Source organism: Gossypium raimondii, chromosome 6 (assembly GCF_025698545.1).
Source record: "Gossypium raimondii isolate GPD5lz chromosome 6, ASM2569854v1, whole genome shotgun sequence".
Taxonomy (NCBI): Eukaryota; Viridiplantae; Streptophyta; class Magnoliopsida; order Malvales; family Malvaceae; genus Gossypium; species Gossypium raimondii.
Window position 1 is genome coordinate 21,477,486 of NC_068570.1, and position 72,089 is coordinate 21,549,574.

Consider the following 72,089-nt stretch of genomic DNA (forward strand, 5'->3'; position numbering starts at 1 on the left):
AATAAGCATGAATCGATTATGTAGGTAAAAGTAATATTTTATCTTGAAATAGTTTAATCACATAAATCCTAAGGTTATGCAAGGTAATAAACTTCTTTCAAATTATTACTAATTTGACATAATTTCATCATAAAAATATCAACATACACCATCCGGATATTGTGTTAATTATTTACAATCTGGTTCGATTTAATAATTAATTCAATTCTATCCGTACATTTATAATGCACGAATAATATGTTCATGACTTTATTTGAATGAATAAATAGATCAAATGCACAGAATACCTCTTAACAGAATTAAATAATCTAAGATATAGAATTTAAATCATTCTAACACCAACAAAATTAAGCAACCATGATTATATTAAAAGCAGAAAACTTAGATGCAATCATGTTTCTTGAATTGAAAAAAAAATGATTGAAGGGATAAGAAATGTTAAGCTATTTTCAGTGGTTCTCCTAGGCACAACTGACTTTGCTCCTCTTTCGTTCTTCGCTTCTTGCCATGACAACCAAGATGAAAACTCTTAATATGGTTGAATAGGGCTGCTCTCAAGCCTTGCAAACTATAACACCCTAATTTTTTAAGAATTTAATTGCGAGAATCTGCAGTAATTAAAATTATGTATCTGTGGTTCTTTGTTTTGCTATTGTGTTTGAGATCTAGAGTTCGAGCCGCATCGTTAAAAGTTTTGTTGTTTTCTTTTAAACAACCCCTATCATTGTGTTATAAATTTAAGTGCAATTTTGTGTTAAGTTGTGTTAAGAATGAACCTGTCGGCTCACTGGTTAAGCATCTATCTGTATTCTATTTGGTCTCGAGTTCAAGTCCTATCGTATGCATTGGGAGAAATTTTTGCATGCTGTCGGAAACTGGATGATGGTTAAGACAATAGTTTTATCATTTCTTTCCCTACTTCTCTTCTTTCTCTTTCTCTTTTAATTTTTTTATTTTTTCTTTCTTTTACTTCTTTGAATTTTCCTCTATTGATTGCATTCAACAACCGATTATCGAAATTAGTGAAACTCCTAAGTTGTTGGAGGATTTTTGTGTAAGTTCTATCCAAAAATCTTAAACCTCTACGAAATTTCGTTCGTTTCCTGTCACATTGCAAAATTGGGAACTCTCTGATTGTTTGCATAAACTTTCTGATAAATGATTGTTTTTTTCCTAAGGCGTGAGTACGGAGGGAGGTGATCTCTCGTGCGTTGTGCCAAGTTAGTACTGTCGAGTTATCGTAAGTAGTCATCATTGGAACTGTAGCGTTGAGGTTTCGACGTCCTTAGTCAAGTGTTTATCTATGCGATAAATCATTGTTTTAGTTGCTTGATTCGTTGTTAAATGGTTGGGTTAGGTTCCGGGACTTCGTCGTGTTGATTCTACTTCAAAAGAGATCAAGTGCATATCGAAAACCCTATTTTTTCGCCAATTTTGATTGCCAAAAAATATCACTGTCGGTGCCATACAGCCAAACACACGGGCGTGTATCCAGGCCGTGTGGGTGGCCATGTAACTCACTGTTCATCGATTTGGTGCCACATGAGCGTGTGTCCAGGCTGTGTGTGGCCATATTAGTGCAGGGTTCACTCGGGCATGTGCCCAGGCCATGTGAGGCACACAGGCAAGAACACAGGCATGTGTCTAGGTCATATAACTCACTATTTATGTTTTGGAACCACATAGGCATGTGTCCAGGCCGTGTGGCATATAAAACAGGTCCGAATCTTATTTTTCTGAGTTCGTGTGTGCAGCCGACACTAACCTTGATCTCCTCAATGTATAAATGATCTAGTTTCAATTATATGAGGACTCTCTGATGCTCTACGACTGACATATGTATAGCATAATTGTATGTGTTTTGTGATAGCAATATCTGTTGTTGAACTGTAATCTGTAATTGTGGATATTTGTACTGCATATGCATGGGTTGGGATATTATGAAAAAGGAAGTACTATTCTCTAAACTAGTGGCTAAGCCACAATGTGGATCTTTCTTCTAAATACTACCATTAGGAATTCCCATATTCTAAGATATTATGATGTTTGAAAAAGATTGTATACTCAGTTAATTATTGTGTTGGATATTATGTGTTAAATGGTTTATTCTGACTGTGTTAGAAGTGTGGCATGTTAGTACCGTTGATGTAACTCTCTAGATTTGGTTTGGACATCTAAGTTGGGTTTAGGGTGTTACACAAACTCTCTTGAATAAAATATGGAAATTGGGAAGTGAAAAGAGAGAAAAGAGATGGTAAGTGAGGGATGAATGAAATGGGTGAATGGCTAGGGGTATTTATACTTATGAGGAGCCCCTTGAGTTTACTAAAAATAGAATGTCAATACCCCCTTTTTTTTCCATACATGGTTGGCCCCTTGCATTGAAGAAGGAAGGTGGATGACTTTGCTAAATTTAGCTAGTCAAAGCTTGATTCATGGGAAAGAGTTGAATGATTACATGGGGAAGTTGTTGTGGCTGATTTGTGATTTCTTAACAGGTCTTGGGTGGCTAATTTAAATATTTTATGGATGGTTGGGCTTCCATAGCCAAATTGGGCTCTTTTCCTTCCTTAGTGGACGGGTTGGGCTTTAAATTAAGCAGGAGGCTTGTCCACTTCAGTGATCCAATTACGAGCTAGGTCAAATTGAATTTAGAAGTCTAATAAATAATTTTAGGACGTCTCATGCTGATTAGCCATCAACCCACGTATGCATAGCCTTTGTTGTAAGAAATGCTACAACATCGAACATCGAATAAGTGAGCTTCAAGGCTAACTTTTCTTTTATTGCAACAAACTGCGTCAAATTGGCAAAAATATGTCAAATTAGCATGTAAATAAGTAAGATTATAAATTTATCTTTAATTTTGTCCTACTTTAACTACAAAATTTGTTGTTAAAATACTCATAATTTTCATGAATTATAAGTCAGAAGGTGTTATAAATGTCTATATAATTTTGAGTTATTAGGCTAGCGTTGCCACGTCAACAAAAAAGTAACGGCATTAAGCTCGAGTATCAATATAATTGATGGAAAAAAAGTTTGGATATCGATCTAGGATAGAAAAATCCATAAGTACCAATCTAGGATAAGAGGATAAGTTCGGGTATCAATTTTATATTTAACCATAATAATAATAACAATAACATGTGAAAATAAGTATGCGTTACATTTGAGTAAATCAAATTTATATATTCAATATATTATAATATTAACGAATTTGAGTTTATATATTTCGTATAGGGTTAATGTACCATTTGGTACTTGAGTTTGGCTTCAAGCTTTAATTTGATAGTTAAATCAAATGACATCATATGGCCCAATAAATATTGTGCTCTAGGAAAAAAAATTAGTACTTTAATTGGGACAAAGAAAAAAACTCAAATACCAAATTAAACATTGAAGTCAAACTTATATACCAAATTGGGACCAAGAAACCCTTAAGTATCAAATTGAAAAAAAATCATGTATCAAACTAGTGTAAGATAGAGTTTGCAACCCCTGGTCATGTGAGATGCATGCATGAATCTAGCTTGCTGCCAGTGGCCACAAATTTTAGGGAGTTTGAGAGAAGGATGTGAATGAAAAAAAATAAAATTTGAGGGTATTTATAGGGTAAAAAAATTACTGTTGGGAGTTTTAATTGTTTTTACTTTTGGTGCAACAACGTTCAAAAAGTCATTGATTTTTACAGTTGGGAGAAAGCGCGGCTAGCTGGGCAAGTTTTTCTACCACTTGGCCAAAAAGTATGGTTAACTAAACGCGCTTTTCTTTTCTCTCTCCAAAATCGACATATTTTCTTAAATAAAATAAAAACCCAAAAATCTAATTAAAGAAATTCGAGATATAAACCTAATTTTTCCCGTGAAAGAAACCTAATATATAAAACATATCTTTGATCTAATTTAATAAATTTAAATTTGAATGGAGTGAGGAAGTAGAAAAGACAAGTTGACGTGTTAGAGAAGTCGAATGTTTGGGGTTTAAAATGAAGTGTGGACAAAAAAGACACGGAATGGAAGGGCCAAGCCCATGTGCCTCGAAAGTGGATCTTTAGTCACCATAATGTGACACATTTTGTCCGCTCAAAAGTGGAACTTTCTATCCTCACTTACGGTTGAATTTATTTAATTGAATTAAAATATTTATTTATGTATATATTATTTGTTTTTTAAACATTTTATTTGATTGGGGCAACATTCAGACATCAACTTCCAAGATTAAAAGCTGGCACCCAACACAACTTTGCTGTTTAACGTTAACTATTTTGTCTTGTACACCAACTTATACAATCCCTATATTTTAATTTTAAAGAAAAGTAAAACAACTCTTTAATCCTCATTATTTACAGTTTCTTTTATCAAATTCTTTAAAGTACATAAATAATTACAAAAATGTTTTACAAATTAAAATTTATTCCTTATTTCCTATAAAATATAAAAATTTTCAATAATATAAAAATTTAAAAATTTAAAATTTGTTATTTACTTCATGAATAGTGATAAGGTCTCTCCAAAAAAGTTTGAACAACCTTTTCTTATTTTAAATCATATTAATTATATATCTAAAATATTTTTATGTACATTTAATTATAAAGTATATAAAATATCAGTATAAAATAAATTTTAAATAAGGACACAAACTTTGAATTGGTCTAAATTAAATTTAATATAATCATTTTTTTCAAAATACACTATATTAAAAGAATTTTATATAAAATGAATCCGATTTTGAAAAATACAAAAGTAATAAATTATTTTTAAAAATTTTTATTTATTGTGTTTTGATCAACAAAATTACATTTGAATCGATTTAAAGTTTGCATCATATTTAAAATTTATTTTACACTAATATTTCATATACTTTATAATTAAATATAATTAAAAATTTATATATAAACTATTTGAATTAAATTAAAATAATTGTTCAAATATAATTTAATATGGGCCTTATTACTATTAGAAGTATTCATGAGCAAGGTTAGACCAAGGCTAGATTTCAAAAAAAAAAAACTTCGAGTTCATTTCATCCAAATGGACATTTTTCTATTTTAAAATAATAACAAATTATTTTATATTTAAATTTAATTATATAAAATTAATATTACTATAATTTTTATATTTTTATTATTTTAGACAATAAAACCGACCATGCCAACCTAAGGTTACAAATATAAGCCCAAGACCATCTGAAAATGAGTTGGGTTGATCGAGTTGGTTAGATTACATGGCTCATAAACACTTCATATTATCATTTAAGGAGTAAATAGCATGTTCTTTGAAATTTTGGTTTTTTTATATTTTTAATAAATTTAATTTTTTAAAATTAAAGAGTCATGTTCTTTTCATAATTTTTGAATTTTTTTAAAAATTATATATTTTTTTATTTTTTATGTTTTAATTAAAATATGAAACAAATATTTAAAATTTTATGTAGTTTTAAAGGATAAAGACCAAATTAACAAAAATTGTAAACGTTGAGGGCTAAAAAAGTTTTTTTTTTTACATAATTTTAATGGAAAAATTAGATGGATGGACCGAGGGCGCCACCAGTCCCCCTAAAATGGGAAAAATATCACATTGGCCCTTTTATATTTTATAAATTTATAAATTAGTCAAATTATATTTTGGGCCCCAAAATGATAAAATTTTAATTTAATCTTTTAAAATTATAAATATATATGATAATATAATGATGAAATTGAATTTTAGCTCTCATAAAAAATATACTAGAAATCCTATCACATATGTATGCGTCTGAAAACTACAAGTTTAGAATACATATGTTTGTTTAAGAATAACATGCAATAAATAATGAAACGTACGGTTTGAAACTAATTAATCATAATAATACATGAAACATGTACAATATTAAAATTAGAAAATTAGATTAAATTGTGAGTAAAATAAATACATCAAACTAGCAATATTAAAGTGCATTACAATTGTTTATCATTGTGTTGTCATCAATTGTGAGTTAGTGTGGAATTGACATGTGACACCAACTCAATCGATGACATTATCAATATAAAATTGACTTATAACAACGACACAATTAGTGACATTTTATGTTAAAAGTTAATTTTTTTAAAGTTTACTTGAGAATTATTATTAGTGTGGTGGTAAAGCATTTGTTTATAAATCTATTAAACATGGGTTCAATCTCCAAACATGTTAATTTTATTTTTATTTAAAATTATATAAAGATATAAAAGAGAAAAAGAAAAGCCAAAAAATAATAGTAGTAATCATTTAATAAAATGGTATATTAGTCATTTCCTTACCGAGTTGGTACCAAGTTAACTCATAACACCAACTCATCAGAGTTTTATTAATTGCATAGAAGTATATATACACAAATTTGGTGAGAGAAAACATTTTAAGTTAAGTATTTTTTAAAAAAATTACTCAAGAATTGTTATTGGTGTAAGGGTAAAGAATTTATTTATAAATTTATTAAACACGGCTTAATCCTTAGATATATTAATTTTAGTTCCTTTTTAAAAAAATTATATAAAAGTATGACATGACAAAAAACTCACCAAAATAATAGTAGTCATTTAATAAAAGGGTATATTAGTAATTTCTCGGTTAACTTGTGACACCACCTCAAGAGGATTTAATTAATAGTAGGGTATATACAACTGATGGATGTAATAAAGTATGCATAATAAAATTAAAATTATAAAATATATCAAAATAAAGCTTTAGCTTAATGATAAATTGAAAGATTTATAATATAATTGGTATGAGTTCAAATATCATCATATGTATATTTTTTGGATTTTTTAAAGTGAAAAGACTAAAATAACCTCAAATAACAGAAGGGCATTGACCTGATTGAGGGTGACACCAACTCAGTCAGAAGTTTTATTAATAATATAGATATGCTAAAAATATAAACGAAAAAATTTAATAAGCAACAACAATCTTATCAAAAAAAAGATTAATGTACCAAATGGTACTTGAGTTTGGCATGAAAGTTTAATAGACTACCTATATTTTTGTTCCAATTAGGTATTTCTTTTTCTATTAAACAAGGTAGTACCTAACTGGATTATTATTAAGTTTTAAAATTTTATCCAATCAGCACTTGACAAATGTTTTTGTTTTAATATTTTTAAATTAAGTTAAAATCTATATTTTAATTACTTTTATTATATACATTAGAAATCTTATTACACACGTATACACATGGAAATCATAAATTTAAAACACAAATATTTGTTTGAAACTCACATATAATAAATAATGAAATGTATGGTTTAAAACTAATTAATAATGATATCTGAAATATGTACAATATTATTAAAATGAAAAAATAGATTAAATTGTTTATCATGGTGTTGTCATCAATAGTCGATCGAGTTAACTTGTAATACCAACTCAATCAAATATATTATTAATATAATGTATACAACTGATAAAGGTAATAAAGTGTGCATAATAAAATTAAAATGTATAAAAATATAAAAACAAAACTTTAGTGTCAATGATAAATTAAAGGTTTTTTAATGCATTTGGTGTGAGTTCAAATATCACTATATGCATATTTTTATTGGTTTTTTAAAGTGAAAAGTCTAAAATACCCTCAAATAATATTACTTACTTTAATTACAGAAGAACGTTTTCGTAACTTCCTAACCAAGTTGGTAACCCAATTGAGAGTGACACTAACTCAATTAGGAGCTTAAAAATTAATATAGATAACTTAATTTCGCCCCTCCCAAAAAAATATATTTGGGAAGGACCAAGATTTTTAAATAAAACAAATAGAAAGACTCAAGGTTTCAAAATAAAAGTATAGGGATTGAATTTTAAACTTTAAAAGAGTATAAGGATTTCTAGTATATTTAAACTTATTTTTTCAAATTTTTTTAAAGTTCAGATTTTAAAATATTAAATTTTAATATATTTTTATTTAAATGATTGCTCAGAGTAATATAGTTTGAAAGATAAAATACATTATTATTTTGTTATTTATCAAGTCTTTTTTTTTTTTTGTTAATTCAACTGATTCGATCAGTGGTGTTAGCGCGAGTCATTTTGGGGCTGCTGAAAAGGCCATGGCAAGTTCGGGTCCAGCATGTTTTGTGCGAGGTTAACCAAATTGCAGGAGTGAATTCTCCTCCACCAGCTCTTCAAGTCGTTGTTATGCCTAACGCGGTTTGAATGTTCGTGACCGAGATGGGGCGCCTCATCATTGCGCTACTGCTGTTGAGGTTTAGTGGGCATATTTGCTTTTGGTTTCTTTCACTTCTTATTCCAAAAACAAAAAAAAACAAAGACAAAATAGCTATGAGAAAATATGTATGGGTTTCTTTGCAGGTGAATACAAGTGGGTTAAGTTTGACTTCACATTTTTAAGTTGGTTATCTATATTATATAAAATGATTAATGAGTTGGTGTCATTAATATTAGTTAAAAAATTATTAAAATATTCTAATTTTAGAATATAATTTATATTATTATAATAACATTTTAATCTTTTCATATTTTTAGATAATCTTCAAATAAAATAATTGAAAAACATAATTTAAAAATCAAATACATGAGCAACAAATTGTGTGAAAATCTCTTACCACTCCAATAATAAATTGTTGAAATAATTTTGTAAATATATATATAATATAAAACATTTTGGTAGGTGTGATACATATATTATTTTTATTTATTTTAAATATATAAGTTATATAATTATTTTAAATATAAAATGTATTACTCTTAATTTATTTTAAGCAAGAAAAGTGGATTAATCAAGTTAAACTGGTGGGGCTAAATCAATTACAACCAAAATGGTTTGATGAGTGAGTTATTGGTAGAGGTTAATGGACAAATGAATTATGCATGAAAAGCCTACTAAACCAACCCTTAAGCAACTTGTTTTTAGTGCACAACTTGACCAACCCTTTCATGTTACAGAATAACGAGACAAGAGACCTAAGAAATTGCTTTCAAACAGCTTGGACCGACCACACATTTTACATTTACTTCATATATTGAATTACTCCTCTAAGACTATTCTTCTTATAGTTTCATGGTGAGTGACGGCATCCTCAACAACACATGGCAGACACGTTGGGCAGTAGACGGCACTTGGTGTTTTGGGTTTACGAGTTCCAACACGCCAGAGACAACATGCAATGAATCTGGTGCAAGATTCAGCGTCTTAGCTTGATTCATGCCAAAATATTCACTTGGGACAATTACTAGTCTAAGATCAACCAATTATTTGAAACAAGGCTGCAGAGCTTATAGAGAGCACCAGCAACCCTTCGGTTTTACCACATGCTTATGCTACTTTGTTTTCTTACTCAAATATTCTAACTAATGCGCATTTTCATAGCCTATCTCCAAATCCTATTCGTCTATGATCATAAACTTAAATTATCACCACTACAAATGTCAAAATTGTTGACCCCAATGGACACTTTTCAGGAGGTTTTCTATTAGATTTAGATTTAGAATGTTTGGATACCCCAATGGACAATTAAGGTATGTTATCCATATTGCAATACATAAATAGCAACAAACATTTTTCCTCATTAATTAGTGTAAATACTATTAAGGCCCCGTTTTTTATTGCGTTTTAAATGGACTTTTGCGTTAAAAAGTCCTTTTCTCTTAAAAGGAGAGAAGAACGGCCTCCATCTTCTCAAAAAATTCTCCATCTCAAACGTCATTTTCTCCTGATGGAGAAGCTGAAAATTTCACCATCTAAAAAGCTTGAAGTGCTTTTGGCTGATAAATGACCAAAATAACCTGTCTTCTCCCCCTTGGAAAAACGTTATTTCCTCTGCTGTGAAAGTTCTATACCCATATTTTTCACATTTTCGCTGTGAAAGCTCCTTCCTGTTCTTTGTTCCTCTTCCGCAGGTGAGTTCGTTTTCTTCTTCTTCTCTTTAATTATTAGTTATGCTTTGTTTTTATTTACTTTTTAATTCTGGCTTTTGTGCCTCTTTTACTTTACTGTTTTGTGCCTCTACTGCTGCGTTGCTCTGCCTCTTTTGTTTTGTGCCTCTTTCTGAAAAGAAAAATGCCAGGGCTGGGTTACTGAAGAACTCTCAACCTCTGAAAAAAAAACAGAGAAGATTTTATACTTAGAAAAACGAAACGCGATGCAGTGGAATTTCTCTTCGGATTCGGTTAAATTTCAGTTTCCCTGTTGATACTTAATTTCTTTTCTGTATATTTCCTTTTTGTTTCGTGACAATGTCCGGCAAAACGGCATCGTCTTCCGGAATCATCTTGGAAGGAATTGATGATGTGGAGGACTACGTTTCGGTGAGTACTTTTTGTAGTTCTTATGATTGTTTGGATGCTGAGAAAATGTAGGAAAAAGAGTATGAATACTGAATACCATTGCATTTTTTTTTTGTTTTCTCAATGATTTAATTTAATTTTGATCTAATCAGAAAAGTTTTTAGTTACTTTCTTTATTAAGGACTGAATTTAGGGTTATAAAGCAAGTTAAAATTTACTTACTATTTTTAATTTGAATAACAGTGCGTAAAATCTTAGTATTAAACGAAGTTGATCCATTTTATGAGGTCTGAAAATCCACGAGTATATTTTCTGTTGTGTTATTGTTCTGAAAGTTTTATACTTTTAACTTTTTAGAAATTAGAGAGCTAAGAGTGAAAGAGATAATGAACTTTAGTTTCCTCCATTTTCTTGGAGATGGAAATGGTTGTAATAAGCCTGGATAGCAGCAGCTTATTTCTATTCAATATACCTAATAATTGTAAAGCATGATTTATAAAATACTGTTGTGGTGATCCTCTCTGTGTGTGAAGTTTAGATTTATAAAATACTGTTGTGGTGATCCTCTCTGTGTGTGCGGAGATGGGAACCATTCATGCTGGTGACTTCATGGTGAGTTCCCTTTATTGCTGATCCTCTGTGACTTGGATAATTCTGTATGGATCTCTCCATTTAACAGAATGCATGATTAGGAAGTGGGTATTTTCAGTTGAGCAACTCACATGATTAGGAAAGTTAGAATGTTTGAATAATGATGCAAAGAAAAGGAAGCTTGTCGAGTATAGAAAGACTATTATAGTTGAAATTTTGCAATAGTTGCCCTTAGATCTTATTGACTATTAAGATGGAGGTGGATTATGAGATTCTGGTGAGTGAGAAGCGAAAACATTTAGGGATGCGGATGTTAATAAGGATGTTGAGAATCAGGAGTCAAGATTGTTGAATTGACTATTGACTATTGAAACATTAGATCTCTTATGTGTATCTTCTTTAATTTTTTTTCACTTATTTTAGTTTCTGTATGTATTTGCTAATAATTTAAATAACTTTGCAGGCGAAGCCCGATATCAATTGCAGCTGCTGTTATTTATATCATAACACAGCTGTCTGATGACAAGAAGCCTCTTAGAGGTTTGATATTTCGATATCTAATTGGAAACCGAAGAGTGTGTTAAGAACTCCAACACTTTGATTAAAGATGGTGCTAAAAGAGGGCTCTTCGAGTTACCCCCGGATCATCATAAGGAATTAGAAACCGAGTTAAAGAAGATGGCGCCTGTTTCTGCTGTTATTTAAGTAACATTTTCATTATGTTACCATAAAAGAAAGGGGTAGTATATGTTGCCTCTCTAATAGGTCTATTTATATCCACTAATTGGTATCTATTTTATTTTTTTGATTTAGAACTTTGCATTTCCTTTGGATGCTCAACACATATATTCTTTTTTGCGTTCTTCATCAGATAGTCTCGACTTTCATTTTCATATGTTTATCAAATATAAGTATTGTATTAACCAAATCATTTATTGAATATAACCAAATCATTTTCATATGCTTATCAAATATAGCATCTAGTTTAATGAATTCACTTTAAATTGTAACGGCTATTGACAAATTTTTAGTATTTATATTTGGTATATAAATATTATCCCTTTTAAAATATTAATCTAAATATATATAATATTTTAATTAGTTAGGTTTATGTTTTTTATGTTATGTTAGTATATAATATGAGTTATATATTCAAATGTATTTTAAAATAAAATAATACAAATGTGTTAAAAGCATTAATTAAAAATAAATTTTATAATAATACAAATGTGTCAATATCTAATTACAAATATTTAATTTTTATGTTTAAATATAGTTTATATATTCTAATTAAATTTTATAAATAATTAATATTAATTACTTAGAAATATTTAAAATTAATATTATATATTAAAATATTAACAATAAGTTATAATAAATTATTTTTTTATATTTTTGCTAAGATATCATAATATTAACTAATTTGAACATTATTTAAATACATATTTGTTACTTTATAATCTCATGTTTAAAATGGACATTTTATTTTTCAAAAACACTTTTTGACAGTAATGCCAAACACTCAAATTTTTTAAAAGCACTTCTAAAAAGCACTTCTCAAAAGCAATGAAGAACTGGCCCTAAGTATGGGTCGAATTGGATCAAACAGTAAATGTGAGAGAATAATATTGAAAATGTCACCATAATTGAAACGAGAAAATGAAGGAAAGTTGCAGACAAAGATGGTAACTTAAAGCAGCCCACTACCACAACATTAACAACACAACATCTGAAAACATCAGCAACATACAATGGATCAAACAACAACAAATCTGGGTTTTCAATTTCCCATCTAAAAACAATCACATAATCACACTTTCGCAATAACAACAATAACCTTCATCATCAAACAATGACTTCCCACCTCACATAAATCAAGCCACAGTCGAGTTCTCGGGCGGCGACGTCCATAGGATGTCTTTAAGCGCCGGCCGGAGCTCTTTACTGCAAAACTGATTGTACTCGAATGTGTCGCCATGGTCCTTTTTAACTTCCACCACCAAGAACGACGGCGTCACCGCAAATATATCGGCAGCAATGGCAAGTTTACCTTTCCTCCCACATTCTTGACCCTGCAACCTCACCCTACACTCGCTCTTTTTGACGCTGAACTTCCCCGATTTGGCCACCTCTTCGAGCCTCGATATCACGCTGCTTGCCGGCCTCGTCGTGGCGAACCTCAACTCCTCTTTCTCTTCCCTCTTTTTCTCTTCGAACAACGGAGATAAATCGAAGCCTTCCGACAATGAAATTATGTGGAATGCGTTTAAGGTCTCGGGTTTAGAAGATTTCTCTCCATTGAATGCTTCGAATTCTATTTCTTCCTTAGTTGTTTTAGTCTTGGGGATTGATTTTTTGAACCAAGATGATTCCGTGATCTTGGAGATGGCGATTCGGGTTTTCGGGTTCGGGTCTAAAAGCTTGGATATTAGCCTCCGAGCTTCAGGTGAGAACCATGGCGGACACTTGAAATCTCCTCTGTAAATCTTCTTATACATCGCCACCAAGTTATCATCTTGAAACGGTAAAAACCCGGCGATTAGAACGTATAAAATCACCCCACAAGACCAAATATCCGCCTTGGCTCCGTCGTACCCTTTTTTTCCAATGACTTCCGGCGCCACATACGCCGGCGTTCCGCAAGTCGTGTGCAACAACCCGTCTTGTTTCAAATGTTCCGTGAAAGCGCTGAGTCCGAAATCGGTGACCTTCAAGTTGCCTTCTTCGTCTAAGAGAAGATTCTCCGGCTTCAAATCACGGTGGTAAACGCCGCGGCTGTGGCAGAAATCGACGGCGGAAACGAGCTGCTGGAAGTAAACCCTGGCAGCGTCTTCCTTGAGACGACCTTTGGCGATTTTCGAGAAGAGCTCGCCGCCGCGGACGAGCTCCATGGCGAAGTAAATCTTGGACTTGCTCGCCATCACTTCGTGCAGCTCGACGATGTTGGGGTGTTTCACCATTTTCATGACGGAGATCTCTCGCTTGATCTGCTCCATCATCCCGACTTGGATCACTTTCTCTTTGCCCACCACTTTCATGGCGACACTCTTCCCTGTTTGAAGGTTCTTCGCATGGTAGACTTTGGCGAAGGTTCCATGACCCAACATACGGCCAAGCTCGTATTTTCCATGGAGTAAAGATGGGTTTTCGGTTTTAGCTTTGTCCGCCATTTTTGAACCGTAAAAGCTCGAGAAATTAAAAAGAAAAATAAGAAAAGAAACGGATACCCTTTGATCTGAATTACTGTATATTTACAATATAAGTGAGAAATATATGTATATTTAAAACTGATAGCCTTCAAACTGAATCACCCGTCTTCGACGTGTTTTCGGTGACAATTTCGGCCGCCGATGGAGCGCTTACGGTGGTAACAAAGCTCAGGCCTTGCCAACGATGAACGTCTCATCTCTCTGCATTCCCCAAGGGGATTTTTACACTTGTAAAATTATAATGAAAAAAAAAACAAAAACAAAAAAGCCTTTTGCTGTAATCTCCAATAGGCAGAGGAGATTTGAAGCTTTTTGCTCTTTCTCTTTTGGGATTCAATGCTCAAGGTTCCAACTTATACAAGTTTTCAGAGCCTGGAATTCCCGTTTTGTCCCTTGTATTATGGTCAAATTTATAAATGGTCCTTATACTATGTACTTTTTATGGGCTTGATCACTCTTTTATAATTTGTGTATTTTTCGGTCAAGAGGATATTTTTCTATTAATTAGTGTCGGAAAATACAAAAACAAAAAAGTATGAGATTATAGTAAAAGGACTAAATGTGCGAAAATGATATAGTAGAGGGATTTTAGATAGCATTTGACCTTGAATGATCATGATATGAACAGTAAAATGGTGACACGTGGGAAGCCTTCCAGCAATGATCTGACCGTTTTGTCCTTGTTGACGGTAGGTTCTGAATAATTCCGTATTAGTAATTCTATCAAAATTACGTAATATTTTAACATGCGGTTCTCCAATCTCCATTCATCCATTCTAATATCATAAAATTCAATCACCAAATATCACAGTCAAATGGTCAGGTTCTGAGTACACGTGTAAGGTACTAATTTTTCCTTTTTCACATATTGATGACTAAATTATAAAAAATTTAAAAATTATAGAAATAGACCATTTTTTAAATATTTACAAGAATAAGGAAACCTAAAAAACTCTTCCAACTAAGCATTTCTACCACATCAACACTAAAAGTGACGGCACTAATTTTATTTTATTTTGGTGTCACATATTAATGTGAAAATAAAATTTACAAAACAAGCCTTTATATAGACTTAAAGTTTTATTTCATTATTTTCTTAAGCAATATGAGATATGAGATATGTGTTTATATAAACTCGTTTGCAATTTATTCCTAGGCAATATAGAATTGATTCCTTAAATTGTGATATATATAGACAATGTGTATATATTAGACTCATGAATATGTTTAATCCACCACTTTGCCTAAATATTTATTTTATTTAGATAAAACCTAAATAATTATTTTATTTAAATCTTCTTTTTTCACCAAATTTTTAGTATCGCAATTCCAAATCCTAAAATATTTGGAAGAGTATGGCCCTACTATCTTTGTGCAGAGATAAATCTTGATTTTTTTTCGTCCATACATATTATTATTTGTTAAAATAGATTGAAGTCCTTGTATTCTTGATAAGTTTAGAATTTAGGCATTTTATTTTATTTCAAATAATTTAGTTTATCTATTTTTGAATTTAAAAATACAAGTCTAATTGTTAACATTATTAAAATCATTTTGTTAAATTTATTGGTGTGACTAAATAAAAATTCACAAATATTATAACATCTGGATTAATGATTAAACCGACTAACCCATCGATTTTCGATTTAATTGTTCAACAATATTTAAATAAAAAATTCAAATCAGCTTTAGATTTTGTGACAAGTGTTGAACTCGATTTCCAACACGTAGCTCCAAATCATATTAGATAAAAGACAAGATTAAAAGTTGTGCAAGAAAAGGAAAGAACATTATCCTTCAATCATAACTCTTTTCAAAGTAAATTATAAATCTTCAAATTAAAGTGTAGCCCAACTATTTTAAATACACATGTAGAAAAAAATTAAAATTATTTTTGAGTATGTCAAATATAGATTTTAACTAGTATGCCACATGGAAATTAATAATTTTAATTACTCATTTTAAAAATAAAAAATTAAATTTTTTTAACTTTGTTTCTTTATTATATTAGATATAGACTTTAGATTCGCACTTTTCATATAAATCAATTATTTTAAATACAATAGTTAAACATTAAAAAAAGACATATAAATACAATCACTTTATGATTTTTAAGAATATATTTTAAGAAAAATCAATTTACATATTGACAACTTAAATATGTCTTCAAAAAACACTATTTATATTGAACATATTCATGAGTCTATATATCACAATTTAAGGAAGTAATCCCACATTGTCTAGGAACATGCTACAAACCTATTCATGAGTTTATATATACACATATCTCATATCCCACATTATTTAAGAAAACAAGGAAAATGAGACTTTGAGCCAATATAAAAACCAATTTTGTAAGTTTTATTTCCACATTAATAGGTGCACCAAAAAAATTTTTTTGGTGCTGCCACTTTTAGTGTTGAAGTTGGAAGCGTTTTTTTGGGTTTCCCCTGAAAACTGGAAGTGTTTTACCAAAATCAGTCCATTCCTGTAAATTTTCAAAAAATCAACCTATTTTCGTAAATTTTTTAAAAATGTTTTTTTTTTGTTTTAATTTAGTCCTTATTAAATGAAGAAAATATTAATTCAACATTGTAATATTTACGTCAAATTCGACTCTTACTAGATTTAATTTCTATATTTTAATTTGGACATTTTAGTTTATATACTTTTCAAATTTTAAAATTTCAATTTACCCAAACAAGAATCAATTAAATCGGTTAATTTAAATTCTACTATTTCTAAAATTTTATACTTAGTATATTATCCCATGTGGAATCATAGGCTAAGCTAAGAATTTTGATTGGGGCTGGAATAAAAATATAAATTGTTGGGGCTAAAATTAAAATTTGTATGCTAAAAATGTTAAATTGAATTATTATATGTCAAAAGTGTCCAAAAAAAAGTAATTTAACTATTTTATTCGGGGACGAGAGAGACTACTGTTCCTTTGGATTCACCCCTCTATGTAATACTATATCAATTTGTTATTTTCATATAATATTCACAAAAACCACGACATTTAGTTAATGAATTTGATGGGTACCGTTTAAGTCAAAATTAAAATTTTAAAATTCAAAAATATAAAAACTAAAAGTAATCAAATTGGAGAATGTGAACTAAACTCACAACTTACATGTAATACATGGTTAATAACAATATTTGTCTTAATAAATTTAGTTGTTACTATTTAAGTTAAGGTAAACTACATCACAAGTTACCTAATTATGAGCCATTTTTTAGTCACCCATCTATGATTTTTTTTTAAAATTGGTCACCCAATTATGTACTTGTTTTAAATGAGTCACCCAACTAATCAAGATTGTTCTTTTTGGTCCATTTCCCTTAATTGCACTAACAGGAGGGTGACATGACAATTAAAAAAATAATATAATAATAAATTTAGCCCTCAAATTTTACATATTATATCGATTTAGTCATAATTTTAAAATTTAACCCTCAAAATTTACAAATGCTCTCAATTTGATCCTAATTCTAAAATTTTTAAAGAAAGATATAAAAATACAACAATAATTTCAAAAAATAAAAAATGATTGTTGACTGGAAGTAATAATATATAAAATTTAAAATATATAAAATGCATAATTTTTTTAAAATATAAAATTAAAATAATTTTATATTAATATTAAATAAAAATAAATTTAATACTAATATTAAATAAAAATAATGATTTTAAATATATTAATATATTTTGTGAAAACATTTATGTATTTTATATATTTCTTTAATTTTTTAGAATTAGGATCAAATTAAGACTATTTGTAAATTTTGAGGGTTATTTTAAAATTATGAGTAAATCGATATAATATGTAAAATTGAGGATAAATTTATTATTATATCGCTTTTCGACTACCACATCACTCTCATGTTTGTCCATTAACAAAATGTACCGATCTTGATTAACTGGTGACCAATTTAAAAGAATTCATAGTTAAATGAAAAAAAATCAGAATTGGATTGTACTATAGTTAGGTAAGTTGTATTATAGTTTACTATTGAGATATTTAAAACTCAAAAGATTTAATAAATGAAGTTATTTCCTTTTAGAAATATAATATTCTTTATTTTTGACTCAAGGTTTTGTTAGTATACAATTAATGGCAAAATATAGGCATCACATGGCATACTATTTAATATATTTCTTTTACAAACAACCATGCCATGCATGGATGGTGGAGTAACATGCAATTTCATCACATTTCCAATATATATTTTTTGTTTATCAACCTTCACATGCATATTATATCTATATCAACCAATTTAATTGGATAATGAGGACAAATATCTCTATTTTATAAAATATATTGTATTGTTTTGAGGGTGTTTTTGTTATTTTATTTATTTTTATATAAAAAATATATACAAAATATGGATGTTGAAGGGAGCCGGCTCCTTCCAAAGTAGCCTTTGAAGTGTTGTTTGTTAAGAGCCAACGAATCTCTCAACAAATCGGATATTGTCCTCGAAGATGGGTTTTATCTATTGACTCCATTCAGAGCTGTGCGCAGTTCATGAACTGGGAGCGCGTCATTAGATGCCTAATAAAGTAGATCGTATGTATGCACAAAGTCACTAAGGTTAACCAAGACAAATCGAGAAATTGCAAACTAGTCCGAACCAAAGTGTTTGGGCTATTAATATTAATAGAATAAAAATTTAAAAACTGTGATTACGCAAATGAACTAAATTCTATTTTTATTTAATTTATAATTCATTTTAATATTTTATTATATAAAATAAATATTTTATATTTAAAATAGTGTATTAATTTAAGAGTTCTAAGATTATCTAATTAATTGTCAATGCAGCTTGGGCTAAGATCTTGTACTTTAAAAATCTTAGTTGGAGTCTCATTTTACATAAATTATATATGGGTTTTCTACTTTTATCCAGACTTAAATCAAAGAAATTCAAGCTGGATTGGGGCAAGCTTAATTATCTTTAGCATCCATTTGGGTAGTGGAAGGGTTAAAAATTGGTCGCCGGACCAGACCAGACCAGATCACCCACGTAATTGCAATTATTTGGTATAATTTTTCTGATTATTTACCGCAAAAAAAAAATCATATAAAATAATAATATCCTTAGATCTAATTAGCTTTGAGCTTCGAGAGAGTTTATGAGTCATTTGAAAAATAAGCAATTTTTAATATTTGATTGAAATTAGGGTATTTAGGTAATGATTGGTTCTATTGTGATGAATAATTTTCGAAGAGATAAATGATCGACTATAAAATGTGTTCTATGTCTTTAAATAGAGATTGAACTTTCAACCATATAATTAAGAGATGATATAAATAACCACCACGCTACACCCAATCGTTAAATAATTTTTAAAATATTTATTCACACATTTTAAATTCTAATTCTTGAATGTAATCCATGTGTAATTAATTTAAAATAATTTATTTTTGTTTAACTTATAATTAAAAATATAAAATAAAAAAAGTTTGATTCTCTCTTGCTGATTAACCAACAAACCAAATGCTAGTGTCATGGGTGCGGCCTTAGGCAGTTTCTTTGCTCAAAAACGCCTAAGTCAGCCTAACTCGCAACGATAAAGGATTCAACAGAATTCCCTCAAGCCACCCACGAAGAACAACAGAAGAACGAAGTAAGAACGAAGTTTGAAAGATGAACAAAAGCCAAAGAAAAGCAAGAACAGGATCGTTAAGAACGAACTTTGAAAGATGAACAAAAGCCAAAGAAAAGCAAGAACAGGATCGTTATTACTGGCCTCACATAGGTGTTGCTGTGGAAACCTATGTGAAAACTTGTCTAATATGCCAACAAGAAAAGGGCGTCGCTAGAACAAGTGGGGGAGAATGTCATGGGTTGCGCATGGGAGCACGCAACCATGTCAAACTTGTGCGATCCATCGTATCAAAGAAACTGCCTAAGGCTACACGGATCGCGTGGGAAAACTCTAAGTCTGTGACACTAGTACTAGGAAGACAAAGTCAATAAAAACAAGGAAATGCAAGGATAAATTATTATTTTGACTCCTCTATTATGGTAGAGTATAAGAAAGAATTATAACGTTACAAACAAATGTTAAGATACAATAATCAAGAATATTATACTTTTATAAAAACAATTTAATTCAAATTTTATTTAAAAGAAGTAATTAAAAAATTAATTTTTGTACAACATAAATAATGTTTTTTTACACAAACTAACTATTTTAAGCTATCATAAATGAAAGGTTACTCGCTTCATCAACCCCAAGGTCGGCTACGAGTTCCTAAGGTGGGTTGTCAAACACTTATACGTTTGTACTCCTCTTCGAAGTCATCTTAGCAAGACGACCAACAACTTGATTTCTCTCACTTGAAATATGTTTAATTTGGCATTGTTCCATGATTTGTAATATCAGGTGGATCATTTTTACTAGAATTGAGTTTAATTCAATTAAGTGTGTGTCTTAAAAACTTTGACAACCTCTAAACTATCAGTATGGATGAAAACTAACCCATCTAAAATCTCTAAAACTGAACAATTTCCAAATGACTGCATCCAAAGATCCATTTTCAATTTTGGTCGCATATCACACCCGAGCAAAAGAACCACAACCGTAATTGGATTAAAATAAAATAAAAATAAAAGGAAGGCTGTTTTTGGTTCAGGTTGTATTCAAAGGTTTAATGATGATATTTTTGGGGTCCATATCTCGTACGTTTGGTATGTCTGTCTTTAGTCTCTATTGTCTTCTAAAGGAATTGACCCCACTGGCCCCCTTCAAAAATTAAGACATAAAATTTCATAATATAAATTTAAAATAATTATAATAATAATTCAGTGGCATGTGGCTCAAACTTTCCAAAAGTTTGAGTTTTGTGACAGGGACAGCCGGAATCCGACAAGCACCTTACTTGATGCAATTTGTCTTAAGTTTTGTGATGTCATCCCACAAGTAAAAGTTTGATTTTTTTTAAATTAAATTAGTACTAGGAGAGATTATTCCTTTCTTTAACAATTTAGTTTGATTTTACTTTAAATTTACTTATAACTTAATATTCATAATCTATAATCTATAATATTATTAATTTGATATTTTAAAATAATTATAACCAATTTCAATAAGTTAAAAGATATATTAAAATAAAATTTACGATAATTATTTTATAGATTTAGATTTATTTAAATTATAATAAAATAACTAAAATGAATTAGTACACAATAATTATAATAAAATAAAATTGTGATAATTATAACAAATTTAAACCAATTAGAAACTCTTTCCATTTCTCTTTCCTATAGTTAGGGTTTTTAATATTTTTAAATTTAGGGTTTAGGATTTTAATATTTTTAAGTTTAGGGTTTTTTAAAAGGATTTGGGGTTTTTAACTGAAATCGGGAAATTTCAAAGGTAGTTTTGAGGAGTTGGGGATATGATAACGCAGTTCATAATACATACATTTCATATGTCGTGGTAAGACATATCACTCCAGAAACCCATTTTGGGGAAATATGGTTTCGGGGTGATTGTGCTTGATAAGATCAAGGGTCGAAGTCCAAGTGGAGGTCCTAGTTGACGACCATGATACGGTCACAGATTCGAGTATAACTGGTGGCCAGTTGACAGTCGTTACACGGTTACAAGTTCAAGCTTTTTGGATACCCCGCAAATGATGCCTTATGTATACCATACATAAGATTGAGGTCATAATCATAAGGAAAAACGAAGAGATTTTCAATGTAAACAACGTAATTTTTTTCTCTATTTCCTCACAGCCGGTATCTTTAACCTTTCATTCTTATCCAAAGGCTAACATTGAGGTAAACACAAGAGGACTCTCAAAAGAGAGCAGATGTTTCGACGGAAGTAGAGGTCAAACTCAGGTCAGCATGAAAGCGGTTGTAGTTATTAATAAATTGTTTAATAACGACAATTACTGTCAGCTTAAAAGGAACATCACGTTTACTCCACTAAAATAGTCACTCCCTGCCTGATAGTCCTCTTGCGTCGACAACGGTGTTGGCTTTTGAATAAGAAGTAAGGTTAAAGGTATCGGTTGCTTGGAAATTGAGAAAAAAATTATGCCGATTATAGCGGGAATGCCTACAGTTTTTCCCTATGATTATGCCTTTAAACTTTCATATGTTATTTATAAGTTAACATTTTTGGGTATCCGAAAACTTTGAGCTCATGGCCGTGTAACAATTGTCAACTGGCTCCTCCGTTATACCTCGATCCATAATTGCATAACAGTCATCGATTGAGACCTCCACGTATACTACCACTCAGGAACCCGACTTCCCTAGTATAAGCTTCGGGGTAATGGTCCCATCTCAGCATGATATATAAAATGTGTGCGGCTCGAAGCGATATCGCGTCACTGACGACTCAATAATACCTTGAACATCAACCAAAAATTTTTATTGACAAAATTTTTTTACACCGAGAAGTGTTTACTAAAAGAGGGATGGAGAAGTTGTGGGAGAAGATTTTTGAGGGACGATGAAGTATGAAGTGGAAGACTCCTTTTTATAGCTATGAGGGAAGGGTTGGATTCCAAAGTAGAAATTTTCCGTAGTCGAAAACACACTGCAAGACTAGCGTCTTCTAGGAATATATTCTAAACTTGCCTAAAAAATTGATGCACGTTGGAAGAAAAAGGGCATGTGCTTTTGAAGAAAATGGTTAAAGAAAGCACGCACAACTGGGCGTGCTTTCTTTAACATTTTTTCAGTTGAAAATTAAAAGCAGCGGATCCCAAAGAATATTTTTGTATAATTGATGCACATTTCGAGGTGTCAAACATTATTAGAGGCACTATTTAAATAAAATATTATAATTTCAGGAACGCGCTTTTGAATAATACTTTGCACTTCATCATCATTGTTCAACAACATGTATTCATAAACATATATTGATGCACGTATTCCCTCTCTCACTGGCTTATTTTCCTATTAAAGGCATGTAATTTGCATAACTTTAAGACACATCAAATTAATATAAAAAATTAAATTGTTGCGTCGCGAAACTCGTGTGTACTTCTGACAACCCTCTACTTTTTTTTTGGTATTGTTAATCCAATTCGTGATCGATATTGAAATGAGTCGATGAGTGAAATTCGTTATCTACTTTGATGGTCAGCTTTATAATACAAAGGTCGATATGGTATTTGTAGGAGCACAGCCCATGGAATTAACGTTCAATCATGGCATTCAACTGCGTGAGCTACGGACTAGAATCAAGAGAAAAGTTGTAGGTTTGACTCGGGGAAAAATTTTGAGGTTGCAATGTAGATACCTTACTACAGTTGACCCCTATAAGTATGACCTATTTGATGTGAATATGACCTATTTGATATGAATGGCAAGCTCTAGCTCGAGACGATCATATCATTGTACGTCTCAAGCGAAAATGTTGTAATTGGTTTATACGTCGAGTTTACCGAGGTTTATGGTTCTGGCCCATCTTTGACCATCGTTGTGGCGAATGTTGGAATTGAGGCCGAAGTAGAAAGTCCCACAACATGGTTGTATGGTGGGTTCGCTGACTTGTTACAAAGCTCTTATTATGATGTCCCCGAAATATCTACTGGGAAGCACTCGTCGGTCTCCAGCACAGATCTAAACTTCGAGAGCTAGTACTAGTCAGGGTATGAGCATAACCCTAATCTTGACATTTGAGCTCGACTTTTAATTAGTTTGTTTGATTTCAACTTCTGTATGGGTTCAATGTCATGAGCCGAAAGCACAAATACCGGGTGTTCATCAATGAACACCGGATACCAAACCGGTGTAAATTTTGGCGAGCACGTGGGTTATAGAAGAACCGTTGATTTACTCTTTTCCATAGGGACTGGCGAGGGTACATTTAACCCCTTGCTAGAAAGGGACAATGGAGGCGCAGATGAGGAAAAAGATGCGATCGAGGAAGAAGATGTGGTCGAGGAAGAATATGCAAGTGAGGAACAAGTAACAACGGATGCATTTGACTGGAAGGAGTCAGACCCTAAGCCAATCCGATAGTATGAACCTGATGGTTTGAGGTGGCATTATCTTTTGAACTGGAGTCAGTTTCAACAGAGCTAGAATCTTGCGGGTCTGATGGTGACGGCTTGGACAATGTTCTGGATCCAGATTCGCAATATAGGGCATATGAACCTCTGCCCCACATAACCAAAATTATCGTATCGACCGAGGGTAGTTTAGAGTTTCCATGTCTACCGCACAGAACACCTGACCATGCAAGCACATCGCATGACATAAAAGTACTAGAAGTTGGTATGGAATACCTAAGGAAAGACGTTTTTTTTTTGCTACACTAAAGTGGTACAGCCTCAAGAATGGTGTCAAATACCATGTCATGTAGTCCTATTCCAATAAATTCGAGGAAAAATATGCAATTCGCAACGAGAGGTGCAAGTGGAAAATCATGGCATCTTTATGGAAGAAGACTGAGCTATGGATGATAAAGAAGTATTCTGGTCTACATACCTCTGTTGCGGCAGGTGCAAGTCAGTATTATCCAATGCTAGATTCTGGCATTATTCTACCGATGATGAAGGCGAGTCTTAGGATTCCTGTCCTGGTGTTGCTTAACATCCATAGCTAGTTTGATTACACTCTATTGTACTACAAAGTGTAGGTTAGAAAATAGAAGTCTATGAATAAGTTGCATCATGGTTGGGATAGTTTGTACAACTATCTTTGGCAATGGTGTCAGGTGTTGGATCGGTATATTCTAGATTCCATAACTGATCTAAAAATGCATCTAGCGTACTTTGGCGATCGATTGGTCCTCGGGAAAAGAGTATTCAATCAATTATTTTGGACTTTTAAGCAATGTAGAAAAGCTTTTCAGTTTTTGGCACTGCAAGTCTTGGTGCAAATTGATAGTACTCGATTGTACGGAAGGCATGAGCATCAGTTGTTGATTGTTTTTGCTCAAACAGTAATAAAAGGATTCTGCCAGTTGCATTAGCAATAAGTCCAAAAGAAAAGGTAGATGACTGAGATTTTTTCCTAAGCAGGTTACGCCGTTGCATTTACACCTAGTCTGACATATGTGTCATATCAGACAAGGGAACCGAAATCCTGTCCACTATTGACTGCCATGGTAGCCTTTGGTATCGCACCCATTACAAGTACTGCATACGACATGTCAGATCCAACTATCACTCAAAATAGCCTTCGAAAAGTGAGCGAGATGCAGTCATCGATATAGGTATGTAAATGGCACCATCTGCATAGTTATGTTGTACCCTATTTCTTTCATTGTTTGCATTAATGGGTGTGTTTTTCTTAATAGGTTACGAGTTCGTCCAACATCGTTTCATGAAATATTGAACAACTTAGGCGCCATCAACAGCTATAGTGCGACATACCTTACCAACATACCTTTCAAACAGTGGACGCAATCGTATGACGGGCGTTTACGGTATAGGTGCATGACATCAAACTTAACAGAGTGTATCAATTTCGTATTAAAGGGGATATGTCATTTGCCGATAATCTCGATTGTGAAAGAAACATACTTTCACCTAGCTGTGTTATTTCTAAAGAGGAGGGCGACATACGCTGGACAGATAGCGGGCGACCATACTTGTTGTGAGGATGTAATGAAAGAAGTCAGATGAAATACGGTAAGAGCGAAAAATATGTATGTAGTGTGCCACTTGCATCGGAACCTAAAATTTTGAGTCATGGAGCACGCTAGGCCTAAAATTTCAAATTAGATCATATCAGGGGCATCATATCATGCTGACCTAATAGGAGAGACTTGCGATTATGGGAGGTTCCAAGCTCTTCAATTCCCATGCGCACATGTAATTGCCACATGTGGAAACCTAAGAATTTAGTACACGCCTTACATCAACAATGCGTATAGTCTAAAACACATGTATAGAGTATGGCGTCCTAAATTCTAACCTGTCTCAGATGAGAGTATGTGGTCACCAATGTCCAGCGTGCCGCTCGAGTTGGCACCGAACATGAACCTACATCATGTCCATAGAGGTTATCTGAATACCACCTGGATACAGAAATAGGATATTCAGGAGAGAGACAGTCAACATAGGCTTTATGGGTATTGTAGAAACCTAAGGCATACGAAAGCAACATGTTCTGTGTTGAGGGGTACTTTGAGGCCTCAACATTGATAGCATTATTTTTGGGAAAAGTATATATTCATTATGGTGCTTCCATTATTCTACTGTTCAAAATTTTTTATTTATTATTAACTTACGCATATATCATCTTAAAATGTAATGAAGACAAATATAGTGTTGAAATGAAAATTATAGTGTTGAAATGAAAATATATGGTTTATTTATTTATGTCATATATATTTACTTTGCAGTAATAATAATAAAAATACATCAATCTCATAGTGGGGGAGAATATGCGCCACAAGGCGGTGGACGATGCTCGCGAGAAGGATTTCTATGCACAATTAAAAATGCTCAAATTCAATGTCGTCTTGACCTCCCATCATGTATCCTTCACTCCATCGATTGTCGGTTGTGTCGATGGTCCACCCTGATAAAACAATGATACAAATGGTGTTTTTGTCACTATCAGCGTGTAACAGTAAGGCACAACAAAATACAGATACATAGGCATTGACCTGGGCATCGACAATGACATCGACATCGACATCTACATCGGTGTTGTCATTGCTGACGGTGCATGCATCAACATCTGGCTTAACATTTGGGTCAGCATTGAAATCGACATCAAGATGTAGAATACGGGGGACGTTGGTGGCTCGAAATATTTACCTACGAGAATAGAAGAATCGAGTACGTATGATGGTGGTGCTGATAGCATGTTTATTTTGTATGTTTTATGTGTTTAAATAAATTGATTCTTGAATCAATTCTTGTTAAATTGGTGATTTTATGTTTAAGTTATGTCAAGAACATAATTCAGATGCTTTAAATAAAAAACAAGAAAAAAAAAGACTAAACTAGAGCACAAGCAATAAAAGGGGGGCTGAATCAGATATTTTGAGACATTTAAGGATTGATCAGAGTAAAAGCCATATTTAGAAAAAAAATCTTATATGAATTTGATTTCATGTAATTGGTTGTTAGGTGAGTTAGGCTAATTTTAATATATGATAATATGAGACCTTTGAAATACAAAAAATGCACATTGTATAAATAGGATGGTATTCAGATGACCTCTTGAGATAGTACAGATTCGTCCGTAAACTATATATATAAATAGGATGGGTGGTGACCTTTGAAAAATAGACTAGAATACACGAGGAAATTGAATATAATTTATCTTCTTTCTTTTCTTTCTCTCGTCAAAACTAGTGAAGGCATTCTGCCATTTTACTTTTTTTTTCTCATTTCTTTATTTATTAGCTTAATTGCTTCCCAAGCCCATTCACTTTCCACGTTCTACCATTTCCATTAAATCCATTTACATATACCAACTAGCACGATTAAGCTCATGCTTAACTAATTCTCTTTTAGCTATAGTCTGGTTATTACTTCGACAAAACAATTGTGAGATATGAACTCGCACTAAAATTTTTTTAATACGGTATTTGCTATCTCTCCGGACTATGGGATAGTACAAATTCTTCCAGTAAAGTTAATTCAATTTCAATTCAAAAAGTGCACGTTGGGTTGGAGTTGTCTGGCGTATAGTTGGGAAGCCGAGTCGGTCGTGCTGTATTCTAATTCCCGTGAACAAATTGGCATGCCCAGGTGGGAAAATGCCAGTTGGATCCCATCAAGGGAGATAGTGGTCAGATTTAAACGACCCATGAGGTTGAGGCCGTTGATCCTAGTTGGAGTGTACTGAGACTGAGGCTAAGCTTTAATATAATTAGTTCACCGATTTAATTTAATTTATTTAATTTTATTTTGCTACCATAATTCTTGTTTTATTATATTATATTATATTATTTTATTTTATCTATCAACTAAATCTCCCTATTTTGTTTATTTTACAGTTTTGCACACATAGGTCGAGGGCACAACAGTTGCATAGACTTAGAAATCTGGTCACGAAAATAGGAAAATTAGGAGTCTTAGTCCCTTTGGGATCGACCCTATTACTCTATACTACTATTTAATTAAGTAAGAGTGTAGGAATTTATATTTCGTGGATTCGGCATCCATCAAATTTTGATGCTATTGCCGGGGACTGGAAATATTTTTTTTTCTAGTTTTCGTTTGTTTTCTTTATGTCCAGGTCAGAACCGAGGACTCTAGAATTTGAACCGAAAATAGAGAAGTTGGCTTGGACACTATGAAGAGATGCTATTCGACACAGTAAACAGTCACAACCCGAGTTCGAAACAAGATTTTATACCGAACATATTTTCCCATTCAATAAACCAAACGAAATGGTAGGTCAAACTAAATGCCAACTCACAGTAGCACCAGATGAATAATAACCACTATGCATAACTTATCTGGTCGAAGGAACGCCGTTCGAGTTGAAATCAAGATTAATTCATTTATTGCCCATCTTTCGTAGATTGTAAAATAAAAATCTGCATACCCATCTTAAAGAATTTCACATGGTTTGCACAAGCATGAAACCTCAGGGAGTGACTGAAGGTCAAATTAAACTTCATTTTTTTCCTTTCTCGTTAGCCGACTCTGCTAGAGAGTAATTATTTTATTTACCTCCTGATGTAGTTAATACAGGTTTGATATGTCTTATTTATTTCTTAACAGATTTTTCCCAGCAGCTCGGGCAGCCGAATTGATTAAATGCTAAAATTACATATTCTATGTAATTAAATTGGTTAATTTATGAGAGTGTACCATTGATTCTTCCATGTTTATATTGAATTTTATGCAGGGGTGCACTTTGGGGTTAAATAGAAGAAAAATGAAACAATTGGGCTAGATTGAAGAAAAGAGCAAAGAAGGCGGGCCAAAGCAGAATTTTTCCAAGATGCAATTAGCTGAAATTTTATGTTGACTTAGTGGGAGATTATGTAGGGATTTTTATATCATGGAAAATTTTATTTCCTTGATTTTCTTTGGCTAGTGGCTCTTAATTTAGCAAAGCCACTAGTATAAATAGGGGCTACTATGTTCATTCATTCATCAAGTCATTAATCAAGTTTTTAATTACCAAGTTTTTTTTATTAAGTTTTGCATCAGGTTCTTTTTAAGCTTTTCATTAAGTGTTTTTAATCAAGCTTTCATCTTCTGAAATATAATCTTTCCTTTCATCTTTATTTGCTAGCATTAGTTCCTTATTTTCTCTTTCATTATTTAATTTTCAGCTTTAGAAATACTACACCCAAACCTTGTGTCACCCACATCCATCTACTTTCATTTCTTTTATTCAACCCTCTCCAAATATGCCCAACTCCAACATGCCTTAAACTTTAGCCAACTAAACCCCTTTCAGCTTTAGGTCGGTATTAACCCTGTCAAAGACTCGTGAGTTACGAACCCGAGCAATTTAACTCCTAATTTTCAGTATTTATTATTTCTCCAGATTAAGAGTATGACTTCGTCAACTCACAAAGACAAATCACAAAGTCAAATCAACACTAAGTCAAAAAAGACGTCGTTTGAGTTAGTGTGGTTAGACGTACAGTTAGAATTCTGAAAGGATCGATTGTCTAATTGGTTTTCCGTGAACACATTAGCGTGCCAAGTGAGGATTGCTGTTTGGTTCCATCAAGGGAAGTAGTAACCGGATTTAAATGTCCCATGCGATTGAGGGCATTGGTTCGAGCTAGGCTCTTTTAGAACGCAAAGCTGTTGGAGTTCTAAATCATGAACGTTTCGTAGGTTGATCGTTCGGTAAGGGTTAGTTATTAGACGTTCCATAACTAATTTACATAAGGAAGAGTTGGTGTCTGAGGCGTCCTTGGTAGCTATAACTAGCTTATTGGAAAAGAAGAGTTCATCTAATTTCGAGGATCAGTTCAAAGACGAGGAAAAACCCTTGCCTGATGCTGAGCTAAGTTTAACTAATTTTTCTTCAGATTTATTTAACTTTATTTATTATTTATTTTAAGCTTTTACTTTTTACGCATTTTTATTTATTTATTTCAGGTTTCAAATTTTATCCCCCCGAACTTCTTGGGCACAACAACTGCCTAGACACGAATCTAGTCGAGAAAGAGCAACAATTTTACGTGAAACCAGTCTCTGAGGGATCGACCCTACTCCCTATACTGCTTAAATTGCAAATTAGACGTAGGTTTATATTGGTAAACTCGACAACCATCACGAATTAATGAGAGACATTGTAGAAATTCAAAAAATTTGGTACATGTTCTTAGAGGTTATAATTGGGTGATCGGATGGACGATTGTCGACATTAAAGGTTTGAGTTGTTTGACTTGTATGCACAAAATTCCAGTAGCAGAGTATGTGATTCCCAAAAGAGAGACTCAAAGACGTCTCAATCCGGCAATGATGGAAGTAGTAAGGAAAGAAATTTAGATATCACTTGACACCGGGATGAGCTATCCCATATCTGACAGTAATTGGGTTAACCCAGTTCATGTAGTGCCAAAAAAGATCGGTATAACTGTAATTGAAAATTCGGTAGGTGAGATAGTTCCCACTCAGATCCAAAACGGGTGGAGAGTCTGCCTAGATTATATGAAGGTGAATTCTTCAACTTGAAAAAACCACTTTCCACTTCCTTTTATTGACCAAATGCTAGAACATTTAACTGGTAAGTCTTGCTATTACTGTTTTGATGATTATTTAGGTTTTTTTTCTAGATGTTAGTGGAACCGGAGGACCAAGAGAAGACGATGTTTATGTGTCTCTTTGGCACATTCGCCTATAGGTGAATGCCATTTGGACTATGCAATGCACTAGCCACGTTCCAAATGTGTATTGTAAGTATATTTTCCAACTATGTCGAGAAAATAATTGAGGTATTTATGGACGACTTTACTATGTATGGTAAATCTTTTTATATATTTCTATCAAATCTTGCCTAAATTTTTAGAAAGGTGCCTAGAATTTAACATTGTTCTAAATTATGAGAAATGTCATTTTGTGGTTGACAAATGATTAGTTTTAGGCCATATTACTTCTGTTGAAAGAATTTCAATTGATAAGGCAAAAATTGATGTTATTAACTCTATTTCATACCCCACAACTGCGAGGGAGATCCATTCTTTTCTTGGTCATGTAGGTTTTTACAGAGATTCATTAAAGATTTTTCAAATATTGCACAACCACTTTGTAACCTCTTACAGAAAGACAAAGAATTTGAGTTTGATTAATCATGCAGGGATGCGTTTGACACACTCAAACACAAACTAATTTTGGCACCTAAAGTATAGTCACCAAATTGGAACTATCCTTTCGAAATCATGTGTGACACAAGTGACCACAATATAGGAGTGGTCCTTGGGAAAAGAATCAAGAAAGAATTGCATGTTATCTCTTATGCATCTAAGAACTTGGATGTCACCCAAAGCAACTATTCAACCATTGAAAAAGAATTTTTAACTAAAGTCTTTGCTTTGGAAAAGTTTTGATCATATTTATTAGGAACTAAAATTGTTGTTTTCTCTGACCATGTAGCTATTATTAGATTGATTTTATCAGAAAAAAATAAGCGAAGCCAAGACTTATTAGGTTTATTTTGCTTTTGCAATAATTCGATCTCGAGATTAAGGATAAGAAAAGATGCAAGAATTTGGTAGCTGACCATTTGAGCCAAATACCCCTATCAAAAGATGTGACTCCTTTTAAAGACGGTTTCCCAGACAAAAAATTACTTTTTACACAAACAATTTTTCCTTAGTACGCAAACGTGGTAAACTAACTTTCTACATGCATCATTTCTTTTAATTTATCACGATCTGAAAAGGATAAGATTAAAAGAGAATTGCGATATTATGTTTGAGATAACCTCTACTTTTGGAAATGTTGTTCTGATCAGGTAATTCGATGATGCGTTGGAGAAACTAAGATAAAATCAATTTTAGCTTTTTGTCATTCTTACGCATATGGTGGACATTTTGGCCCTAAACGAACTACACATAAGATACTTGAATGTGGATTATTTTGGCCACATTTTTTCTTGATGCGTATTTATTTTGTAAAACTTGTGAAAGATGTCAAAAGGTAGGAAATTTGAGCTGAAAGAATGAAATGCCTCTAACACCTATACATGTATGTGACATTTTTTTATATCTATGGCATCAATTTTATGGGACCTTTTGTTTTACCATTTGGTAACATTTATATTTTGCTTGCTGTTGACTATGTGTCTAAATGGGTGGAAGCTAGAGTTGCCCGTCGTGATGATGCTAAAACTGCAGTAGGATTTCTAAAAAAAATTATTTTTTCCAAATTTGGAACACCAAAAGCGTTGATGAGCGATTGGGAAATGCACTTCTACAATAAGGTAATCGACGTGGTTTGAAAAAAATATAGGGTAATACAACGAGTTGCTATGGCTTATCACCCTCAATCAAACGGTCAAGCGAAAGTGTCAAATCAAGAAATAAAATTGATTTTGGAAAAGACTGTTATGACAGATAGGAAAGATTAGAATTTGAGACTAAATGATGCACTGTCGGCATACTACACAGCTTATAAGGGACACATAAGTATGTCTCCTTACCAACTTATATTTGGTAAACCATATCATCTTCCTATAGAATTAGAACACAAGGCGATTTGGGTTGTTAAGCAATACAACATGGAGCTGGATGTTGCAGGTAAGTATCAAAAATTACATATTCAGGAACTTGAGGAAATTCGATGAGAAGCATACGAAAATACCCAAATTTATAAAGATAAAATCAAGGCATTCCATGATCAAAAGATAACTTATCAACTTTTTTTAACGGGCAGAAAATACTACTTTATGACCCTACACTAAGAATTTTTACAGGTAAACTCTAAATGGTTAGGGCCTTTTGTTATTACTTACATATTTCCGCATGGTGCAGTCAAAATTAGGAGTGAAGAATCCGGAAAAATCTTCAAAGTCAATGGACAGTGTTTGTAGCCTTTCTACGAAAATTTTCAAGTGCGCATGGTCGAGGAGTTAATACTTGAAGAGCCGATTGAATAAACTTTCAAGTCGTTGAGCTAACAACGTTAAACAAAAGCGCTTTTTGGGAGGCAGCCCATATTTATATTAATTTATTTAATTTTGAATTTCAATTTAATTTAGGTTAAAAATAAAATAAATAATAACAAGATTATTATTTAATCCATTTTAATGTGTAATTCTCGAGGAACATTGGTAGAGGATGTAATTTTTCTTCCCGAAGAATGAATTCTGCTCGTGGCATGGCATGGCCACGCTTTGTGCTGCCATTTCTCTATATAACCTACAAATAAAAACCCAAAATCAGCCCAACACCCCACACCCAAAACTAGCCCAACACCTCACACCCAAAACAAGCCCAAGTTAACCCAAATAGAAAAAAAGAGGGAAGGAAAAAAAGAAAGGACTGAATAACTAAATGTGACCCAACTATAAAAAATAAGAAACCCCCCACCAAAAAGAGTACCCTAAGCTCATAATCCCTCCATTCTTCTCCCTTTCTTCTTCTTCCTTTACTCTTAACAAAAACCCTAACTCCATCAACACCCTCACGCCGCCACCATTGCCAAATGTCGCTACCATCACGGAACATCGATTAATCTTCTCAGTTCCTCACCAACCACCACCGCTCACCTCTCCTATTTTGTTTTCTTTATTCCACCGTCGAACCCCTGCACCTCCACCATTATCGATAACACTACCACCTACCAAACCCAAAATCACCATTGTCCATATCACCGATATGTCTCTGTCATAACTCAAAGCGGTTTTCCTTGAAGATGGAAAATTCACCCACCGGGTTTTATCAATTTGCAAATTCTTCCTCAGTTAGTTAAAAGAATGAAATTGGCTGATATTATGACCATACTGGGTAGCATAGATATCATTATGGCAGAAGTGGATCGTTGAAATGATAATTTATACGACAGAAGTAGAAGATATCAATTCCTTTTACACATTGGAATCTTTAAACCATTCAACCTCTCCTCCTCCTCAAAAACCAGAACTGTCTCAAGCCTGAACAATTGCTGCTTTGTGTGCTTTTGTTTCCCCAAACCTGAATGTCACCATCAGCCACCATTTGCCTTGCCTTTGCCTAAACGGTGTCATTACTTGAAATACCAGAGACCCCCACCCCATTGAAACCCAAACCTTAATCCTATTTAACTTTACCGTTCTTCACACTGTCGTTCTACTTTGCTGTCGTCAGCCACCATAAATTTCCGCTGTGAGTAATCATAAATAGACATCGTTTGTTTATCAAGCTCGAACGTAGGCCATGGTTAACACTAGAAACCAACTTCTTGACGAATTCTTGATTTTTCTTAATCGCGGTCGAAACCAATTTTCGGTGCCTCTAGTCATCAATTTAGATAATGAAGACTCTGAACCATCTACGCCCCTTACAAGGCAAACTGTCGCGCCTGTTAGGAATTGTCACCGACGAAGCCCAACTTCGATCGAGATAGAACGCTCTCACAATAGTCTCGATAGTTTCAAAAAGTCTATTCCTAACTTAGAACCTATTTTATCTTTACTACCGTACTATGCAAGTTGCTCGGATGAGGCTGAGACTTTTAATAACCTTGGCGAAGGTCTTTCAAATAGAAATGAGCACATTCCTGACGGTCGAACATGGTCGTCCACCACTCGACCACATCGACCACCACTTGATGAACCAATAACACCTCTACATAGTAGTACTGAAGTTGCTTAAAGTTTGAGTCTACCACCTGGCTCGCTTGAAGAAAATGTTCGACCACCCCGAGACAGTCAACGTAATATGCGAGACTGTACTTACACTATACTGACAGAAGCACGACTTTGAGGGTCTCTGGACTTTGCAACCTTAGAGTATCGCACAAGATACAACGACATTCGACAATGGCCACTCCCGGTCTGTAAGAAATTTTCTCTTTACCCTCTTGATATGCTTAATATACGTGATGTTGTATTGAACTATTTTGATACTATTGGTTGGAATTCGTTTGCAAATATTTCATGTGCTGCATATTATGAACTAGTCTATGAGTTCTATGCAACGTTTAGCTTCAATATTAATGTATTATGAATTGTTGAAACTTGAGATGTTGTCAGTTTTTGGTTACTTAGTAAAGATTTTAGGATGTTGATTTCAGATTTTAACATCGCCATGGTTTTTGTTGACCCTGACGATGTTCAAACTAATTCATACCATACTGCTTTATTGGATATAGCAAGTAATTTTGATGCTAATGCTGCTTATTCCGCTTTAATTCAATCTAGGAATCATCTTTATAATCCTAAGATCTTTAAGGACTTGTTTGTGCATGAACCAACTTTAAGATATATTCATCGATTTTTAGCTTTTAGCTATTCAGGTCGAAATGATTCATCATCCGTTTTATCCAAGACAAAATTATTTTTCCTGTGGTGTATGGATTCTAAATATAATGTTAATTTGGGATATTGGTTTGTACAAAATTTTTATACTATTTTACGCTCTAATCGACCTCTCATACTTGGCCCATATATAAAAAATTTAATCTCCCAACTTTTTCCCTCTGAAGTTGATTTTTCCTTCTTTACATGTACATATACTATGGATCATCTTGATGAGCATTTTTTGAATTTTATGCGCTTGCTTGTCGATAGCCCTATTGCATATTATTTTGTTCCTTCAACTATACAAACTACTCGAAGTAATAGGGCCTGTCGCCAACATCACAATTTTGCTACTAGGGAGCCAGAGGAGCAGCCTCCTTCATCTATAGGGGAATGTTTAAGCTACATCAAAACTCGCCTTGAAACAATGGAAACTAGTGTCTCCACGATTCTCACCATCTTGCAAAGTAGTCACTCCTAACGCCAACAACCACGTTAGATATACACAGGAAGTATGCTTGACCTTTCTCTCTACTTACTTTAATTCTTATACAATTTGCTTGAGAACAAGCATAGGTTAAGTAGAGGGTGTTGGATTAGTAAGTATGCATGGTTATTTCTCTTTAGCTGCATGATTGTTTCTCTTTCGCATGTGTTAATTCTTATGCTGGGATTATTCGTTAATTTGTTTGACATTGAGCCTCTAATTCCAATGCTTAGTCAATTTAGATAATTGGGTGGTTCTTGAATTAAAGTGTTCATTATCTAGTTTAATCGACTTGTGTTATAAAGTTGAAATATTGTAATTAGATTGTTTGATGAAAATTGATTATTTAAAAATTTGCTTGTTAAGTATATCATTCTTAGTTGTTTAATTTTAAATGTATTTACTAATGGCAAAAAAAAAAATTCTACTCCGTTAAGGGCTTAAGCTATGAGTGAAGATTTTGAAAATGTGACCGAATTTAGTAACCGAAATGAGGTGCTTGGGTTGTCATCTCATTTCACGTAAAAATGTTTGAGTGATAAATCGGAAACTTACAAACACTCCGCTAACCGAGCTACCATAAGTAGGGAAAAATAATCTGTTTGGAGACGTGTCAAATTGAGTAACCGAGGTAAGGTGCTTGGGTTATCATTTCACTTCACATGAAAATGTTTGACTATGTCCCAAATTTACTACATAATTAATTGAGAATAAATACCTTGCAAATTTTGGTTCAATTTCAATTTAGTGAAATGATCGAATATACATGTTTAAATTTTATGGACACTTGTTGATTAAACTGAGTATTTGAACACTTATTCATCACCTAAATTGTTTGTATTGATCATGGTTATGGAAAAGAGACTTGATTTCTAATAAATTATTGGATAGTTTCTAACGTAGGAACATACAATATGCTTGAGGAGAAACATAGACTAAGTAGGGGGATTTGATAGCATGTTTATTTTGCATGTTTTACATGTTTAAATCAATTTATTCTTGAATAAATTCCTGGTAAATTGGTGATTTTGTGTTTAAATTCTGTCAGGAACGCAATTCGGATGCTTTAAATAAAAAAAACAAGTAAAAAGGACTAAATTGGAGCACAAGCAATAAAAGAGGGGCTGAATTGGAAACTTCGAGACATTTAAATACTAATCAAATTTTTGACTTTGTAAAAGCCATATTTAGAAAAAAAAATCTAATATGAATTTGATTTCATGTAATTGGTTGTTAAGTGAGTTAGGCTAATTTTAGTATATGAAATATATATAAATAGGAAAGGTGGTGGTCTTTGAAAAATAGGCTGGAATACACGAGGAAATTGAATACAATTTATCTTCTTCTTTTCGTCAAAACTAGTGCAGGCATTTTGCTATTTTACTTTTTTTTTCATTTCTTTACTTTTTTGGCTGAATTGCTTCCCAAGTTCCTTCTCTTTCCACCTTATACCATTTCTATTAAATTTTTTTACATACACCAACTAGCATGATTAAGCTCATACTTAACTAATTCCCTTTTAGCTTTAGCCCGATTATCGCTCTGACAAAACAATCGTGAGATATGAGCTTATACTAAAAACTTTTCAACACAATATTCACTATCTCTCTGGAATATGGGATAGTACAAATTCATCCCTTAAAGTTAATTCAATTTCAATTCAAAAAGTGCACGTTGGGTTGGAGTTGTTTGGCGTACAATTGGGAAGTCGAGTAGGCCGTGCTGTATTCAAATTCCCGTGAACAAACTGGTGTGTTTAGGTGGGAAAAGGCCAGTTGAATTTTGTTAAGGGAGATAGTGATTGGATTTAAACGACCCACATGGTTGAGGCCGTTGATTTGAGTTAGGCTCTCCAGAACGCAAGGTTGTCGGAGTCTTGAATTACGAACATATATATCACAGTTAAATAATCGGTAAGGGTTGGTTTGTAGGTCATACTAGAATCAACTTCAAAAGGAAAAATTACCAGTTATGACATTTTTGATCGCTGTAACCAACTTATCGCTTGGAAGGGAAAATCCATTTTTCAAGGATCGGTTCAAGTTTGGAGTGTATCGAGGCTAAGGCTAAGCTTTAATATAATTAGTTCAATGATTTAATTTAATTTAATTCAATTAATTATATTTTGCTACCATAATTCTGTTTTTATTTTATTTTATTATATACTTATTTATTTTATTTTCACTATCAACTAAATCTCCCCCTTTCATTTATTTTACAGTATTGCACGTACAGGTCGAGGGTACGACAATTGCCTAGACTACGAAATTTGGTCACAAAAATAGGAAAATTAAGAGTCTCAATCCCTATGGGATTGATTCTATTACTCTATACTACTATTTAATTAAGTTAGAGTGCAGAAATTTATATTTGGTGGATTAGACACCCATCAGGTGCGTAGTGCGATGCTTGTGAAAAAACACGGGGTTAGTGAATTGAACAAAGACAAGTAGAGTGCACTAATCGAAATATTGTGTAGGCATAGATGGCACTTCCTGAGGTGGACTTGATACGAACCCATCATGCAGCTGCATCTGGCCCTGCGCTATTGCTGGGGCAATTGTCGTTGCCTCTTCTAACGAAATTGCCTACTGTTCGCCTCCATAGATAGTAGATATGGCTTGCTGGTGACTCTAAACCACAACAAGTACTCTAAACAGGCCACCGTGTCTACTGAGAAAAATGGTTTACAGATGGGTAAGAATTTCATCTTACAATCTCAAGCCTCGATGCACTCCTTGTGCATCTCTCACAAATTCTCTTCGTTCTTCCCACGCATGTCCACCTTGGGCAATTCTTTCAAGTCTTGCGGTGGCGGTGGAGGTGGAATTTGTTACCTCTAACTTAACTGCTGCCCCACCTTGTCTAATTCCTGCATTTCCACCGTCACGTACACTTTCAACGGTACCTTCATATCCCACATCCTTCAATTGTCCAACAGTTCCGAGGGGATGCAAGATATGATATTGATGTCGGCGTATAACATCCTTTCAAACTGAAATGCACAATTGTAAATTTCATTATATACGAAATTTTATTTTACAAATCATTGTGTAATTAGTTTAGGTTCGAAAGAATAAGTAACTAACCTCGGCTTCCAAGCGTTGATCTAATTGTAGCCAAATGTCTTCAGCCTCCTCGGGTAGTCCCAAGTAACTCAGCCCAGAATTCAACTTGTAAAAGCGATATGTAAGTTCAAATATATGATAAATAACAACATTTACCGTACAAACTACGATTTATTAATAAATGATTTTTACCTTGTCACCAACGGAAACATGTATGAGTCGTTGACTCGGGGATGTAGAAATGGTAGTCACCACTAGGCCCACGACGACAATAGTAGCAGGTAACCACCAATTGACATCTTATCCGATTCTGTGGCCCGACACAACTCCTGGTATAATGTGGCCAATATGGCTAATTCCCAACTTAGTTTTCCTTGTTCTTTGAAGTCTACTAGGTATAGTAGCCATATTGTGTGTACCAAATTTTAAGATTTATCGGGCATTAAAATCCTCCCGATTAACGGAAGGATAAATGCTTAGGCGTATTTTTCTTTAACGACCTCGATCACATCCACAAGAAGCTTATCAAATTTTTTTGCCAACCAATTCATCAATATCTGGCCACCATCAAACTTGTTCGAGACCTTCCCCAATAATGCCGCGCAGAGATCCTCTTTACCGGGAATGATCGCTGCTCCTGTGACGACCTACCCATCCACCGACAAATCAAATTGTAATGCCATGTCCTCTAGTGTGATTGTACAGTCGCCGCATGAAAGATAGAAAGTGTAACGGGTTGTTTTCAGTGAAATCGGAACAGTGGTTTCGAGACCACAAATCTGAGTTCATAAGAAAAATTATTTTAATATTTTTTCATGATTTGCATTATGATAGGAATATCGTATAAAAGTTTTGTTGGGAAAATTTTACCGATTACATGTTTAATTGGTAAAATGACCAAATTGCATGAAATGAAAAAGTTGAGTTCTAGTAGCTATAAGTATCAAATAGCTATGGAATTCAAATTTGAGGTCCTTATATGGTAAATAGACCATTAAGAGGGGTTAGTAGATAAGTATGATGATTCATCCATGAAAAGTTAAATAAAGAAAAGGACAAAATTGGAAAAATGAAAAAAGATGATAAATAATATAATAAAAGAAAATATCATCATTTATATCATCTTTTCCAAAATTAAATACATGGAAACCCTAGCTAAGAGAAGAGAACTCAAGCAACTTATTTGGCTCAATTAGGTATGTTTTCTTGTCCCATTTTAATAATTTTCATATTTCTAAGATCGTAATAGCTTAATTTAGCTATCTCGGGATTAACTTGTAAATTTATCAAAGTATTAAAGTTTTTCCATGGATGAATATGCATGAATCATGAAATTTATGGTAAAAATGAAAGGTTGTTGATAGATAAACAACTTTTGTAAAGTAAATTTTGATGAAATTGTGATTTAAAGACTAAATTGTAAAGATGTAAAATTTATGGAAAAATTCTGAATTTTATGAATTACATGGGCTGCAAATGTTATATGTAAAAATTGGCTAGACTTGGAATAAGGATTAAATTGCATTAATTTTATTTTTTGAGCCTAGGGATGAAATCGTAATTAAATAAAAGTATATGGGAAAAATGGTAGTTTTACCTACGATGTGACTTGGATTGAATTGAATATGAATTGTATTAAATTGAGCTAAATTTACTCGTATAGATCCGGATAGACCAAATATAGAGATAGATCGTGGAAAAGAGAAAGTAACGAATTGGTAGATTTTGAATAGACGAACATTGTCAAGGTAAGTTTCATGTAACTAAATTGTGTATATTTATATGTTTGAATTGAATGTTGTATATGTGAATTGTATAAATTCCATATATATGAAATTGATTACATATCCGATAATGCCCGAAAATTATTAAGTCTTATTTGAATAAATGAAATTCGATGAATATAGAGTTCCCGAATTGGTTGTGGTCCTACATATGTTGTGGACACACCATAGCTTAAAAAAGCGTCCCATTATTAGCTCTCATGAGCATCCCGATATTTGGCCCTCTTGAGCTTCCCGTTATATGGTTCTGACGAGCTTCCTGTTAATAGCTCTTCAGAGCATCTCGATTGGTTGTGATTCTGCATGTGTTGTAGACACACCACAACTCTTATAAGCGTCCCGATTAAAGGCTCTTTGTGAGATTTCTGATTAATGGCTCTCCGGAGCTTTCCGATATTGGCTCGCTTGAACTTCCCGATATATGGCTATTCGGAGCTTCTTGATTAATGGCTCTTCGGAGCTACCCATTATTGGCTCGTACGAGCTTCCCGATTATGGCTCTTATAAGCTTCCTGTTATACAGCCCAGATAAGCTTCCCATTACATGACTCACATGAGCTTCCCATTATTAGGCTCAAGAGACGATTTCCCAATTATGTGCTCTAAGGAGCACTCCCGAATATGAATTGACGGATTATAGTTTTGTACACTTCGTATGTACTATGCGTGTATCCATTGAATAATGAATGACTCAACTGGTAAAGTTTTGATATGAGATGATATGGATTCATGACGAATTGTTACGGAAATATACCTAAAAAACAAGGATATGATATGTACATGTTATATGGATTTTTAATCTGGAGTATATATATGTATATGGAAATTTGATTGTTATTGAGCTCAAACATGTTTCTTGATACTCATATGAAATATGTGACTAGCATGGTTGATAAGGATATATGTTAGGGCTTTTGGCCAAATTGCTTGAGTATGCTTTGAATACTTACCTTAATTGTAAATGAATGGTAAGTTAATTACCCGTTATACGAACTTACTAAGCATAATATGCTTACTCTGTTTTATTTTCCTCTGTCTTATAGTAAATCGGAAGCTCGTTGAGTTGGAAGCTTGGCGAAGATATCATCACACTATCCATCGGCCCATCTCGGTATATTTAGTAAATTAACTTTGATTATAATGGCATGTATAGGTTAATTTGACCATTGATGGCATGTAAATATTTTGTTGTGATTAGCCATTTGAATGTCTTATGTTTGACACATTTTGATATATACAAGTATATGGCCTTATCATGGTTGATATGTGTCTTGGTATAAATGATTGATGGTTAACTAATAGGCAAATTGTAACATGGTTTGAGTTGGTATAGTTGGTACAAATATGAATATATATGTAAGTGATTAAATTGTTAAGTATGGATACTTGGTTATATATGATGATATGATATGCATAAGACTTGGTTTTGGCTTAATTCAAATGTTTTATATTGGTTTGGGAATTTGTTTAAGTGTTAATGTAGGTGGAAGACAAGTTTGGGTAAGAATATGGCTAGGAAATGGTCTTATTTTGTCCACACAGGTAGAGACATGGGCGTGTGTCTCACACACGGCCTAGCACAAGGAAGTGTGTTTTGGCTGTGTGTCCCCTACATCTTAAAAATTTCAAAACAGAATGCTCAATATTTATGACGCAGCCTAACACACGGCCTAGCACAAGGGCGTGTAACTTGGTCTTTAACCCAAGTCAGAGAGTTACACGGGTACAGACACAGGTTGAGACACAGTCGTGTGCTCATTTCGAATGCCACACGGCCTAAGAGACGGCCTAAGGCACGAGCGTGTCTCTTGGCCGTGTGAGCCAAACGGCCTGACCACACGGGCGTGTGTACCCTGCACTTTGGAAAAATTTTGAGATTTTACGAAAAATTCTCTGAGTACCTGGCTTAGTCTTGGCTTGTTTCTAATGTATGTTTTGGGCCTCGTGAGCTCATATAAGGGACTTTATGAAGAATATCTGACATGAATGTTAAATAATATGAAATGTCTGTATTTGATCTATTTATTCCGGTAATGCTCCGTAACCCTGTTCCAACAATAGATATGGGTTAGGGTTGTTACAAAAAGTGTGTGTCTCGGACCTCCATCTTTCCACCAACACGTTGATGAGTCTAGGATCGAGTTTGTAGCCCCCAAGCATATGAGACGCATTCAAAAATCTCGCCTTTTGCAAGCAACCACGAATTTCGGTGATCGGAGGCTTTGCCAAATTATGTATGAACACCTCCAAATCTGCTTATTTATAATGACAAAAAATTATTTTAATTTATAAAAAAAACTTTTAAATTTAACTTGATCGAAAAGAATAAAAATTAAATTTTCATCTTACCATTACTACTTGAGCAATAGAAATGTGCTTGTCGCTGAAATGAATTAAAGATGTTGCTATTTGTGAAAACTTAATCCGAACGGATCAAATACGGAATAATTAAAAAAACTAATATTTTTAAAGGAGAATATCAAAAAATTTTGAACAAGAACTTGAGAAAATTGAGAGTTTGGAAATTAGAAAGAATTGAGAGAATAGGATGCGAGTAGAAAAAAGAATATTTTGGGGGGTATTTATCGTTAAAAAAAATTGATCATTGGCCTTTTAAAATTTTTTACTGTTGCACGACCAACAGTCATTTGAACATTGAGGGAAAACATGTTCAACTGAGTGCACTTTCCGTTTCTCTCTCTAAAAATAACTTATTTTCTTAAATTAAAAAAAAGACTTAAAATGGCATTTTTGCCTAATTTAACCATTTAAATCTATTAGTTGGAAAACCTAATACATTACTATAAAAAAATTGTGCTAGTTATATTATATTATATATATTTAAATTATATTAAAATAATTATAATCTAATTTAGGTTTAGTAGTTAAAAATTATACTTTTGAAAAACATTATGATAAATAATTAGTTATTCTAAATATATTATGATATTTCTATCCAAAAAAAATTATGGTGGTTATATTAAAAAAAGTTTGATAGTAATAATATAATTTAGATTTATTAGTTATATAAAATAGTATATGTATGGTACTTTTATTAAAAGAAGTTGCGATAATTTTTTAGTGATGTAAAATAGAGTTAAAATTTGAAAAGAAGTATAAGCATAAAAAAAGTGTAAGCATAAGATAAAAAATAATTTAGGTTAATTATCACTTAATTAATAATAGTATTATATATAAATTAAAATGTAAGTTTAGCTTTATAAATAATATCAAGTAGTTAGTCATATTCAATCAAATAGCATTTATAAAAATTACCCATTAAAATTGGAGATTCTTGGTATTAGGATGAAACATTCAAGCTATGATTAGTGGAATAGAGTTGATAGATCACTTTAATTGATAATACAATATTATGATATTATTTTTAAAATTTTCTTTAAATTGTTTATGTTGTGTGAAACAAACACTCTTTTATCATTTTTCTTTTACATCATCATCATTATTTGTTAGGCGACGTAAAAATAATTTAAAAATCACAATTATTAAATGTGTTTATTTTTAATGTAAATATTTTTCGTATTTTCATGAATTATTAAAATGGTTGCATGTTGTTTTACCTAATTTTTTAATTTTAAGTTAATATTATTAAAATTTCATATGTGTAATTGTTTTTAGTTAAATATTTATTTTATTTATATCTATTTTTAGGGATCAAAATAATAAAGCTTGAAGAATATAAAATATTGATATGCAACATGTTCATCTTTTCAATATTAAATAAATATTCAAATGCATTTACCAAAAATAAATAAATAAATATTCACATACAATACACATGACATAATTGATATATATTAATTATGTTAATTAATTATTATTTTAAATAATGTTATTTTACATTAATTATATGAAACACTGTACATTAAATATGTTAAAAATACTTTAATTATGATTTCAAATTTATTATAATATTTAAATTTTAAATAAGTTATTAAATTTTAATTATATTTAAGAACTTGAAAATATTATTCATTAATTACATTAATTAAAATATATTTTAAAATAAATCAATATTATTTTACATTAATTACATTAATTAAAAATTAAACATGTAGAATCACATGCAACAATAGAATTAGTATATATAAAAGCATGAGTTTGAAAAACTTTTGAACTAACGAGACCCTTTATTTTCTATCATATTACTAAATTCAAATTTTAAAATAAAAATGTTGAAGTAAAATAGAAGTTGTGATAATTATACATTTAAAAATAATTATAATTTAGTGTAAATTATACTGATGATCACCCCGCGTTTCTATTTTGGTCACCCAACTTTAAAATTTTCAATTTAGGCATTAATGTTTGAATTCATTCCTGTTTTGGTCACCCATTGTTAAATTGATAACGTAAAACCTTTTTTTAACTGGTATAATAACACATTTAGTCCTCAATACTCACATATTCTATCAATTTGATCCTAATTCTGAATAATTCAATAAATTTAACCCTTTACATTTACAAATTCTATCGATTTGATCCTCAAACTTCCTAATCAAAGCTTTCAATTTTAAAATAGAGACATCCCACATCTATAAATTTTGTAAAAACCAAAAAAAAAAAAAAATCTATCAATTAATGAACCATTTTCCAAGTCAATTCTTTTACCTATAAATTTTTGGAACTGGACATCCATAATGAATAGCTTTTTGATAATTAAATCAATCATCAAAGAATACATTTGAATGTTAAGGAGACTTGTTGAACTGCGTTATGGTAATAAAGCAGTGGACACAATTTTCACATCCAATGTATAAAGCTGTGGCTGCTGCAGAAAAATGCTTGCCCCGTTTGTAAGACTGAGGCAACACCTCGATGATAGCAGCAACAGCAACCATGGATGGATTCAAATCAATTTAACCCTCTTGTTGGTGGTTTACTTATGGCTAGCACCAAAATACAAAATCAAGGCTTCCTTTATTTTATTTAGTCTATTTGATTAGTGTTTTTATGGATAAAAATTGTAGCAACTTTGCCCCAAATCAAATATGATTGCTTCTTGTAGTCTGACGCATAAAAACAAATCGGAAAATTTAAGTTAAACCTTGAAGAAATGTAGCTTTGAATAATTAATTCCAAAGCATCCAAATGATAGTCTCCTTACGCAACAAAATCGCACTTGAGTTAAAAAGGCTTGAAATGTCCCCTGTATTGCTTACAAATTATATATTTATCGGGTTAAGTGATAAAAAAAATTAATATTTAAAATTTTAAGTTTGAGTTTTGTAAATTAAAAAAAAATTTATTGGGTTACTTTGATACCAATATAGAGCCTCTTACAATTTGTTTTATTGGAGAAGTTTTTTCTTTTTGGCGGGGTGTTTACATATTTATAGACATGGAATGTCTCTGTTTTAAAAATTAAAAACTTAGGTTAGCATGTTTGAATATCAAATTGATAGCATTTGTAAATGTGAAAAGTTAAATTTATCGAATGATTCAGAATTAGCATCAAATTCATAGAATATGTATGTATTTAGGACTATATGTGTTATTCTACTAGTTAGAAAATTGCTTTCTTTATCAATTTAACGACGAGTGACCAAAATAGAAACAGAATCAAACATTAGTGCCTATATTAAAAATTTTTAAAGTTGGTGACCAAAATAGGAACGCGAGCATAGTTGGATGACTATTTGTATAGTTTATCATTTAAAAATAATTATAATTTAATTTATAATTATTAATTATAAATAACATTTTAAAATAGAGTTATTAGTGAATAAAAATCTAAGTATAAAATAAATAAAAAATTAAATATAATTATAATTAAAATTATTAATTAAAAATTTTGAACTATAACGGACCATGTAAATTAGAAATATAGTGTTATCAATAATTTAAATTATTAATAATGAGATAAATTTTAATAATTATTTATATTATTATTTAAAACTCGACTAAACCGATGTTATGAGATAATTAGACATCAACTCAATTAAAAAATTATATAAATATTTTTCATAATTAAAATAAATTACATGTTTATTAATAAAAAAACTCTCAATTAATCCTTCACAAATTTTAGCACTCAATGGAATTGGAAATTCATCACAATTCACAACCAAGCCGTTCATATACGTTGACTTTGTTTGACCGTTTAATTGTGTTTTTGGCTAACGGTGGAATCAGGAAAGGACAAGTGGCGCACACATCGATGCTGAAATGGCAAATCGGCTGACGTGGATTAATCATATTTTAATATCCCAATTTTTCTTTTAAAAATCCAAAATAAAAATCTTATTTTTTTCCTCAGTTCTCAACATTGTCACTCTCTTTGCAACCAAAGCTACAACAATGGCAGCATCGAACCAAAAAAAAGGGCTTCATTGATTTAAAATATGTTTAAATAATTATTTTAAACAATATTTTTTTTTGGATTTTTTATTTTTTAAATATTTATTTTATCATATCAACATGATGTACATATGACCGTCATGTGTCACTGTTTAATTAATCGAACATCCATGTCAACAAAATTTAATGGTCAAACTCGGTCAACATTAACGAAGGGGATTAATGATTAAATTTTCATCTTTAATGGCTCACTTGGGTGTTAAATTCCATTGAGGGCAATTCTGAAAATGCTCTCGTCTTCTTCGGTTTCTAATGTGGACAATAATGGAGAAGGTGATTCTCTTCCTGAGGATTCCATCACACAGAAGGTCTGTTTCAAGGAATCGAACGTGAATCTTGAAGATGTGATGGTTGTGGAGGATTCCAACACAAAGAAGGTCTGTTTCAAGGACTCGGATGTGATTCTTGAAGATGTAATGGTCATGGAGTCATCACCAACGCCTTCTTTTTCTTGAAAAGATATACTAGCGGGGAAGGATACTCTTGTGCAGAATAATACAAATAATGGCCACTTCCTTGTTGATAATTTTTCCCTCACTGAGCAGGATGTAAAGAAATTGGTTATCGATGGTGTTCCTTCAATAGATTTCTCGGAGAGAGTATATCAGCTCTTGGAAAAGGAAATGTCAACCTCTGTAGTTCTCAAGATGCTTGGTCGGAACCTTGGAATCACGGCTCTGCATAATAGATTATATGGGACTTGGAAACCATCTAAGCTTTTTCAATTAATGGATATAGAGAATGGTTATTTTCTCGCTAAATTTCAAAGCACTGATGACTATGATAAGATCCTCTCCTAGGGCTCGTGGGTTATTTTCGGTCATTACCTAACCGTTCAACCATGGACGATCGATTTTAATCCTAGTCTACCTTACCCTAATATGGTTCTCACATGGATTCAGTTTCCCGGTCTTCCTAGCCATTTATATTAAAAACAGATTCTAATGGAGATTGGGGGAATGGTAGGCAAAGTTACTAAATTAGATTTCAACACGGATAGCAAAGCACGGGGTCGTTATGCTCGCATGGCAATTTATTTCAATTTAGGGAGACCTTTAGTTTCTAAAATTCTCATCAATGTAGCCCTCAAAGAATTGAGTATAAGAACCTACCTGTGGTATGCTTTAAGTGTGGTTGTTATGGACACATCAAGGAGAACTGTCCGTCTTTTACACATTCTTCAGAGATGAAAGAGAAGGGAGAGACTTTGGAACAAAACTTTTCAACTTCTGTGGTGGTCGGAGATGGGGATTATGGCCCCTGGATGCTGGTGGAGCGGAGGAGCAGACGCGGCACCTTGGATGAGATCAAAAAAGGAAATAATTCTAAAGGGGAGAAAATTATGGGATCACGATTTCAATTGTTAACAGGTCTGGAGGCGAGTTCAACGGAGGAGGATTTAATAAGGAAAATCAGAGAGATTTGAAGAAAAAAGGGAAAGCTACATTAAGTGATACCCAAGAGAAATCTTCAACGGGTAAAAAATTTGTTTTTAATGGCTCTAAAAAAGTGAATTTGGGCCTGTCGGTGGGAAAGCTTCTTAATGGTCAGGCCGGTGACCCTAAAACCAATACTCTCTTAAAGGATCATAATAAGGTTGGGCTCAAGTTGGGCTTGGTCCCACAGGTTCCTTCAGCTGCTAATCAACAGGCTCCTTTGGATATTCAGCAGGCCTCTAGCAGTTTTGATTTTGGACAGTAGTAAGAGACCCAAGTTTCGAAGGAGGCTAGAACAGATCTTTCAAAGCTTTCTAGTGTCATGCACGTTTCACTACCCAGTGTTGGAGAAAATAATCAGTCCCTAAATTGAGGTATTTCTGACTCCTTTTGTCTTTTAGTTTTAAATTCACAGAATGGTTTTGTTGCAGACCATGTGAAGATGGACACTCCTATTTCAATCCAAAAACAAGCAGAACATGTAGTGCACTTTAATCCTATATTTGAGGAGAGTTCGTTTGTTAATGTGGCGGTAAAGGAAGGAGTGTTGGAGGCCAAAAACAATTCGGCAGTGGTGTTAAAAAAGAGAAGCATTTTGGAGCCTGTTAGAGAGGAGATAGGGGGTAGTGTTTGTCCGACTGAAATTAAATTGCCTAGAGTGGTCTTGAAGGGACAGAATACAAATGCTAAAGTAATTAGCTCTAAAGAAGGGTGAAAACTCAATAAAACCTTAAAGGGATTGAGTAATCGTTTCAAGAACTCTGAAAATACCCGGGTTTATTTTGTTGATTCTATGAAGAGGGCAGCAGAGCTTATTGCATCTGAGATTGATGAAAATTCTGCTAAGGATTTATCGCAGAGAAAAGGAGAGCGAGAGGAGTTTTCTTCTACTGGCCACCATTAAGAGAAACTATTTTCTTTCTTTTTAATATGAATTTGTCTATTTTATCTTGGAATGTGTAGGGGTGTGCGTCTGATAAATTTTTACAAGCTTTTCGTAAGTATAATAATCAGTACAAGCATGATATAATTAGCCTTCTTGAGCCAAGAATCAGTGGGTTAAAACTAACACAATTATTACTAAGTTAGACTGGGATAAGTCTTATCGAGTGAAAGTAGTGGAATTTTCTGGTGGTATCTGGATAGGTTGGAAAAATTCGATTAATTTGGAGGTGGTTGGTAACTATCCTCAATTCATCCTGGCTTGTATTTGTTATAAATTGTATTTTCATATGATATTTATTACTTTTGTTTATGAGAGCCTTGATAAACAGAAAAGGAAATTTTTGTGGAAAGATTTAAGTCGCTCAGTCCCACGTGAGTATGTTCCTTGGATGGCCATTGAAGATTTTAACGCCATCCTATCATCAGAAGATAAAAAAGGTGGTTATGTCAAAGGTCGCAGATGCCAATCTTTTGGTAAAGTTATGGACAAAGCTCATTTGCACGACCTAGGTTTTCAGGGTCCCCCGTTCACGTGGCATCGTGGTAATCTTTCTGAAAGACTTGATAGGGTTGTGGGAAATGACGCTTGAATGGAAGCCTTCCTCAAATGTTTGATTACCCATCTTCCCGGAATTAAATCTGATCATCGTCCACTGCTCTTGAATTTTTGTTATGATGTTAGTTGTGCTCCTAATCGTCCCTTCCAATTTTTAGCTGGCTGGTTGCATCACCAAAATTTCTCTGGATTTGTTACGAATAATTGGAGCTTCAATGGCAATATAACAAGTGCAGTTGCTAAGTTTACGGATAAGCTCAAAATGTAGAACAAATGTGTTTATGGTCATATAAGTCAACGGAAGAGGCAGTTAATGTACAAGCTTGCTAAGATACACGATGCTTTGGATCTCTTGGGGTCTAATTCTCTTTTTCAGCAAGAAGTGATATTCGTGATGAGCTTGAAAATATTCTCCACCATAAGGAGATACTCTGGAAGCAAAAGTCTAGATGTGAGTAGCTAAAATTGGGAGATCGTAACACGAGCTACTTTCATAAGCATACGGTTCTGAGAAGAAATTTTTATAAAATCACTACTTTGTGTAATGCTGATGGGGATTGGATTTTCGATCCTGAGGTTCTTAAGATGGAAGAAGTTAACTTTTTCCAGAATCTTTATGGGGAGAATCCAGGTCCGTTAGGGTTTCTACCTCCTAATGCTTTTCCAAGCTTTAGTACCAAAGATGTTGATTTTCTGGGGAGAGGTGTTACGATGAGGAAATTAGGGTTGCCTTTTTTAATATGGCACCCTTGAAAGCCCCAGGTAGCGATGGTTTTCAAACTGCTTTCTTTCAAAACCAATGGGATAATATAGGGGGAGCTATTTGTGAGTGGGTTAAGAAGGTTTTCAAGGGAGGAACCATTGATTCAAAGTTTAATAACACACTTATTGTGTTAAATCCCTAAAGTTTCTAACCCAGAAAACTTCTCGCGGTTCCGTCCTATTAGTCCCTGCTCTGTGTTGTATAAGCTGGTCATGAAGTCATTGCAAATAGATTTAAGAGTATCTTCTCAAATATCATAGGTCAAGAACAAGTAGGCTTCATTGCAGGGAGAAGCATTATTGATAATGTCACTATTGCCCAAGAAGTGTTACGTTCAATAAGATCCAAGAAGAAGCTTCAGTGGATGGCAATCAAGATCGATTTGAAGAAGGCTTACGACAGAGTCAGATGGGATTTCATGGAAGCTTTTCTTAATGCAGCATGTATTCCTTCTCACTTGGCTAGAGTTATTATGAATGCTATTTCATCATCCCCTATGCAGGTTTTATGGAATGGTGCTCCAACACAAAAGTTTAGATCGGTTGGAGGTATTCGACAAGGATATCTTTTGTCACCATATCTCTTCATTTTTTGTATAGAATGGTTGGGCCATAGATTTCACGCGGGTATCTCTTCAGAGGAGTGAGTCCCATTTGACTATCTTGCATAGGATCGAATCTCTCACATATGTTTTTTTTTTGCAGATGACTTGGTGATTTTTAGTTGAGTTGATTTGGCTCATAGTGGCCTCCTTAAGAATTTTTTGTGTAATTTTTACGAGTTATCAGGTCACAAGGTCAACATCAGGAAAACGAATATTTTCTTTTCCATAGGTGTTAACGATTCCTTAAGGAGTGAGATCAATGACATGCTTGGCTTTCAAGAAGTTAATGATTTGGGTCACTATCTTGGGGTTCCACTCTTTCACAAAAAGGTTACCAATGGTATTCTTAATTTTTTGGCGGAAAGAGTTCGTAGTCAGCTATCTAGTTGGGATGCTAAGCGACTCTCTTTTGCTGGAAGGGTTACCTTAGAACAATCAGTTCTGTTGACTATTCTGAGTTATCTCATGTAGTCAACTCTAGTCCCTAAGGGTATTTGCGACTATATTAAATAATTAGCTAGACAATTTATTTGGGGGGCTATGAAAGGGAAAAGGAAATTGGCTTTGGTAGGGTGGAATAACATTTGTCAGCCTAAGTTACATGGAGGTCTTGGATTTTAGCGTTTGGAGGATCAAAACAAAGCTTTCATGATGAAAATTGGTTATAGTCTTATTACTAAGACTGAAGCTTTATGGGTTTACGTCCTTAGAGCTAAGTATGGCTTCCATGAGAGTTTGCCAGATTCTATTATGAGGAATAGGTGCTCCTATATGTGGAAAGCAGTTGCTAAAGCTTGGCCTTTGTTGCGCAACAATATGATCTGGTCTATTGGTAATGGGAGGTTTGCTTGTTGTTGGGAGGATAATTGGATTCCATATGTGGGACCCCTTAATCAGTACGTACCGGGTCAAGGCAATATTGTTCCTCAGAGTAAAGTAGTTCTGAAAGGGTTAGAAGAGGTGTTGCGCAAGACGCTTCGTGTCTTCTCTGTGGCCATTTAATGGAGAATATTCTCCATACTCTTAGGGATTGTTCTTTTACGAAGGAAATTTGGAAAGAGTGGTTGTTCTCGAATCTGCAATCTCATCCTACCTTTAATACAAGTAACTCTACTTGGACTTGACTCTTTGGGATACTTCTTTGGCACATTTGGAAGAACCAAAATTCGATCATTTTTTAAAGGAATTCTATGAGTCCTAAGGACATTATTAGTGCCTGTTATAGCTGGGCGAATCATTTTTCCTTTATCCATAATGCAATGTTGGATTGTCGCCCAAAACAGACATCTGTTTATCAGAATTCAGGTATGTTTTTTTACCTTAATACTGATGGTGCTGTTCACTCTGTGTTTGGTTTCTCTATTGCAGGTGGAGTAATACGCGATGGTAAAGGAAAGTGGATCTTAGGATATAATCGATCTTTGGGGAAGTGTTCAGTAGCGGTTGCTGAGCTGCGGGGAATATTGGATGGTCTATTTCTCCTTCAGAAACAAGGTTATGCTGAGGTCATTATTTAGTCTGATAACCTTGAAAATGTTATCTCTATCTGCAAAAGTAAGTTTGATGGCCCAAAAAGCTCTCTAATAAGGAGGATTAAACAAATTCTAGCCTTTGAAGAGAAGTGGTCCTTGAATTATGTTTCAAGTGAGTCTAATCGGGTAGAAGATGCTTTGGCAAAAATGGCTTTGACGAGGGATGAAACATTGCACATGTTTGAGGAACTCCCTTTGGAGATTAAAGAGGTATTGAAGGAAGATTGTACTTTCGATAATTTGACTATGATCTACTCTATGTAATTCATTGTTTTATTTACCAAAAAAAATATTTCCGTTGAGGGCTTAATTAATTTTTTGATTTTTCACCGAGGGTTTTCTTTACTAATAAGACAAATTATATTATTTAAGCGTACTTTAGTCTTTTTATTTTAATAAAACAAATCATATACTAGGAATTGAACTCATGCAATTGAATTAGTAAAATTTTAAAATTTCCATCAACCAAATGTTTTTACACATTTTTATTTTGATATTCAAAATTTATTACCTCCATTAGTTTTAAACACAACTCGTGTTCTAAATATGTGGTTTCAATACGCATACATATATAATAGAATTTTTATTATCTTTTAATTTGGTACTTGTTAGTTATAATATTATACATATAACATTATAATTGTACTATGTATTTCATTTGGAAAAAGAACATTAATAAATTGGGCATAATGATTTATTTGGCCCTTAAACTTTATAAACGAAAGAATTTTTGTTATCCATTTAATTTTTCGTCCTTTTTAGCTTTTGAACTTGTGTTGTTTGTTAAAGCACCCCAAAAGTTAACGTTTGTTAATTTTGTTGGTGTAGCGTGACATACACATGGATTGCCACATAAGTAATTATTTAATTTTCAAATTTTAAAAAAATTAAAAAAGATTATAAAATTATTTTAAAAAATTATAAAAATTATTTAAAAATATAAAATTAAATGGATTCCATGTGTATGCCCGTTAGCATAGTTAACAAACATCAACTTTTTCATCCATTTTGAGGTGATTTAACAAACAATATAAATTTAAGAACTAAAGAAAGACGAAAAATAAAATAGATGACTAAAATGAATTTTTTAGAAAATTATAGGACTTTTTTTATATCAATTAGACCAATAAATTATTATCTTCTAGCGGATTAAGTCAATATTATAGTACAGTGTAATACTCGATTTTGGCCCGAGTAAAAGGCCCTAATTACAATCGACCCATATGGCCCAAGCCCAATACAATCTTGGCCCAAAATCGAAACAAGATCAGAAACCCTAGCAAGCTCCAGCCATCACGCCATAGCAATGCCAGCGCGCTTCTTCCTCGTCGTCTTTGCACCACCACGCGCATACCTCTTCCATGGCCTCTGTACCTGCAAAAAAGTGGATCTAAACAGCACCAGCACAACAATAACAAAAAAGGCAACAGAGGAGAAGATCATAGTAATTTATTTTTTATTATTCGCTGTAAATTGATGGATTCTGGCTATATAAAGCCATTTCATTTTCTGTAATTAGAGGGGAAATCAATAAAAAGAAAACAATTATTCTTATACAAACAGAGTTCAATATTGAGAAAGCAGAAAATCAATTCAAAGGTTTATATTACATTTTTTGCTTACTTTAGTTTACTTTTTTTTTTTGTGTTTATATTTTTATTTTTATTTTACTAAAATATATAAGAACAGGAAAGAAATAACCTGCGTTTGGAGCCTAGACCGCCGTGAGCAGCCGAGGAAGCCGTCTCCGAGGAAAGACGGTCGGAAACCAAAAGGTTTCTTGGGGTTTTGAGGCGTCTCTATTTTTTTGAGGGTTTTGAGCCCGGATTTGCGTTTAGGGACCTCGGAGGGACCGGATCTGAGATTTTCCCCTTTTTCGGCCACTGCAGACGGCGGTGCCGACGCCGAAGATCGACGGCTGGCGTGGTGGCCGAAGACCAACCGATGACCGGGCCCTGGCCGGTGGACTGGGGGAGGGAGAGAGCTTTTTTTTGAAATCTTTTGAAGTTTTTTTTAAAAGAATGAAAAATGAAATTTTTGAATAAATTTTTGGCTTAAATAGCCCAGTGAAACGACGTCGTTTCACCAGGCCTCCCCAGATGCCAAAATGGCGTCGTTTTGGAGGCCGACCCGAATCTGACCCGACCCGGCCTAGGATCCACGTGTTTTTATGCGGAGGGGAAAATTGCGCTTTTAGCCCCTTCGCCTTTTAATATCTTTATAATTAAGTTTTTTTATTTTTAAAATTCGCTTTTTGATTTATTTCCAATTTCCATTTGGTCCCGATGAAACGATGTCGTTTTAGAGGAGAAGGGAAAATTCCCTTCCAGCCCCTCTATGTAATTCGCGTGTTTAATTTAGTCCTTTGAGCTTTATTTATTTACGAATTTACCCCAGATTTATTATTTGCAGTTCAATTTAGTCCTTTTTTATATTTATTTTAAAATTAATTAATAATGTAATTATTTTTATTTTTATTTCTTATATTATTTTTTTAAATATATATATGTATATTTTTATTTTATGTATATACTTATATTTTTTTCAACTAATATTTTCTCATGTTTATATATATACACATATTTATTTTTAAATTAATTTCGATAATGCATTTATTATTTAATTGTTTTTAATCTATATATATTTCTTTTATATGTAAATATATATTTTTAATGAATATTCTTTTATATAAATACGTATATATCTAAGTTTTTATTTATTTTCAAAAATGCTTAAATACCTATTTTTAACATATACTTTATAATTTATATATATGTATATATTTGTATATTTTTCTTATTTTCACTAATGCATTATATATATTTTGTTTATATAAACTCTATAATCCAAAGTTTTATATGTAAATATGTTTTTTATTCTTCATAATTTCAATGTTTATACCTTTTATTCTTCATTTTTTTGTTTATTTCTTTCATTTATTTATTTATTTGTTATAATATTTCTATACCATTGTTGTAGTTATTATTGTTATTTGTTAAAGTGGCATTTATTCATGCATTAAATGTAGCATTACATTTTTACTCAATAAAAATTTTTTAAAATTGAGATAATACTCGTATTTAGGATTTTCAAGGAAATTGAGCCCTAACATATTGGGTTCCAATTTTCTTCGTTAAATCTAACAATCAAGGATTGCTCTTTAATCAAACAAAATAAAACTTGTCATCGGGAATTCAATATGTTGTGTCCTAACGTATTGGATGTGACAAGTTGATTTCTCAAGATAAAGATTTTTTTAAAAAATAAAGGAAATATCGAATGTTTGGGAATTTAAGAAATCGTGCCCTAACGTATTGGGCTGCGATCTCTTCATAAATTTTAAACAATTAGATATTTTCTTAAATTTTATTACACTAGTTTTTGACTAACTCATCATGAAGAGAATAAAATGGTGTGCCCTAACGCATTGAGTGTGATATTTTTTTTTTTCAAAATGAGAAGGTCTGAATAAATAATTTAATTTAATTAAGGATCGCATTTTTTTTACTCTCGACTTTAAGACATTAATTAATCAATTTGGTACCAATTTTTGGGCGTTACGAGGGTGCTAATCCTTCCTCGTACGTAACTGACTCCCGAATCCGTTTTTCTGAAACTCGTAGACCAAAGCTATTTTTTAGTTGATCCGATCATACCTTAATAAAAGATTGGTGGCGACTCCCAATTTTTGTTTTTTTTAAAGTCGACAACTAATTTTTGTTTTTTTCCAAAAATAAAAAAATGGTTTCGACATACTGATTACCTAAGAAATTATATTCTGGCCCATTTAATTCATATGAGACATCTCTAAGAAATAATAATTTAATCTAGATTCTCATAATATTTTAAATTTATAATTCTCCTGTAACATGGAAAATCATGCATAATCTTTAATAAATAAAAAAGGAAATTAAGGAGATAACTTGAAACATAATATTATATGCATTTTGGGAAATAAAACATAAACCAAAAGATAATTATAAATCTAGAATATATTTTCTTTTCTTTTCTTAAACTTCACATGCTAAAGCTTAAAAGTGACTAAGGTAACATATATTTTTAAATTTTTATGTTAATTTAATTAAGTCAAAAAGTCATGTGTGCATTTTAGTTAAAATTTTGATATTTAATTATTTTTAATTACAATAATTAATGTAAAACAATATTTTTATTTGAATTATTGAATATAATTAAAATACATAGCTCATCAATTCACATATTATAACTAAAATTTTCAACTAATAATTAAAACATTTTAGTATATTAAACATAAAATATAATTTTACTTTTATATAATTAATATAAAGTAAAATTCTGCAAAATAATAACTAATTGACTCTAATATTAATATAGCGATAATTAAGATATTAAAATTTTATTCAAGTAATAATTTTATTTTACAATAATAAAATTATCAAAACTTTTCTTTATGTCAGTTTTTAATTAATAATTGTAAATCATAATTAAAATAACTTTTTCCTATATTTTATACTTAGAGTTCAATTGAAGTAAGGGTTAGTATTCCTTACATCGACAATGAATTTTTTATTCTACAAGCAGTATTAAAAACCGACATGTGTCTCGTTTTTTTAATATTTTACTATACTCTTATAAGGCACTTATCAACCTTCTAACTATACTTGTGGAGTCTAAAACTCCATTAGCGATGTACCAAATAATTTCCTTGAAGTAATAACTCTATTTTAAGATTTGCACAACTTTTTTAACTAATAATTGTAATTTAAATTCTAATTATTTTTAAATATGTAATTATCACAATTTCTATTAAATTATAATTATCTCAACTTTTTAAATAAGAATTCTAAATTAAATATTATAGTTATTTTTAAATATGAATTTAATAATAAAGGGTATTCTTGTCAATTCAAAAGATTTCCTAATTCATGCTTATATATATATTATAGATAGATAATTAATGAATAATGGCATTATTAGAGTAGAAGAATTAAATAATATCAAATTAAAGAATAGAGACTAACTTCAATTTTGAGCAAAGTAAAGAAACCAAAATACGCGCTTCATTAATTTTTGTACAATTCATATTTTAATAATCCAAAATACGTGCTTCATTAATTTCATTCAAGTAATAACTCAAACAATAGTTTTACCCGTTTCATTACTTTTTATACAATTAATATTTTAATAATTCAATCGTTAAAATTTTCAATATAATTGTCATGCATATAAATTTTGAATTGATTGGATATTTTCATCATATCAATCTAAAATACTATATATATTAATATATTTAATTGTTAAAATTTTTTATTACTTAAAACAATTAGTTAGGTATTTTTAATTTACTCAAAATTTGACTTGTATAATCTACATGAATGATACATAATATCTAACGATTGACTTGTTAAAATATTAATCATAAAAAAATATAATCGTGTATAAAATTACTTGAATTTTACATCAAGTATAAATGGATCTCTATTTAATAATTAATCATGGTTATAATATTTTATATTTACAATATTACAAAATATTAATTTAATTTTACAACAAAAACACGATTTTGAAAAAACTTATCCCATTTGGGTCTACTACAATTTTGCACCAAGTGTTAATATAATGAACGGATAAACTAATTTAGTCCCTAAATTTGGTATTTTTAACTTGGTTTTTGATTTTTTCATATTAATTTTGGAACTTGATAAAAATTTCCAATTTATTTCTAAACTTTGATTCTTTTTAAGGTGTTAGAAGGCTACACCATCACTTGAAAATTTCAAAAGAATTTATAAAATCTAAAAATATTAATAAATAATAAGTTTTAAAGAATTAAATATTTTAGATAATGATGTGGCAAACTCTTAGAGTACCACATTGTCACACTTTAATGGAATCTAAGTTTAAGAACTAAATTAAGAAAATCTACCAATTTTGGGACTAATGAGGACCAAAATAAGAAAATGATCAACTTCAAGGACTAAATGTTATTTTATCCTCATAATTAATGTCCATATTGAAAAAAATAAAATTAAATGGAAAAAGGTTGATGTGAACTTGGATATCGAATAAATGTGACAATCAAATCATTTTTGTTATATTGTGTTTGAGAATGGACACTTGGACACCCTTCCTTTCACTTCTTTGCATGTTCTAGATTAAATTTAATAATTTTCTACACGATAATATTATAAAATATTGATATGATAAGAAAATAACAGAGAAAATAATATAAAGTAATATATATTGTTGTCATTTATATGCGTTGATTGGGGACAAGATGGTTGATAATGATCCATAAGATGTGTCGAGAGCCAATGAAAGTGATTTATAGATCTAATAGCAAGATAAAAAGTTTCAAGGTTGTTTTGGTAGAATTTCAAGACAAAGATTTATATATCTCTTGGGAATAATGTTGTAAGTGGTTGTCTGTAGCATTTTATACTAGATTTGATTGTTGGGTTCGAGTTATAGTGTACCATATTTTTTGTCGGAGCAATTACGATCAAAATAAGTACAATTCAAACCATTAAACATACAATTTCGAACATAATAAGCAGTTAGTAAGGAATTATTTTTTTGGTCACATACAAGCTTACGAAAGCTCTAATGCTAATTCGAGATCAATTTAGGACTAAATTGTAAAGAAATTTAAATTTCATGGTTGATGTCGCGACATGACATACTGTTTTGGTCTCATCGGGACGACAGGGTTCCTCGTCTTGTTGGGACATTATAGGTCATTTCTCGTCGCGACATCACATACTATTTCTGCAATTCTAGTATGCACAAATATGCAATTTAAACATACCAAAGCATATTCAAGCCTCTATCTCATTTTAACCAAACATACAATACCTATTGGTTCAATATTGAGTCATAGCACTTTTATACATATAAGCATCATTTTGTATTCATCATTTACTTCCCATCATCCAATCATTCTCATAACTAATCTAACATTCATGATATAAAAGATGCAGACATATACATATATATACTCATTCATCACATTTAATCATATTACCATTTCATATATCATATCTTAATCAAGCTAGAGCAAATCTAAGTTGCATATATATATATATATATATATGCATAAAATCATATATCATCTTTAATACACTGAATTCAATATGATTCAACATATTAGGTACATGCCAACAAACAACAGAAAAAAAAACAAACATTGCTAAGTGGGTGTTTGATTGCTGGATGCTAAGTAATCCTCTCGATCTATCGGGAATCTACTTTACCTGTGCACGAAGAAAACAAAGCGTACGCTGAGCAAATACGCTTAGTGGTAAATCTATGATATAAGACAAAGTAAATAAACTTCTGCAACATGTATACATTCAAATTCTAATCTAATTCTCTACCAATTCATGTAACACACTTTCATTTACACAATGGAAAGTATACAACCAATTTTATATACTAACTCATTAGATATGCATACAAGTTTACCAAATTTTTAACTTTTTCATAGATCATTAGATTCATTTCAATCACTATATGTAGTTACAACCATATTCATTCATTTTCATCCTTTGAATGCATGTATATACAGATGTTTCACTACATACCACATTCTATGCTATTTTCGAGCCTATTGGCTCATTAATACACAATCGGCCCCAAAGGCTCGTTTTTGGTTCATATCGCATATTGTATTTCCATGACATATATCATATCACATATCATATATATACAATTAATTTGTTTATAACCCTATTAACCAATACGGACTCAAAACGGATACACGGATCCGTCACCTCGGGTTACCCGACAACAATGACATTATGGAAATATATACTACCACCTCGAATTGCCTGACGATGATGGTTTTCTTAATCGGAATAAATTGTCACTCTGGATTACCCGAAAACAATGACTCAAATAGATAATCTACCACCCCGGATTGCCCTGGAATGATGGTTTTTAATCAATAACTTGACCCTATAGCATGCCAACTATATCAACTTAATCCGAACGACTAATAGGGTATCCAATGTTGATTCATTATATGTAGTTCAATTTACATACAAATATTCACAATCCATGAACATTTCACAATTTCATAACATATAGAACATGATTCAACATAGGTTCATATCAATTATCATATATCAATGAATGCAGAGATTTTGTACATTAAGTGTTCTTGAGTTGTAGAAATACAAATCGAAATTCTAAGCTACTCGTCGATGACTTTGGATTTTCCTTTCCCTCTCAACGAATCCAGGTCGACGTTAGTTATCAATAGACATAAAATATATAACACTATCAATAATCAACCAATTCATAATCAATTATCAATTTATACAAAATTTTCAATTTATTCAATTTAGTCCCTAAAATTAGGACTAACCTAACTTTCAATTTAAAGCTCTAGATTGAAATTTGATTTCATTATTACTCATTAGGGACCTCCTATTTCTTATTCCTACTTTTAATGTTACATTTTATTCAATTTGATCCCTAGTATACAAAGCTATCAATTAATTTTTACAATTTAGTCTTTTTCTTAAACTAAGCTTAATTTCTATCAATTTTAACACCTAAAACTTCAAGAAATCAACAAATGGAAACTTTCAAAACTTTAAAGATTTTACAAATTGGTACACGGGCTAGCTAAATCAAGCTCCCATGACATCAAAAACATAGAAATTACAAAAAAAATGACTTAATTGCACTAATCAATTTGTTGATTAAAGGCTTGCAAGTGCGAAAATGGTGATCTTCTTCTTTCTTTCTTTGGTTGGATGGAGAAGATACATTTATCTCGCCAACCACTTAAAATTTTCTTTTTATAAGTAGTTTTAAGTTTAATTAGGTTAATTAATCATGGATTATGCTAATTAAATTAACATTTGCTTAATTAGTTAACTTTCAACTCTACTGCCCAGTAATACTTAATTTGGCATGGCCTAATTGATGTTTCGGAGCTTGGGTTAATTATATTTTAAGTTAGTGATTGGACTTTACAATTTAGTCCCTAAACCTTAATTAATCACTAATTCAGCCAAATTGACTATCCAAATTTCAATTCACCTATATAATAACTCCATAAATATCTTTATTATATAATTATGGGATTAGTTTACAGAAACAGGATCCCAAAATCGTCTTTTTCAATACCACTGGAAACCTAGTTGTTATAGAATCTCAAACAAGTATTTTTGGATGATCGAAAAGTTTATTATCTTGATGAGAGACCCTTAATTGAGGTAGATGTGACTTAAAACTTGTCAGATTATATACATACATGAGAGTAATGTTATTTTTAAAAAAAATGAAAGATTCATTCATAAAAAGAACCATGGTCAAAGATAAAACAATACATAAAATAAAAGCCCAAGGAAAAACCCTAAAAACAAACCCCATCAGAACCTTAGCACCCTAACTGTCACCACCATCATCACACGATGAAAGAGAGGGAGAGCCAAAGTACAACACTTTTCTTATGCAACTAGCTTGATCATAGATAAGCCTTCTAGGGAGGCCATATTTGATGTAAACTTATAAGGCGACATCGAAATCTCTACAACTTCGAAGAGGACATCAATGGTGGAGGAGCCAAGGTTAAATCATCACCTTTTAGACATCAACCATGATACCACCAAGACAAAGCTTGGTGTAATGACACCAACAACCATTATCGCTCAAGACTGGTACATGTAACACCTCTCACTCGTCTCTGACACCGAAATAGGGTTATAGGATGCTACCGTAAATAAAAAAGCATGAATATGCTATTTCAATTTAAAAATTCTTGAAAGCATTCACTACATTTCAATTATTCGAATAAAACATGTTATTCTTGCAAGAGCGGGCTTAAATCGAGCTTACAAAAACTTTAAAAATAATTCAAAACTAAAAAGGGACTAATTTGAAACTTTACATAAAAGTGGGGCAAAAAAATTAGTGGTCACATGGCCATGTGACAGGCTGAGGTCATGTGACATTGGATCACAGACAAAAACTTGACATTTTCCACTATATTGATAGTGTCGTCAAATTTTCAGGGCAAACACAACTACTGCCAACTCCAAATCATGTGTCAGATAGTTTCTCTCATGGAGTTTCAACTGTTGCGAGGCATAGGCAATTACTTTTTTTTGTCTTGCATCATAATGCAACCTAGACCACCTAGCGAAGAATCACTACAAACAGTAAACTCTTTTTCGATTTCAAGCTAAGTCAAAATTGGAGCTTCAGTTAACATGTTTTTCAACTGCTTGCAACTTTTTTGACATTTTTCAAACTAAATGAAGTTGACATCTTTTTGCAATAACTTCGTCATCGGAGATGTTATTATCGAGAAGTTTTTAATGAATCCTCGATAATACCCAACTAAACCTAAAAAGCTACGTACCTAAGAAACAATTTTTGGAACTTTCCAATCCACGATTATTGATATTTTACCCGGATCTAGTCGAATGCCAACAGTGAAAATTACATGTCCTAGAAATCCAACTTCACGAAACCAAAATTCACATTTGCTAAATTTAGTATATAACAGTTTTTTCATACAAATTCTACAACATAGTTCTCGAATGTTCGACATGATTTGACTTGTTCGATGAATATATCAGAATATCGTCAAAAATCACTGTAACATTTGTTTTTAGTGAAATTGGAATAGTGATTTCAAGACTACAAATCTGATGAGCAAATTTTATTTTATTATTTTAATATCTATGGAATTATATTAAGGTCTGTAAACATTTCATTAAGAAATTTTAACGTTTGCATGTTTAATTATGTAAAAGGACTAAATCGTAAAAAGTGCAAAAGTAGAGTTCTATTAGTTAAAGGGTCTAATAGCTATGAAATTCTAAAGTGTAAGGACTTATATGGTAATTAGACCATTTGAGTGGTTAGTGGATATTCATGGATTGGTTTTGTTGAAATTATTAAAGTTTTTTAAGGTTATTTTAGTAATTAGGTAAATAAAGGTTAAATTTAATAGAACCAAAAATTCATTTATCTTTCTCAAGCCATCTTCCACTGAAATTAAAAGATAAAACCCATGGAAGCTTGTTAGGGTATTTGGTCAACTAATTTTTCTTGTATGGTATTTGTTTCAATTCTGTTTTTAATGATTTTTATGTTTTCGGGATCGTTGTTGCTTAATCTAGCCAGCTCGGGGATCAATTTGTAAAATTTTTAAAGATTTAGGGTTTTTCATGAATGCTCTTATGTGATTCTTGGTATTTAATTGTAGATTATGAGTCCTTGTTGAGAACTAAAAAAGTCTTGTAAAATCAGTTTTGGTGAAAATGACATTTAGGGACTTATTTGTAAAATTATTAAAATTTCAAGTTAAATTCATGAAATGATGGTTTGTATGGATTGATATAGGATGATATGGGGATTAAAATGCTTAGATTTCAATTTTTGAACTTAAGGACTAAATTGTAAAAAGTTAAAAAATGTTAGGGAAAAAATTGTAATTTTAAATATGAAATATGGACTGAATTGATTAATATAAGTATTAAATGGATTGAATTTGTATATTTAGATCAAGATAGACCACTTATGGACTTAGATCGGAGGAAAGCTAAAGCCTTGGATTAATCGACTTTGTTGTTATGCTCAAATCGTCGAGGTAAGTTCGTAGTGTCTTAATACAAAATGAATTTCTATTTTTGCACTTGTATTATGATGCTTTAATTATTATGTTTTAGAATAATAATGATGAACTGCAAATACGTACCCCTCTTTGTACTTCGGTACCCTTGAAATAGGCATACGTGCCTCTGTTTGTACTTCGGTACCTCTGAATTGCACATATATGCCCCTATTTGTACTTCGGTGCCCTTAACTTGCACATACATGCCCCTGTTTAGACTTTGATAATTCTGAATCGAATAACATGTGAATCATATTCAATTTATTGTTAGATAAAATGATATACTACGTTCTTACTAGGCTTTATAAGCTTATTTGTTCGTGTGGATTGTTTTGTAAATCATTGTTGCTGACACTTTGGACGGATCAAACCTTCAGCTCATACTATCCATCGAATTTGGTAGTTTTTGTATCTCCTAGGGTAGTGGCATGTATAAACTTACGTAGTTGAATTTGAGGTTGGAATGTATATAGGATGTTATAAAATGGTGTTTGTTTAATGTGTACATAATAACCAAATGTGTTTGTGTTTTGATGTCATGAATGCATAATAGGTTATTTTGGCATGTATAAGTTGTTTTGGTACCATTTGATGTTGGTTAGTTTGTGTCATTTTAGTACTTATGATGCATGAAAGGTATGACTCAAATGGTAAGTTATGTTGAAGTGTTAATGATTATATTTGAGGTATGATTTGGTAAAAGTTGAGTTATCTTTGATAATAGAAATGTGATCAACATATGCATGTTTTGGTAAGTTTTCATGTTCGCAATTGAGGTGCCTTGTATGGCATATTGGTTGAATGGTTTTGGACTTTTGAATTGGTCATTTCATATTGGTTTTGGTCATGTTTTGATGCTTTGATTAGGTGTTTTAAAGGCCTTTAAATGGTTGCTTGAATTAGTGATGGAAATGACTTGTTTTTAGGCAAATTCATGTCCATACGATCTGAGACACGGGCGTGTGACTCAGCCATGTGTGACACAAGGCCAGGTGACACAACCGTGTCCCCTATAGGTTTCAATGCATACAAGTCAGGTTGTTACACAGCCTAACACACGGCCTGGCACACGAGCGGTGGCTTGGCCGTGTGACCCAATTTAGAGAGTTACACAAGTGAGGATACGACCGTGTGTCCCTATTTCAATTGTTACACGACCTGAGACACGGGCGTGTGTCTCAACCGTGTGAGTCACACGGCCGTGTGACCCCTACAATCTAATTTTTCTAACTTTTTCTTGTACTTTTTAATTTTTTCCAATTCAGTCCCAAATTGTTTCTAAAGTATTTCTAGGGCCTCGAGGGCTTGATCAAGGGACGTTATGTATGTGATTGAATGTAATTAGATTATGTATGCAATGAGGTATGAAATCAATGTTTTATGGTTTTATTTGTTCAGTAATGCTCTGTAACCCTATTTCGACGACGAATACAGGTTAGGGGTGTTACAATCATCACTACAAATCGGTCTCAAATATGCAAACCCTACTTGTGTGAACCCTACGTGCGAACTCATAGGTGCGAACTCTACCTGTGCGAACCCCTAGGAGTGCAAGCCTATCTGTGCGACCCTATATGTGTGACCCCTCTAAGTGCAAACACTATTTATGTATGTGTTAGCCAAACTAAGCATGTTAAGTCTCGTGAAGATGTTGTAATACTATTGTAATTCACATAAATTAATTACTTATGTGAAATTAATGAGATTGAATGCATGAACACATACTGTTATATGATAAGATATCAAATGTAGCATCGATTGTCGATAAATAGCATAATATGCTAAGTATATATACATAATCATATAAAAACGAGTATGGAGTACGGAGGAGTTCTGTAGGAGGTAGTGGCAGTTTAAGTCCACACTAAAAGACAATACTGCATGAAATAGGCGTCAATGTCATCAAAATCGGGTTAAACCGGATGATAGTTTAAAAAGCCACCGAAATCGTGCAATCGAGATGGTATGTTATTGTAGTAAAAATCATTGTCACAGATTACAAGTGAACGACCATCTTCACCGGGAAATCCGGGATGGTTAATTATTGATATGTGTTTTGAACTGTCGAACACTGCTTAAGGGCGAATAGGATGGATGGGTGGGAGCTTAACATTTAAAATTACATTGCATCATGAACATAACCTATACATGCATTAATTTACTATATGTTCATTATATTATGTTTAATTTGTTATTATGCTATAAATTAAATGTTTATTGTTTGAATGATTATATACAATGGTTTAAAAATTAGACTCAAGCTAAGTTGTCATAAGCTCAGTCCCCTATTTCCTTACCTCTCAAATAGCACAGAAAACTAGGAATTGGAATGGCATCGGAGGGACTCCGGATTAGCCGCTTATATTGCTTGTCTTTTAAAAGCTCCATCAAAGTTTTCCTTAATCGTTTTGTTCTTTTAGAATTGTAATTATTAATTATTCTTACTTTTATATCTTAGGTTTGGGGTTGTTTAGCTTACTTATAATAAGCATGTTACTTAATTATTACTCTAATATTTGCATGCCATTCGATTTAGAAAACTATTATTTTTAAATATTTTCTACCGGTTTACAAAATACTTAAAGTTTTGATAAATCTTTTCTTGAAAACCTTAACCGTTTTCAAAACGCCACGATAATAATATCATAATTAAAATCCTAAGAAAAGCTAGCTTAATGAATGAATGTTTTATTAAAAACAAAAAGGCGTTTTCCTTACATATCAACGCCAGTAAAAAAAAGGTTTACAGGAGCACTCCGGTGATCGATTATAATAACTTCGACTTAGCCGAAACTCCTAGGCTAGATTGGGGGTGTTACAATATTAATAGATGAACTTAAATATGTCCTTAGTCTAATTGGAAATGAGTAAACTGATTGAAAGACTAATATTTCTTCTCCTAAATCTAATTGGGAGATGTTTTGTCTTGAGCATAAAAATGGATGACTCCCAGAAGATAGAGACATAGATGTGACTGACTGGAGTAACAGTACATTGGATAGGACTTAAGCAGAATAGATTTTAGATCCGTTTATGAATTTATTCACTTGTGACGTTCATAGTTTGTCATATAGCAATCTTGAGGGGATAATGGACTATGTATGCGTGGCTCGTATATTTGGTGTAAGTAAATACTTGAGTTCAAAAAGATAAGTAATCGAAAGTATGATTTTGTTTTCATCACCAAAAAAATATGATTTTCATTATTACTTGATATTCAATAGTTTTACTATTATTTGATTTTAATATTATTTATATAATTATGAATTGTTTATCACTGTGTTGTGAAATCCTATGTAAAATGCATTAAAGTATTAAAGTAAGGGTTCTTTGTAGGTGAAAATTTGATTCATATTCAAATGACAAATTATTTTATCCAATTACTTAATATTTTGCTATTTTGTTTCCCACCTTTTTTTTCAATCCTTTGTTAAAATGTTATTTTATTCTCTCAATTATTTTTAAATCAATTCTCGTTTAATCAACACATATATACTTAAAATTTATAATAATATATTGTTTAATAAATTTAAAAATAAACACGTAAAACCACGTGCAACATATGTGGCATGGAAATTGATTTATATATAAAAATTGGGAGTTTGGGACCAAGGAGTGACATATAAATTGATTAATTAAAGAGTTAATTAATTTTAAGCAAGCAATTAACAAGTTATAATTAGTGAGACAATTTGATTAGGGGTGATGTCAATTAGGTTAGGTTGAGGTATTTTTAAAATTTTCAAACAGTCCATCATAATTTGGTTCATTTAATTCTCAATTTTTCCATATTAATTTTTTATTTTGGAATTTTAGACATATTTTGATAAAAAAATTAGCTTCGTTTTATAGCTTTTGAATATCATTTAGAAAAGTTTCAAAATATTTTCATAAATATTTCTAAAATATAATAATTATTCAAGTAAAAAATCAATAACCTTTATATGGTATTTTTGAAAATATTTTTTATATAGAAATTTTGATTTATTTTCACTGTAACACCCCATACCCGACCTAGACGTTATGATCTAATCTTGAGAGGTTACTTAAACTCGTTTGAGAAACCAATTTAAAATCTAGTTTAGAAATCGTATGATCTGAAATCTTAATTTTAATTGATCTCATACGAGTTCTAGAAAAATCTCAAGTTTGAAAATACTTATTTTATAATAAAATCACTTAATCATTTTCTTAGTTTAGCAGTGGAAAAATTTTCAGAATTTAAATTGAAAACTAAACTTTTAATTTGTTAATTCAAATGATTTTGCAATTTTATGTTTAAAATACTAAAATCCGGAAAAACTAAGAAAAAACCAAACACAAATTTACAATCCAAATATCAGAAATTCATAAACCGATTAATTTACTTATCCAGAAAATCAATCCTAGCTCTCGCACGCCTTTCGATCCTAAACTCGAAGATTACCTGAAGAGTTAGAGATAAAATAAATGGGTGAGCTATAAAACTTAGTGTATAATGAAACTCAAACATAGAATACACATATCACAATATACAAGTCAGAGTATCACAGAGAATTTCATCACGAACAATTGAGCAGAGCTAAGAATGCATGATTATGTGAATGCGATATTTTCCAGAAATCAAAATGCAGGTTTTTCAGAAAACTTCCTACTCATCTCCGTTACACACCAAAATAAAGTTCCCTAGAACTCCTCCAACCAAATTATACCATCAAATAATTGTGGACATTGCAACCAAAGTAGCAGTTAGAACTACCAAATCAGATATATGTGGTCAAACCATTATATTGTAGCCAAGCTACCAGAACATAAGTATATGGTTAAACCACCAGATAGTGTAGATCATTAAACTGCCAGAACTTTCTCCATATCATATTATCCCAACCCCATGCAATGTGATATGTCATGCAAATACAAAAACTGAATGATAAGCATGTTAAACATGCATTCATATCTTTAATAGAAACCAATAAGCATGCAATTACATGCTTTGCAGACAGATATATCACAGACCCAACATAACCAAATTAGTTTTGCAATAACGACAAATGCACGATCATATAGCAGATTCATAGAAATAAAGAATAACATATTTAGACATCATTTGCTCATAAACAAACATAGCAAAATAGATACATACCATTAGAATTAACAGTAGTCGGATCACACATACTTAATTCACATATTTTCACGCCTTATTTTCACGCCTACAGTAACATATTAACAAAAACAAAAATTTCACGCCTTATTTATGCAGTACGGACTCTACGGAGAGTCTAAATACGTATTACGGGTCAAAACAGTCCTAGATGAAAATTCTAAAAAAATAGGCCCACACGACCCTATTGGCCAACCCGTGTGGTCTACATGGCCTCATACATGCCCCTGTGGCCCACACAGCCTAATTAACCCAACCCCTGTGACACACACGGCTTGGCACACGGCCGTGTAACGTCGATAGAATGCATTTCGGCTTTTCGTCGTTCGCTATTTTTTGAGCTTTCCGTTACACACCTTACTGATTTCCGAAGCAAACACCACGACAAGAATTTTAGAACCCTCAATTGACAACTCACACGAGTTAGTTATCACGATTTTACCAAACCTGAAATGTTAAATAAAAAACCAATGTCAATAATCGAACTACGTTACATTGAAATTAGCCTCTAACAGTGGCAATAATCACTTACCCTTAATAAAACGACAGTTCCTAAAAACACTTTGATCACAGGAAGATCAATCATCTCGCGAACTTCACCTAATTCGAAATTGATGTTTAACCCCTTTAAAAAATAACCTAAACCATAGAATCAAAAATACACATTCCCACTTCACAACCCTACAAAAATATTTACTTACATTGAAACTTGATATTGCAGCGGCAAAATTTCCAAAATAGATATGAAAAATTGACTACCGAATAGCAACAAGTGAAGCAAGAAATGGCAACTTTTAGAAAGAATTGATGAAACTAGGGAAAATATTTTACTAGAAATCCAACATGAAAAACAAAATTGAAGGAAAATGAAGATAGGGGAAAACTAGGACGACAGAAAGAGGAGGATTTTGAGGAAAACTTTTAGAAATAAAAACTAACCACCTCCCCCACTAACCCCACTATCATATACCTTATCCTTATCAAATTTTTTTTCCTAAAGTTAAAAACAAAAACAATAATTCCACTTTGCACACATGGGGATTCAAACATAAGACCAAAGGTTAAATTAAAGATTCAATGTCAGTTGAACGAACATAATATATGACTCTAATATCCAATGTCAGGGGTTGGGCAAAAAAATGCAAGAAAAAGATTCAAACTTAAAACCTCTCACACACAAGTACAACATTTAACCACTGAACCAAATTAAATCACTTTACATAATTTTCACAATCCTAACTCAAAATCAGGACGTGAACCGTCTTGGGTTCACTAACCCAATTTCTTCTAACCGAATTTTTGGGATGTGACATTCACTATTTTAAATATAACATTTATTTTTATATCATTAAAATTTAAAATAAATTATAAATAAAATAAAATAAAAAATAAAATTCAATTTAATTTTGAATAACTATAACTTTTCAATTTGCATTTTAAAAACTGTTTAAACACCTCAAATTGAATACATTTTTATTTTTATTACTCTAATTATGATAAAATAATAATAAAATAAGGCCTAAAGCACCTATTTATAATTTGATAAACAATATGATAGTGGGATTGAATATTATGTATATATAAAATATGAAAATTCTTCATAACTGTTTTCTTTCTCATGTTTTGCATTCGTAGGTAAAGTAACAATATATTTCATTAATAAGTCTCAAGTGTAGTTGTAACACACCAGAATGTGGGGTTAGAAATTTTGAGGTTTGTGGTTATGATCAATGAGTACGTTGAGCAATTGTGTTTATTCCCGCATTTTCATGTTAGAATGAGTCTGCTAGTTCGGTGGTAGAGTGTGTTGCTAGTTTGCCTTGGTCCTGTGTTTGAATCTCGATGTGAGAAATTAGGGATTTTTTTTTGTTTTTTGTTTCTTAGTATTAAATTAAATTTCTTTATTCTCTTAATTAGATTTTTATTTTTATTTTTTCTTTCTTTCTCATTATCTTATTTTTCCTCTCCTTTCACACACTGGTTTTCTTTTCTTTTTCTCTTCTGTGAGTATCATTTTTTTTCTTTTCATCTTTTGGCTATTGTGATTTCCTTTTCATCCTGCTGGTTGTACATTAAAGTTTTGATTTTGTCCTTTCAATAGAGGAATTGTGTGATTAGTTTGTTTAACTGTTGAATCGTGTAAGTGCCTCCGAATTTTGATTTGGGTTCTTGATTCTTTATTATTGTTGATAATGGTTTTAAAGTGGTTGTGCATTTTTGAAATTGAGTTTCAGATTTGTTAAGTTCAGTCGAATCGACTTGTTTTCAGGGTTGGAATCGCATTCTAAGGTTTGTTTCTGAACTGTTTGGATTCAGTAACTAATTGCTATTGAATTTTCAGAAAATCTGCAAAA

The 72,089-nt window shown here is 32.1% G+C and overlaps 1 protein-coding gene and 2 long non-coding RNA genes across 3 annotated transcripts; 1 reads left to right on the forward strand and 2 right to left on the reverse strand.

The window, feature by feature from the left end:
* Positions 1-8,939: 8,939 nt before the first annotated feature.
* Positions 8,940-11,720, forward strand: LOC105772794 (uncharacterized). The gene is made up of 2 exons (XR_001126887.2): positions 8,940-10,283; positions 11,317-11,720. It is a non-coding gene; the product is annotated as an uncharacterized LOC105772794 (long non-coding RNA).
* A 761-nt stretch (positions 11,721-12,481) lies between these two features.
* On the reverse strand, positions 12,482-14,398 carry LOC105772793 (CBL-interacting serine/threonine-protein kinase 6). The gene has a single exon (XM_012594248.2). The coding sequence runs from the start codon at positions 14,021-14,023 to the stop codon at positions 12,728-12,730; it is 1,296 nt and encodes a 431-aa protein (XP_012449702.1). The 5' UTR covers positions 14,024-14,398; the 3' UTR covers positions 12,482-12,727.
* A 32,330-nt stretch (positions 14,399-46,728) lies between these two features.
* Positions 46,729-48,639, reverse strand: LOC128041842 (uncharacterized). The gene is made up of 2 exons (XR_008196749.1): positions 48,258-48,639; positions 46,729-47,822 (listed from the first exon to the last, which is right to left on the reverse strand). It is a non-coding gene; the product is annotated as an uncharacterized LOC128041842 (long non-coding RNA).
* Positions 48,640-72,089: the final 23,450 nt, after the last annotated feature.

Bases quoted from the DNA above. Each gene is read 5' to 3' on its own strand.
- LOC105772793 (XM_012594248.2), bottom strand. From the start codon at position 14,023: ATGGCGGACAAAGCTAAAACCGAAAACCCATCTTTACTCCATGGAAAA.